The sequence below is a fragment of the Phyllobates terribilis genome, unplaced genomic scaffold, assembly GCF_046119375.1.
Source record: "Phyllobates terribilis strain yellow unplaced genomic scaffold, ASM4611937v1 Scaffold_7__3_contigs__length_470593459, whole genome shotgun sequence".
Lineage (NCBI taxonomy): Eukaryota > Metazoa > Chordata > Amphibia > Anura > Dendrobatidae > Phyllobates > Phyllobates terribilis.
Window position 1 is genome coordinate 160,371,886 of NW_027362767.1, and position 72,089 is coordinate 160,443,974.

The 72,089-nt window shown below is 49.9% G+C and overlaps 1 protein-coding gene across 2 annotated transcripts; it reads right to left on the reverse strand.

Annotated features, from left to right (window-relative positions):
* Positions 1-16,240: 16,240 nt before the first annotated feature.
* On the reverse strand, positions 16,241-42,491 carry LOC141153005 (CD48 antigen-like). Of its 2 annotated transcripts, none has more exons than XM_073637675.1 (5): positions 42,184-42,491; positions 21,087-21,395; positions 18,382-18,687; positions 17,199-17,301; positions 16,241-16,588 (listed from the first exon to the last, which is right to left on the reverse strand). In XM_073637675.1, exons 1-5 carry the CDS (start codon positions 42,257-42,259, stop codon positions 16,570-16,572), a joined length of 813 nt encoding a protein of 270 aa, XP_073493776.1. In that variant the 5' UTR covers positions 42,260-42,491; the 3' UTR covers positions 16,241-16,569. The 2 variants fall into 2 exon arrangements, with proteins under 2 accessions (XP_073493776.1, XP_073493777.1); XM_073637676.1 differs by lacking the exon at positions 42,184-42,491 and adding an exon at positions 39,894-40,039.
* Positions 42,492-72,089: the final 29,598 nt, after the last annotated feature.

Genomic DNA, 72,089 nt, shown 5'->3' on the forward strand with positions numbered 1-72,089 from the left:
TTCCCGGTGAATGCATTTGTCACGGTTGAAAGCAATACAAAAGTGCAAAAACGCATAAAAAATGCTACTTGTGAACATAGCCCAAGGTGTGGAGAAGTATTTTTGTTTTTGGTTATTTATTTTACCTTATACACAAGTCTTTACCCTGGAAAGGATGTTCCTTAACATATTTCACAGGAAAACAGTTTCAGTTTCGTTTTTGAACATTTTATTGTGAGCCTGTAAAAGTGGCTTAATACCTCTGACCACGTTGTTGACAGCAGTGACCTGGGGGTCAGAAATGCTTCCTGGGGCGATCCCCATGCTGTCCCCATGTCATTTGAGCACTGTCACTATCGTTTTGGGCACTTTTTAGGCTTTCTACAGACTGCCGGGGGTGCCGCCGCAAAAATGCTCGGGTCTCCCATAGACTAACATTGGGCTCGTTGCTCGGGTCGAGCACCCGAGTATCACGGTGAGCTCGGCCTGAGCTTCGAGCACCCCAGCACTTTAGTGCTCGCTCAACACTAGTGAAGACTCGTGGTTGGGTCTCCATCTGCTGTGTTGGCTGTAGTGGAAGAGGTGTCAGTCTTAATTATACTATTTCTACTCTACTGAAATTGATGCCACTTCGATGGTGTCAGTCCCTTATTTAGGGAAATGTGAACACTCCTGGTCTCCATCTGCTGTGTTGGCTGTAGTGGAAGAGGTGTCGGTCCCCATTATACTATTTCTACTCTACTCAAATTGATGCCACTTTGGTGGTTTCAGCCCCTAATTTTTGGAAATGAAGAGACTCCTGGTTTGGTCTCCATTTGCTGGGTTGGCTGTAGTGGAAGAGGTGTCGGTCCCCATTATACTATTTCTACTCTCCTGAAATTGATGTCACTTTGGTGGTATGAGCCCCTAATTTAGGGAAATGTGAACACTGCTGATTGGGTCTCCATCTGCTGTTTTGGCTGTAGTGGAAGGGGTGTCAGTCCTAATTATACTATTTCTACTCTACTGAAATTGATGCCACTTTGGTAGTGTCAGCCCCTAATTTAGGGAAATTTTGAACACTCCTGATTGGGTCTCCATTTACTGTGTTGGATGCAGTGGAAGAGGTGTCAGTCCTACTTATACTATTTCTACTCTACAGAAATTGATGCCACTTTGGTGGTGTCAGCCCCTAATTTAGGGAAATGTGAACAATCCTGGTTGAGTCTCCATTTGCTGTGTTGGCTGCAGTGGAAGAGGTGTCAGTCCTAATTATACTATTTCTACTCTACTGAAATTGATGCCACTTTGGTGGTGTCAGCCCCTAATTTAGGGAAATGTGAACACTCCTGGTTGAGTCTCCATCTGCTGTGTTGGCTATAGAGGAAGAGGTGTCGGTCATAATTATACTATTTCTACTCTGATGAAATTAATGGTGGTATCAGCCCCTAATTTAGGGAATTGTGAACACTCCTGATTGGGTCTCCATCTGCTGGGTTGGCTATAGTGGAAGAAGTGTCGGTCCTAATTATACTATGTCTACTCTGGTGAACATGATTCCACATGATTGAAGGTGTTAGCCCCTAATTTTTGGAAATGTGGAGACTCCTGGTTTGGTCTCCATCTGCTGTGTTGGCTGTAGTGGAAGAGGTGTCGGTCCCCATTAAACTATTTCTACTCTACTGAAATGGATACCACTTCGGTGGTGTCAGCCCCTAATCTAGGGAAATGTGAACACTCCTGGTTGGGTCTACATCTGCAGTGTTGGCTATAGTGGAAGAGGTGTCGGTCCTAATTATACTATTTCTACTCTGGTGAAAATGATGCCACTTCGGTGGTGCCAGCCCCTAATTTAGGAAAATGTGAACACTCCTAATTGGGTCTCCATCTGCTTGGTTGGCTGTAGTGGAAAAGGTGTCGGTCTCATTATACTAGTTCTGCTCTGGTGAAATTGATGCCTCTTTGTGTGTCAGCGCCTAATTTGTGTGCTGCCTGTAGCAGTAGGCCTCCGAGACCGGCAAGCCTCCACCTACTTTCAGTCAGCTACCCGTGTTACTATGCTTAAATTTTTGTACCAATACTACTGATTTTTTTGCCATCTGAGTGTGACTGACCATAAAACCAGCTTGAGCTGTTGCATGTGATATCAGGGCTCCCAGCACAGCAGACCTACACCGATCCCTCACCCACCTCGTCTTAATTTGAAGTTAAATTCAAAGCTGTAAATGCTGGCCCAGACCCTGATACCTCATGCGTGGCCCATGGCTGATTGCTGCTGTGCCATTAAAAAATTTGTACTGTGGGTCAATTGATGCCACTTTCCTGGTGTCTGCCCCTAATTTGATCTGTTTTGGCAGCTTTTGGGCCTGTTTGAAGGTGTCGTGTATGAGTTTGGTTTTGCCTCCCATTGAATCCAATGGGGTTTGGATATGTTCGGCGAATATTTGACTAATATTGTGACTCGCCCCCTGGGCCGTGGGGTACCCGGAACCGGGTCTCTGTGTGTCGCTGGGGAGTAGTAGTGGCAACCCGGTCCCGTGGCTCAGGGTGGTCAAACCACGTGCAGTCTATGTTTATGGTGGTTATTAATGTCCGACTACGCCACCCGTGGATTGCGGTCAGGGATAACTGCCGCTGTGAGGCAGACCGCTGAGGCTGGTGTTGGTGTGCAGCACAGGGGTAGGATAACTCCCCACGGGAGGAGTGTAGCCTCAGGGCAGTGTAGGTGGATGCTGGGGGTGATGGTGTAGGCGCAGCAGAAATCACACAGAGTCCAATGATGCAGTCCAGATCTTTTACTCACAGTTGTTATCCAAGTCACTTCTGTCAGCAAGGACTGCCCGAGCCGTGCTGCGTCCACCAGGTGAGGAGCTCGGTCAACCGCCAGGCAATTGAGGAGTATGTCACAGGACCTCCTTCTGTCCTTTCTCTGGCCTCTCGTGCCCCACCAGTGTCCTGACTTCTGTCCGGCTACCGCGGACCGTGTCGGGTAAGCGTTGGCCTTCACTTCCCACTATCCTATATGGTGCCTTCCTAGCAGGTTTAGCGGGGGGTCGCACCAATAAATGGTCACAACCTCCAGCTCTTGGCTGAGGGTAGATTCGCCTCCACCAACTTAGGGATCCGGTACCCTTCCACGGCCTGACCCTTCCACCCGGTAGAATGCGGGTATGCATCGGTTGCTGGCCGTTCTGCACTCTTAGGGTCCCTTCTGCCTTCTTGTTTCTGGAGCCTTTCCACTCCTCTGTCTCTCCTCCTTCCTTCCTTCTCCTTCTCCTCTTCTCCTCTCCGGCCCTGGCCTTTTCTCTAGGCCTGCCTCCTGGAGCTGAGCTCAGCCTGAGCTGCTGCTCCCTGTCAGCTCTCTCTCCATACTGCTCTGACTGACCTGCCTCCTAAGAAGGCCCCCACCTTTTATCTGCTTCTCTGTGTCTGAGCTCAGGTGACCTGCACCCAATGAGCTCCTTCCTGTGCTTCCAGAAACCGCCCCCTTTCTGCTCCTACACGACTGGGTTCTCTTCCCCCTCCCCACTCCAGCCAGGGACATGATCAGTTGTGCTCACAGCTGGGAGCACCGTCGAGCTGTCCCCTGGAAATGGGGTGTGTGTGTGCAGCTAACTGAGCCCTGGTCCACACTCCATCCTTACCTGGCAGTGGAATATCACACCTCTGGATGAGGTGCAATACCCCTGTAGCAACCGAACCCTCGGGGTGCTACATTCCCCCCTGGTAAAGCACAGCACGTCCTCGGGCTGGAAAAGAGTTAAAACATTTGATTTCAAGACATACAAAAATTACAGTTTTTTTTTTTTAAATGTTACTTTCATAAACTTTTCTCTTTATTGACATATTAAGCATTTCTTTCTCTTAGGCAAATATAAAACTCTCTTATCAAAAATATCAAAATGGGTAGATTCTCAAAAATATCAACAAGTGCTAATTTTTCAAAAATACCAAGAAAAGAACAATAAACATCATTAGCAGCAATTCAACGGCGCAGTCTTTTTAACTGGTCACAGTTCAGGCCATGACCGGGTGTCCATCTCACCCTATAAGGTGCAAACTTTCAAATTCAATACTTGGGGGATTGGCTGCTCTCAGTCCTCAGCCAGATAACAGGGGGAATGGCTGCTCTCAGTCCTCAGCCAGGTTAACAAGACAGTTCCCAAGAAATTCGACAGGTAACATTAGGGCAAGTCCAAACAGGTAACAGTCCCAACCGGGGTAAACTTAGGAAATTTCTCAGGCCCAACGGGGCAAAAACTTTGTAACCTTTCATACTCTTATGGGTAACTATGTACAGTCCTTTCATTCGCTGGTTGGGCTTAATGGGGGTGCCCTCCAGGCGGCTCCTGCTCAGGGTAGCAGTCCTCTTCAGACCTGTACAGGTCTTCAGCGCAGCAGGGTAGAGTGCGACTCTCTGCTCCCACCCGGTGGATGCTTAGGGCATACCAGCCCCTTACGTAGCGGTGCAGTAGGCCTTGGGCGGGGCCTGGAGAGGGCCGCTGTTGATGATGCCCTAAGATGCCCCCCACCTTTTATCTGCTTCTCTGTGTCTGAGCTCAGGTGACCTGCACCCAATGAGCTCCTTCCTGTGCTCCCAGAAACCGCCCCCTTTCTGCTCGTACACCACTGGGTTCTCTTCCCCCTCCCCACTCCAGCAAGGGACATGGTCAGTTGTTCCCGCAGCTAGGAGCACCGTCGAGCTGTCCCCCGGAAATGGGGTGTGTGTGTGTGCAGCTAACTGAGCCCTGGTCCACACTCCATCCTTACCTGGCAGTGGAATATCACACCTCTGGATGAGGTGCAATACCCCTGTAGCAACCGAACCCTCGGGGTGCTACAATTGCAAATTCGGCGATTGGGAATCGAACTGAACATTGAAATGTTCGCTCATCTCTACTGACTAGGCACTGTTGTGGCACCCCTGAGGGTTCGGTCACCACAGAGGTATTGCACCTCATCCAGAGATGTAGTATCTCACTCTCAGGTAAGTAAGGAGTATGGCTCAGGACCCTAACACTACATTCACTACACCACATTTCCGGGGGACAGGGCGACAATGCTCCTGTGGGGAAGCACAACTGTCCCTGATCCCTGGCTGGAGTGGGGAGGAACCACCTAGAGAGGGGGAACCAGGTAGTGGATGGGTGGAGGAAGTAGTTGAAGGGAGCACTGAGTAAAAGGTATAAAAGCAAGGAACCATTTTGGTTCAGGTAGAGAAGGGAGACAGACAGTAGTGGAAGTGACAGGAGCCGGGACTCTGTACGAGCTCTGCTCCACAGGCAGGCCTAGTCAAGAGGCCTGAGCCTGAAGGAGGAAGGAGAGGAAAGAGGGAGCAGGAAGGCTCCAGAAAAGGAACCGAAGGGACCCCAGGGGTACGGGCCGTGCAGCTGCCACCCGTACACCCGCCGCTGCCAGGACGTAGGGGGGTCAGGCCAGAAGAAAGGGAACCGGATCTACAAGGCTCAACTGGGAACCGGAGGCTGCAGTGACTAGCCCAGAGGAAGATGGGGATAAATCGGTACCCGGGCCTTTAGCCTGGCCTTTAGGGATGTCGAGGTGGTCGGCTCCCTGGCCCGTACCCTGGGCCTCTCTTTAAAAAAAGGGGTTGATATTTGTTAAGTTTAGAAAAGAAAGAGTTCGTGATGCCACCTGTGGTTTCTGGTGAGGGTCACCAGCGCTGCGCAGTCCACTGAGGCTGATGATAGGGCAGCTTGATGGTATTGCTCTCCACAGGTAGAGCTGAGCCTCAGGGCAGTATAAGAACGGGGATTCAGGACAAAGAGACTACGCTGGGCCAGAACAAGAACAGGGACGGACACAACAGTCACTTCAGTACCTTTTACTGGTGGAATTTCAGGCACTCCCCGGAGCACTATAGGGTGAAGGGTGTATGTCCGGATCCTCCCCAATGAGCAGGTTTTGGGCCTCCTGGTTCTTGCTGCTGTGTAGTAAGTTTCTGACCTGCCTGGAGCTAGGCCTAACTTTGTCTCTGTCCTGCGCTGGCTGACCTTGTGGTAGGGCCTTCTCTTGGAGTGCACGCTCCCGACTTAAGGGGCCTATGTGTCTCCTGGCTCTGGTACGTATCAGCACTTTAGCGATCCTGGGACCTGTAGTTCTTCAGGGATTCCAGTTTGTCTTACTGGGTCGTGGAGATCCCGGCAAGCTTCGGACCCGGTGTCCGGTAACTGATTCTCCTTCGGGGTGAGCCAGTTAAGCTCCTCTGCCCCCTATGTACTAACTCTCTACTACTTCGCCTTCGGCCTACTCGAGCCCTCAATAGGCCACTCACACAAACGACAGCGTGCCGCGATTCACCGAACTTATGGCGCCGGCACACCTAAAGCTCACCTCACTGAGCTGCAACTGAGTCTAGAACTGGATAAGCTCCACTGCAGGATAGCCATTGCAGGAGCTGGCACAGGCTTTTGTCCTCTGAGGTAACACGTCTCAGACTGCACTGGACTCACTGCTAATCCAGCCTCACACAGACTTAGACTACTGACTGAACTCCCTCTCTGCCTGCCTCCATCCTCCTTTATATATTCCCTAAAGGGATCCCTCTGGTGGTTCTGAGGTAGGGTGGAGGTGTGTGTATGCTCTGAGGGCCTCTTGTGGAGAAAACCTGAAATGCACCCCCCTTTGGTCTGTGACTCCATGCACAGCAGGGCGTCACATTCCCCCCTAGTTAAAGTCAGCACTCCCGGGCTGAAGCACATTTTGTAAACAATAGAAATAACAAGCTTCCCTTTATGGGAGGTTAGAACACTTGAACGTTGCATAACAAAACATGAATAAAAATATATATATACATTGCAAAAGCAGTAGGCAGTGAGCAACCAGAAAGTCCAAGTCTCTTCCGGAGAGGTTGCTCAAAGGGGCACTCCAGGGAGCGCAAATATTTACAAAGAAAATCTTTGGGCTGCACAAAGTCCTCAGCCTCAGAGTTCATATATAAGGAATAAACAGGTTAGGGTTAAAGTGTCCATATCACTTGAATTGTCCAATCAAAGGGAAGAAATATAAGTTACACACATTAATACAATACGCAGTATAATACATAATACCTCAGGGGTAACTATCTACATTCTCAGAAATTGTACTATTTTATTCAATGTACCTAGCAGGGGGTTTACCTCTCGTGCTGCGTACTGATCTGCATAATGCAGTGGTCTGTGGGGTATCAATGTCTGTATCATCAGTTACCCTGTCTGCCCTTCGTGTGAGTAAGTTGTAAAATTGCCTTAACCTCTCTATGGGACTGGCAAGTGTACCATTGGCTGAGCCTTCTTGCTCTGCTCCAGCCGGAGATCCTTCTTGAGCTGGCTCTTCAGCAGCACTTACAGGTCCAACTTGCTGTAGAGAGTTTTCTGGTTGCTGGAAGAAGTGGAATACTGGGACGATCACCGCTCCTCCTATTTGAGGCCAATCTTCCGGGAAGTCACCTAAGTCAGTATGGATTACTGCTTCTTCAGGTTCCTCCTGGATGATGAGGGGCACTTCTTCTTGGGGTTTCAGCAGATCCGGACACAACTTTAGATGGTCCCGAGATACTGTTGCAGTGGTTCTCCCTCCATCTTTGCTGATCAAACACGTCTTCCTGTTGTCAAACCTTGAATTCAACACAGTGTAGGGTTCTCTCTCCCACTGGTCATCAAGCTTGTGGTTCCTCCGCTTCCTTTTCAATACCACTTCTCCTGGTGTGAAGGGTTCTGCTGGTGCACTTCTGTTGTATTGCTCCTCTTGTTTATCCCTCACCCGAGTGAGACTGTCTTCGACACAGGCTTGTACTCTTCTGTACTGCTCCTGTCTGGCTGTGTCCCAGTCCTCAGTGGTCGCATCAGCTTCAGGTTCTACCACACCAAGCTCCAGGTCCATGGGCAACTTCCCAGGTCTTGCCCGCATTAGATATGCCGGAGTGCAATTGGTGGAGCTTACTGGTATGTGAATATACAGATCCACTAAGTCAGGTAGTAGGTCTGGCCACTGGTTTCTCTCTTCTAGTGGTATGGTTTTCAGTAGATCGATGATGATGTTGTTCATCTTTTCACAGAGACCGTTAGTTTGGGGGTGGTACGGTGTAGTCCTGATCTTTTTACACCCGTACAGATGGCAGAACTCTTTGAACAATTCAGCCTCAAAGGCCGGGCCTTGGTCAGTCAGTATCTGCTCAGGGTATCCATGGGGTCTGCAGAAGTACGCTTGAAACGTCTTGGCTGCTGTCTCTGCTGTCAGGTCTTTGACAGGGGCGACCACCAGGAACCTGGAGTAGTGATCCACCATGGTCAGGGCAAAGGAGTATCCTGACCGACTAGGTGACAACTTGACATGGTCCAGGGCCACGATCTCCAAAGGGCGAGTCATCTTGATGGGTTGCAGAGGTGCCTTCTGGCTGCTGTAGTCTCTTCTTCTGAGGCCACAGGGTCCACAGTCTCTGCACCACCTCTCAATGGAGCTGCGCATCCCCACCCAGTAGAATCGGCACTTCAACAGGGTCTCTAGCTTTTTCCAGCCAAAGTGCCCCGCTTGATCGTGGTAGGCCTCCAACACCATCTGGATGTCCGTCTTGGGGACTACTATCTGCCACACCATCTCGTGGGTTTTGGGATGGACGTACCTCTGGCACAACTTCTCACGGTAGATAAACAGCCGGCTTCTCTCATTCCACAGCTGCTTTGCTTGGAGAGAAGCATCCTTCTCCAGGGAGGAACCTTCTTGGGTTATCAGTTACTTGATACGGCTGACAACCGGGTCGCTGTCCTGGGTCTCTTTCCAGCTGTGGTGAGGCAAGGGGCTTAACGTCTTACTGCGTTGCCTCCTGGAGGCTCGTAGCTCGTGGGTCATCCCATTCCAGTGGAAGGCAGGTAGTTCAACCTCTTCCAGGTCATCCACTTCTTCTTCTGTGTCTGACTGGTGAGGCATCCTGGACAGGGCATCGGCGTTGGCGTTCTTGTGGCCCGCCCGGTACTTTATGGTGAATTGGTAGTTTGACAGCCGAGCCATCCATCGTTGTTCCATGGCTCCCAGCTTGGCTGTTTCAAGATGAGTTAAGGGGTTATTGTCAGTGTAGGCAGTGAACTTGCTGGAGGCTAGGTAGTGCTTGAACCTTTCTGTAATGGCCCAGACCAAGGCCAGAAACTCCAACTTGAAGCTGCTATAGTTCTCTGGGTTCCTCTCGGTCGGGCGGATCTTCCTGCTTGCATACGCAATGACTTTCTCCTGGCCATTCTGCTTGTGACTTAGGACAGCTCCCAATCCTTCATTGCTGGCATCAGTATACAGCAGGAACGTTGGCTGTAGTGAGGGTAGGCTAGGATCTCATCACCTGTCAGGATCTCCTTCATTTCTTGAAATGATTCAGCCTGTTCTTTACCCCAGTGGAACGGGGGATTTCTGCCCTTGGGGGACTGTCCTACCAGGAGGTCTTGCAGAGGTGCTGCTCTCTTGGTGTAATCTTTTACAAACCTCCGGTAGTATCCTATCAGTCCCAGGAGCTGACGCACCTCCTTGAGGTTCTTCGGCTCCGGCCATTTCTGGATGGCAGTGACCTTCTCCGGGTCTGGTGCTACCCCTTCTGGACTGACAATGTGTCCCAGGTACTGTACCTTCTTCTTGAGCAGGTGGCACTTGGAGGGCTTCAACTTCATCCCATACTGGGACAGTGACTCAAATACCTCCGCCAGGTGCTTCAAGTGGTCCTCATACGTCTTGGAGTACACAATCACGTCATCCAGGTATAATAACACAGTCTCGAAGTTGCGGTGTCCCAGGCAGCACTCCATCAGTCTCTGGAACGTTCCGGGGGCATTGCAGAGTTCAAACGGCATACTGTTGAACTCGCAGAGTCCCATCGGGGTGGTGAAGGCCGTCTTCTCCCGATCCTCCTCAGCCACAGCTACTTGCCAGTACCCACTAGTGAGGTCAAGGGTTGAAATGTAATTTGCAGACTTCAAGGCAGCCAGGGATTCCTCAATATGTGGTAAAGGGTATGCATCTTTATGTGTAATGCGATTTACTTGACGGTAATCTACGCACATTCTCATGCTTCCATCCTTCTTCCTGACTAGAACTAGGGGAGCTGCCCAGGGACTACAACTATCCCTTACTACCCCTGCCTTCTTCATGTCATGCAACATCTCCTTGGCTTTCTGGTAGTGTGCTGGAGGTATAGGCCTGTACCGTTCCTTGATGGGGGGATGGTTGCCTGTGGGGATGTGATGTTGTACCCCCTTAATCCTCCCAAAGTCAAGCGGGTGTTTGCTGAATACCTGCTCGTATTCCTGAACCACCCGGTGTACTCCCTGTTTCTGGTGGGCAGGAGTGGTGTCTGTCCCAACGTGGAGCTGTTGACACCAATCCCCCTCCTGTGTTGTAGGGTCATTATCCTCCACTTGGTCTGGGGAGGTTAAGGACTCCGCCGTGTGAATAGAGTTATTATTTACAGTGTAGAGTTTGGCAATAGTGGCATAACGTGGTAATTTAACCTAGTCTTCCCCATAGTTAAGAAGACGGACGGGCACCCTCCCATTGCGTACACCAATAACCCCCTTGGCGGTTAAGAGTGTAGGTCTGTGCTCTGAGCTAAGAGGTTCTACTACCGCCTGGTAGCTCTGTCCTTTAAGACCTATTGCTGCTCTACACCAGATAAGCATTTCACTCATTGGGGGAATTACAATGGATATCGGGTCAGTTACCCGCACGTTACCAATCTCACCGCCGGTCAGCTTCGCTTGCTGCTGGTACGTCAGGGCTCGGATCTCCTTCTGGATCGCTCTCCTCTGCCCTGGTCTGGCAACGTCAGCGAGCTGTTGGAGTAAAAACACAACCTCCTCCAAACAGTTACCAACAATGTTAGTGCCTAGTACCATATTCAGTCTATTTTCCTCATTGACAGTCTTCACTACAATGAGTCCCTGGTCCTTTAACTCCACTCTCCCCACTTTTACTGCTACATTCTTAACCCCGAGTAGGTCAAGAGGGAGGCCGTTAGAGGCATATACTGAAAAGTCAGGGTTTGGGTGTTGGAGACTGTCCATGGACCAGTATTTGCTATAGAGGATATCAGGTATGATTGTTACCTGGGATCCGGTGTCCAGCAGGGCAAGTATCGCAATGCCGTCAAGTATGATGGATAGGAAAGGTCTTCCTCCCACGAACCTGCGGTGCCAGTCTGAGGGGCCTGCTGAGTCTATTCCTGGGTGCTGGCCCTCGGACCCAGAGTTTGCTCGTTTAAAGGACACTGGTGCACTGTGTGACCTGCCTTCTGGCAGTGGTGGCAGACAAACTCTTGGTGAGGATGGCGCTGGTTGTCGGTCCTTCCTGGGGGTGGCGTTGTCCTCCTCCAGGGTGGCGATGTCCTCCTCCGAGGTGGCGACGTCCTCCTTCTCCTCTGGTTCATCCAGGGGACATCCTCAGGGCAGTCGGCTAGCAGGATCTTTCCTTCCGTCTCTGGCTCATTCCGTAGTTGCAGGGCACTTATCACAGTGGCCAGGTTTTTGGTCAGCTGGCGCACTTCTGAGCGCAGACAGTCCAGCTCAGTAGGGGGCGCTGCCTGCACTTTGGCTTCAGCAGCCAGCGGGGAAAAGGTGGGTGCTGCTGGCGTTGGAGTGGTCCCACCCTGGTAACGCTGGATAGACGTATCTGCTGTCTCCAGGGGTTGCAGTCCCTTGATAGCCATGTCCTTAAGGGTGTCGAAGGTAGCATCTGGATGGTCCAAGGACCACCAATGCACAGTCCTGGTCTCCGCTTGGGACCTCAGCCCCCGGACAAATTGTTCTTTTAGCATTTTACTCTCATTAGTTATGCTAATTGGACTAACCTGTTTTAGAGCTCGCAGGGCCACCTGTAAACGGCAGGCATAGTCCCGAACGCTGTCCTCCGGCTTCTGAGAGCATTGGTAGAACCTCATCCGGAGGTCGGCCTCAGTGCGGTCCTCAAAGGCAGTCTGTAACTTTTTGAAAATTGTGGACACTGATTCCTGGTCTGCGGCCGACCAAGTCTCTACTTCTCTCTCCGCAGCACCAGTCAATTGTCCCACAACTACTGCAGCTCTTTGTTTGCCGGTCATAGAATACATGTCCAGGATGCTGCATATTTTGCGCTTGAATCCGGACAGGGTGTCCGGCTTGCCGTTGTACTGGGGGAGCCACTTTGCTCCAGGCATGTACGGTAAAGTCAATGGTACAATAGGGGCTACAGGCCCTGGTAATTGGGCGGCTGCTCCGTCTTGCGCGGCGGCGGCTGCGGGCGCATCATCGGGGCTGTCAGCCTGGTCAGCGACGTCGGGCTGTTGCAGCAACATCTTGGCGCCCCCCTAGTGAACCGTGGCCTACCTTCCTTCTGTAGGCCGCAGCTCCGCAGGTGGAGGTCTTCTGATAGGACCTTGCGTCGCTTACGTTCCACGTCTGAGCGTTCGCTTGGGCTTCCTGCCAGGACCTGACGCTGCGTCAGTGCGTGGGGCGTGTCCTCGACTTCGCGCGCTTTCAGCTGTTACGCCCTCTAGTTTTCCCGCGGTTACGCCCTTCTTCTCGCATGGCGACCGGAAAGATGGCGGCCAATGGCGGGAAACTCCAGAAAATGGCGGGAAAAGCTTCACCACTGTGAGTTTTTTACAGTTTCTTAAGGCGCACAGTACCCGGTGGCAATGGGCACAACTCCTTCTGTTGCCGCGGGCAAGCAATCCTGTTCAAGACGCCAGGAAAGAGATGACTAGCCCAGAGGAAGATGGGGATAAATCGGTACCCGGGCCTTTAGCCTGGCCTTTAGGGATGTCGAGGTGGTCGGCTCCCGGGCCCGTACCCTGGGTCTCTCTTTAAAAAAAGGGGTTGATATTTGTTAAGTTTAGAAAAGAAAGAGTTCGTGATGCAACCTGTGGTTTCTGGTGAGGGTCACCAGCGCTGCGCAGTCCACTGAGGCTGATGATAGGGCAGCTTTATGGTATTGCTCTCCAAAGGTAGAGCTGGGTCTCAGGGCAGTATAAGAATGGGGATTCAGGACAAAGAGACTACGCTGGGCCAGAACAAGAACAGGGACGGACACAACAGTCACTTCAGTACCTTTTACTGGTGGAATTTCAGGCACTCCCCGGAGCACTATAGGGCCTCCCCAATGAGCAGGTTTTGGGCCTCCTGGTTCTTGCTTCTGCGTAGTAAGTTTCTGACCTGCCTGGAGCTAGGCCTAACTTTGTCTCTGTCCTGCGCTGGCTGACCTTGTGGTAGGGCCTTCTCTTGGAGTGCACGCTCCCGACTTACGGGGCCTATGTGTCTCCTGGCTCTGGTACGTATCAGCACTTTAACGATCCTGGGACCTGTAGTTCTCCAGGGATTCCGGTTTATCTTACTGGGTCGTGGAGATCCCGGCAAGCTTCGGACCCGGTGTCCGGTAACTGATTCTCCTGTTAAGCTCCTCTGCCCCCTATGCACTAACTCTCTACTACTTCGCCTTCGGCCTACTCGAGCCCTCAATAGGCCACTCACACAAACGGCAGCGTGCCGCGATTCACCGATCTTATGGCGCCGGCACACCTAAAGCTCACCTCACTGAGCTGCAACTGAGTCTAGAACTGGATAAGCTCCACTGCAGGATAGCAATTGCAGGAGCTGGCACAGGCTTTTGTCCTCTGAGGTAACACGTCTCAGACTGCACTGGACTCACTGCTAATCCAGCCTCACACAGACTTAGACTACTGACTGAACTCCCTCTCTTCCTGCCTCCACCCTCCTTTATATATTCCCTAAAGGGCTCCCTCTGGTGGTTCTGAGGTAGGGTGGAGGTGTGTGTATGCTCTGAGGGCCTCTTGTGGAGAAAACCTGAAATGCACCCCCCTTTGGTCTGTGACTCCATGCACAGCAGGGCGTCACAGCAGCACTTTAAGTCAGCAGGCCGCCCACACCAGCCATCAGGAAGGTAGCCACATAGGGTCAGGGGACGGAACACATGTCACCCGCCAAGACCCGAGGACACTGGACAGAGGTGCCGCTAGGTGTGAGGTACAAGGAGAGAGGCCAGAGAAAGGTACACAGAACGGGATCCTGAAAAGTACTCCGGAGTTACCTGAGGGTGGACTGAGCCCCTCACTGAGTACGCACAGCACGACGTGGGAAGTTATGATCTGCAGTGTAACTTGGAAACTGATAACCGTGAGTAAAGACCCTGGGACTGCATCACCTTGTCTCCGTGTTTCTTACCGCGCCAGCACTCACTGCACTGGGACGCCCCGCACAACCACCATCATTCACTTGCACTGCCCTGAAGCTACACTCTTCCTGTGGGGAGTTATACTACACTTGCTGCACATACCACTAGCTTCAGTGGACTGCTCCGCAGCGGCGGTTCTCCATAACCGCACTCCACAGGTGGCGTAGTCGGACTATATAAACCCATACACATAGACCGCCACTGGTTTGACCGCCCTGGGTCACGGACCGGGTCGCCGCCACGGTGACTACAACCCCCAGCGTTTACAAGGCCCGGCTCCGGGTATCCCCCACGGCCCAGGGGGCGTGTCACTATGACATCATAACATTGTAGGGACTATGCAGCGGCGAAATTTCCAAAGATACCACTGAAGACTGGACTTAAGAAGACAATCAGCCCGGAATGAAGTTGAACGCCAAGACAGATGACGGCTGAGTGAGTATTATTTTTTTTTTACAATTTTAACCACTTCTCTGTCTTCTATAATTCAGTAAAATGGCGGCCAACCTACATTTTGATACATGCTTCAAAAGCAAATTGCAAAAAGATTCAGAATCTTGGAAACTTGATTTTTTTTTTAAAACTCAAGGAGAATAAGATTTATTTGGAAACAATTCTCTCTTCTCTGAGACTGGATTTCTGAGTTTACCACCTTATACTGTTACACAAAACACAGACATGTTCTACATTTATACAAATCCATATTTCATGACCTGACACAACCATTATAATGTGGCACCCCTGAGGGTTCAGTCGCCACAGGGGTACTGCACCTCAGATAGGGGTGTGGTATCTCCTCTTCCAGGTAAGGATGGAGCATCACACAGGACCCCACTTCACACTAAACACTACACCACTCCTGTCCTGTAGGGGGCCTAAATGCACCAGGGTGCTGCCCCGGCCCGGGATAGAGGAGATGGGGGGGGGGGGGACCAAAGATAGGGGGAACCTAGTAGTGGGTGAGGGTGGAGGAAACACTTACAGGAAGCACTTATAGCAACATATATAACCAACGGCCATCTTAAGTTCAAGGTCTTTTGATTGTGGTCTCCTGTCAGGGTCCAGCAAGAGTCTGTAGCTGGCTGAAGATTCGCGGTCCTCGTTCTCAGGCCTTGAGACGAGGAGCGGGTTAGAGTTAACCAGTGTCTCCGCCTGGTCAAGGTCCCGTTCTAAGAAGGCCTTGGAGGGGAGCAGAGGAGATAGGCTCCACAGGCAAAAGAATCCCAGGGGGATACAGACGGAGCAGAGTCGCCACCTGTATTCTTCACTCTGGCCAAGCCAGAGGGATTCCTGCTGCAAGAGGGGTGACCGGCCCCCGACATCTGACTCTGTCACTTCACGTCACTGTTGGAAAAGCCCGGCGGCCTAGTGGATCCCAGGGAGGGACACAAGAGGGAGGAGAAGGAGAAATAGAGGGAGAAGGAGAGGAACACACCGACGGGGTCTTGACAGGTGCTCCTGATCTACCTGGGAAGTGCTGAACCCCCTTCCTGGTGGCCGCAGCGCGCCACGAGAAGCAGAGAGAAGCTTTGCAGCGGCTACTTCACTAAAGTGAGTAAAACCTGGATGACTTCATTTACCGTCTCTGCTTGGTTATTCCAGCGCGGCACTGCACCCACCATCCCTCCACTCAGTCCATCTAACACTGCCCTGAGGCCTGCTCCGCCTGTGGGGAGTAGTACCAATCAAGCTGCCAGAACATCAGCCTCAGAGGACTGTTGCAGCGCTGGTGGCCTTCACCAGAAACCACAAGTGGCGTAGTCGAACAACCACTCATCAAAAAGCCCATTTTTCATGTGACAGCCCTGGGCACGGACCGGGTCACGGCCACAATGACATCCCACACTGCCACCCTACATTGGCCTGCCTCCGGGTACCCCACCGCTCAGGGAGGGCGAGTCAATAACCACACCCAGACCTTCTAAATTGGTGGAGGTTCCAGTGATTATAGGACCATGATGCCTTGTGACGAGGCTCCACATAGAAACTGTCACTATGGTCAGTGGTCTACCAGAACTTCATGACCAGGAATGGAGGAGAAGCTCTGAACACGGTGATCAGACTGAGGATACAACAAGGCTCAGGATTGTTGGGAAGGCCCCGGCTTTATTTTACAGTGAGATAATTCTTTTGGCACACATATCAATGACACAGAAATCCGTCATCCTTGTCATCACACACGTACACTGACCAGAGAGGTGAACAATGTCATGACTCTCAGTCAGATGACTTCCAGTTCTGGACCAGGTTCTCCTTCTTGCTCAGCTGTGAGATCTGAAGCCAAGATTTGTGACTCCCTGGAATAACCAAAGACTATTCGGCCTCATTTCTATGGCTGTAATGGGGGGGCCACATTTCATTGTCGATTAACAAGAGACAAATCCTGGGTGGTCACAAGTCCAAGGAACCAGGGTCTTATACAAAGACTTGTGATCTGTAGACAGAGTGGAAAGAGATGGTTAATATTGTTTGGGAGGGTGGTAAAAAAGCACTCATAGGGATGATGACCCATGAAGACCCTTATGCTCCTGAAGTCACTCTTCCATGTGTCCTTACTTTACCCCTTCCAATGCCACACTTTTACCAATGAATACAATAACTAACCAATTTGGTTATGTGGGTAATGGTTTGGTAATGGGTGACTGATGTTGTGGATCTCTAGATCATAAACACAAACCATTTTTTAATTGAAGTCAACCTGGTGATCGACTGATCAGCATCAGATATTTCTAGAAATTAGCTGCCAGACATTTTCCCTGCAGCACTCCTACAGGATAACCGTGGTATTACTGTCTGCCATTTAGATGAATGTATGTCCATGTAATACATCGATGGGCTGGGTCTGATGGAGGTAAAGCAATGCCCGGGCCACAGCCTGACTCTCTTCACATACGTCTTCATAAATACAATGTGTCATGTCTATATTATTTGGTGAGACCTTCGGTGGGCACACATACCCTTGTGCCAAACGAGCATTGACCCGTCAGTTTCTACATATTCCGGAATCAATTTTTTTTTTTACAATATATTTCACATAAAATTACCTTTTCTTCTTTTCTTTTTTTGCTTTAAAAGAAAAAAATCCAAGAATCATCAACAAGATGGCTAACCCGAGTATGAATATTAAGTAATAGTGACGTCCTTTACCTGTAAGAAGTAAGAAGAGGTGTTACAGCGCTATATACAGTACAACTGATGGCAGAGATACACGACTGTATACACAGAGCGCAGTGATAGAGCAGTATGCGGTAAGCTCTGGTACTCCCACTAGTGGTGGCTGCAGGAAGTCACAATTTCATCATTTCTCTCTATGTCTATGGAGGGGATTTAGAGCTTTGTATCAGAAGAGCAAGGGTTTGACTGCTATGTAAATGTATTAAAGGGATTGTCTAGAATTAAAAGAAAAAATTCTTGCCTTCTCCCCAAAACAGCGCTACCACTGAATACAGGTTATGTTTGGTATTGCAACTCAGCTCCATTGAAGTGAATAGAGCAGGGCTTCAATACCAGAGACAGCTTGTAGATATGGGTGGTGCTGTTTTTGGAAAAATGCCTGCAATGTTTTCTAATACTGGACAACCCCTTTTAAGATATTGATTAGCACAATATGTAAATAGATGATGGCCCTGAAATGATGTCCTAAAGCAATGCCGCATACAGACATTGTGATGGCAGGCCTTCATAAGGTCATGGCTACCATAGTAATCTACCACCACCCTGAGCTAAAAAACAGGAGCCCTCTTCCTTTGTCTATAGGCCTAGGTCCCATTGTTGCCATAGATATTAAGCCGCTGTGATCAGAGTTATATCCGATCCCAGCCATTACTGTGTGATGCCGGCTGTCTTCTACAGCTAACGCTCACATATGAAGGTGGAGGGAGGTGCGGCCCCAGATGCCTTGTGGGGTGGAGGTGAACTATCTAGGAGACCCTATAGTGGAGTAAGAGCGGTAACACATGGCTTGCGGCTCACTGTCCGCGCTGGACTGGACCTGTGACACCTACAGCCATTGCTTTCCCACCAGTCTTGTAGATGTCAATGCTGGATGTGATTGGTGATGGGTGACATAGCTCCAGTTGTGGGACCGGTCGATCGAGCACCATTAGAAAAATGTCACCTTAGAGAAATGTTGAATTGCTTTGAGTGCTCTCCGTACTACTGCAAAAGATCTCTTACATTCCCAGACCCCTCACTATACAGCGGCCATATAAATAATCACCTTCTTACCACTATTTCTTTGTCTCATAGTATCAAGATTGGGGCACATATGCCGTACATCAATGGAGACGTTCTTCTGGTCGGCCGGGTTCTGGACTATACACAGGAGCTCCATGTCCTGGTGGTCCGGGGGTAATGATATCTGGATGGTGCCCCCATTACTGTACAGCTGATATGTAGGGTCCCGGTGTCTGGATTTCCAGGTGTAGGAGAGATGTGATGTCTGTGATGGGACAGAGCAATGGAGGGTGACGTTACATCGCTCTCCGGTATCTTCTTCCCATTCAATCTGTATAGATGGAGGGGGGACGGGATCTGTAATTGGGAAATATAAGATTCCAGTTAATATAATAAACCATTAATGATCAGTGATAATCACATTTTCTTTGCTTTAACCCCTTCACCCTGCAGGGTGTTTTCACCTTCCTGACCGGGCCAATTTTTACAATTCTGACCACTGTCACTTTATGGGGTAATAATTCTGGAACGCTTCAACGGATCCCCCTGACTCTGAGACTGGTTTTTGGTGACATATTGTACTTCATGATAGTGGTAAAATTTATTCTATATGACTTGTGTTTATTTGTCAAAATATCGGAAAGCCCCTGATGTGCCTAAACAGTGAAAACCCCCTACAAGTGACACCATTTTGGAACCTAGACCCCTCAAGGAACTTATCTAGATGTGTGGTGAGCACTTTGAACCCCCAAGTGTTTCAAAAAAGTTGAGCCGTGAAAATAAAAAAAATCTAATTTTTTCATAAAAATCATCTATTAACCCCAATTTTTTAATTTTCACAAGGGTAACAGGAGAAAAAGGATGTCACCTACACTGCGATGTCTGCTACTGTACCTATATCTAAAGAATAAAAAGTCCCTTGGCGCAGACTCTGATCAGCAGCAATACTGGATAACCTATGAAAGGTCCTATAGGTATATAGGAGTGTATAATACTACAAGGCCAACAAGAATACTCCCATGCTTAAATAAATCCTTTATTGAAAATACATGTAATCAAGATATACACATAAAATCATTTAAAAAGGAGTTGAACTGCAGAGGAGACATTTTAATCACTAGGAACATATTTGTTACCAATTCTAGACCCATATGGAGAAAAAAGTACAATATGAATGACATATATACAGGTATTCCTCAGGGAGAATGGTATAATGTCTCCACCTGGTGGCCAAACACATATATGCATATCAGTACTAAGAAGAAAGATTGTCACCCTATCTAAAGAAGCAGTCCGCGAAACACGCGTAAAGGGGTTCACAAGTGGTAAATACGAAATGTCTATTTGTCCTCTAAGATGTATTCTTGGTATTCCCTATTTTTTGTGACCTAATGCTCATGTTTGGATGTTATTTTACTATAGATTAAGCATTTGCACTTTACTATTATTCCTGTATTCATTATTATTATACTTACCTGTGGATCTGTCTCTTTAATTGATCTTTACTATAAAACATTTATCCTTATATTTGATGTGATTTTTCATTGGATAAAGATGAATTGTCTTTCTTCTCAGTACTAATATGCATATATGTGTTTGGCCACCAGGTGGAGACATTATACCATTCTCCCATTCTCACCTTTTTAAGTGTTTTTATGTGTATATCTTGATTACATGTATCATGAATAAAGAATTTGTTTAAGCACGGGACTATTCTTGCTGGCTTTCCGGCAGCGATACTGATCAGAGCGCTGCAGCCACGGGAAGAGCACGAATGCTCAGCACAGAACGCCATGAACACGGGAAAGGAGCCAGAAATACAATTGGGAGTGGGGGGCATTGGGGGTGGGGTGATTGGGGGGGGCTGGGACAGGGATTGGGGAACTGCTGCTGCTGTGATCACAGATCGGTCACACAGGCAGTACAGGAGATCGCAGGAGGATCGCAGGAGGATTGCAGGAGGATCGCAGGAGGATCGCAGGAGGATCGCACGGGCCACCAATGATTTTCTCTCTCTCCGGTAACACAGAGGGGGGCTGCAACCGTTCTGTATGCCACCTCTGAGGTAAAGATGGCGTGCAGTGCGGTGATCACTATTTTAGATTAACCTTTTTTAGCGCTGATTGGTCAGTAACTATCGGTGAGCCAATCATCGTCAAAAGGGTTAAGCAGCCGCAGTGATGTCACGATCACCCTGTCCATTGTGATTGGTGCTTTCTCAGACAGCACCAATCACAATGTGTCACATTGATTTTTTTTTTTTTCAACTTTATTGTGACATCGCTGTGATTGGCTGGTCAGAATTGATCAGCCAATCACAGAGATCGCCAACGTGGGGGAGGGGGCAGTACAGGCCCCTGGGGCGACTTGCAGCGAATGCACTGCCCACAGCGCCGTACATATACGGCACATGTCGTAAAGGGGTTAATAAGTTTAGTTTTATAGGAAATTGACAATTTTGAGTCTATTAAAATGAGATATACGGTAAGTCTTCTGAGCTCAGTTCCCTTAGTACACATGGGTGATCGTCATCTGTGCAGGGATTTTAACACAAAAAAATATTTGAAAAAAATCAGTTTGGAATCAGTTACATGTAACCCCTGTGATACTCAGAAGTATGTGATAGATGTAACATATCTGTTTCCTTATGACTAGAGGCTCCAAGAAAGATTTTATGACCTCAGAGCTTGTGTTTCACCCTCTTGCTGATATTTGCACTGTGTTCTTCTATAAGGATTGCCCCATGATAAACCTACCGTATACAGTCAGGAAATAGGAGGCAGAATCTTGTTTCCTGTCTGTATATTGTACAGTTACATAGTAAATGCCTCCGTCCTCCTTCCTCAGGTTTTTAATCCTTAGTATGGAGCCATAGTCCAGTATTTCCAGTCTATTATCATAGTCCTTGTTTTTTATATCCAGGAGATTATACAGGAAATGAGCCAGAATGCGGGATTGTAAAGTCCAGTAGATTTCTTGTATATGACCCGTCCCATTTACTTGCAGTATCAGATCCACAGACCGGTCTGTTATTCCATGGACCTGGAGATGGACATCAGGTTTTCCTGGAAAAAATAAGAGACAATGAAGTCCACACAAGGACTATATACCCGTATAGAGGAAAAATAACATTTCACAGATGCTAACAAAGGAAACTAACATAATATGTCGGCTCTTCGCTTCCTCACCTTTTACCTGGTATAAATGCCGCTGATCTCCAGAATATGATCCGGAAGGCGAGAAACAAAAGAGAAGCATCACTGGATTCAGGAGAACAGTGGCATCTACACCAGGTAAAACAATTACATGTTTATGGTAAATCACAGATATTTATAAAGAGGTCAATTCATAGTCTACAGAAGCTGTGGAGGATCTATGAGTCAGCTCCTTCATAGTCTACAGAAGCTGTGGAGGATCTATGAGTCAGCTCCTTTATAGTCTACAGAAGCTGAGGAGGATCTATGAGTCAGCTCCTTCATAGTCTACAGAAGCTGTGGAGGATCTATGAGTCAGCTCCTTCATAGTCTACAGAAGTTTGGGAGGATCTATGAGTCAGCTCCTTCATAGTCTACAGAAGCTGTGGAGGATCTATGAGTCAGCTCCTTTATAGTCTACAGAAGCTGAGGAGGATCTATGAGTCAGCTCCTTCATAGTCTACAGAAGCTGTGGAGGATCTATTAGTCAGCTCCTTCATAGTCTACAGAAGCTGTGGAGGATCTATGAGTCAGCTCCTTTATAGTCTACAGAAGCTGAGGAGGATCTATGAGTCAGCTCCTTCATAGTCTACAGAAGCTGTGGAGGATCTATGAGTCAGCTCCTTCATAGTCTACAGAAGTTTTGGAGGATCTATGAGTCAGCTCCTTCATAGTCTACAGAAGCTGTGGAGGATCTATGAGTCAGCTCCTTTATAGTCTACAGAAGCTGAGGAGGATCTATGAGTCAGCTCCTTCATAGTCTACAGAAGCTGTGGAGGATCTATTAGTCAGCTCCTTCATAGTCTACAGAAGCTGTGGAGGATCTATGAGTCAGCTCCTTCCTAATCTACAAAAGCTGTGGAGGATCTATGTATGAGTCAGCTCCTTCATAGTCTACAGAAGCTGTGGAGGATCTATGAGTCAACTCCTTCATAGTCTACAGAAGCTGTGGAGGATCTATGAGTCAGCTCCTTTATAGTTTACAGAAGCTGTGGAGGATCTATGAGTGAGCTACTTCATAGTCTACAGAAGCTGTGTAGAATCTATGAGTCAGCTCCTTCATAGTCTACAGAAGCTGTGGAGGATCTATGAGTCAGCTCCTTCATAATCTACAGAAGCTGTGGAGGATCTATGAGTTAGCTCCTTCATAGTCTACAGAAGCTGTGGAGGATCTATGAGTCAGCTCCTTTATAGTCTACAGAAGCTGTGGAGGATCTATGAGTCAGCTCCTTCATAGTCTACAGAAGCTGTGGAGGATCTATGAGTCAGCTTCTTCATAGTCTACAGAAGCTGTGGAGGATCTATGAGTCAGCTCCTTCATAGTCTACAGAAGCTGTGGAGGATCTATGAGTCAGCTCCTTCATAGTCTACAGAAGCTGTGGAGGTTCTATGGGTCAGCTCCTTCATAGTCTGCAAAGGCTGTGGAGGATCAATGAGTCAGCTCCTTCATAATCTACAGAGGCTGTGGAGGATCTATGAGTCAGCTCCTTCATAGTCTACAGAAGCTGTGGAGGATCTATGAGTCAGCTCCTTCATAGTCTACAGAAGCTGTGGAGGATCTATGAGTCAGCTCCTTCATAGTCTACAGAAGCTGTGGAGGATCTACGAGTCAGCTTCTTCATAGTCTACAGAAGCTGTGGAGGATCTATGAGTCAGCTTCTTCATAGTCTACAGAAGCTATGGAGGATCTATGAGTCAGCTCCTTCATAGTTTACAGAAGCTGTGGAGGATCTATGAGTCAGCTTCTTCATAGTCTACAGAAGCTGTGGAGGATCTATGAGTCAGCTTCTTCATAGTCTACAGAAGCTGTGGAGGATCTATGAGTCAGCTCCTCCATAGTCTACAGAAGCTGTGGAGGATCTATGAGTTAGCTCCTTCATAGTCTACAGCAGCTGTGGAGGATCTATGGGTCAGCTCCTTCATAGTCTACAGAAGCTGTGGAGGATCTATGAGTCAGCTCCTTCCTAATCTACAGAGGCTGTGGAGGATCTATGAGTCAGCTCCTTCATAGTCTACAGAAGCTGTGGAGGATCTATGAGTCAGCTCCTTCATAGTCTACAGAAGCTGTGGAGGATCTATGAGTCAGCTCCTTCATAGTCTACAGAAGCTGTGGAGGATCTATGAGTCAGCTCCTTCATAGTCTACAGAAGCTGTGGAGGATCTATAAGTCAGCTTCTTCATAGTCTACAGAAGCTGTGGAGGATCTATGAGTCAGCTCCTTCATAGTCTACAGAAGCTGTGGAGGATCTATGAGTCAGCTCCTTCATAGTTTACAGAAGCTGTGGAGGATCTGTGAGTCAGGTCCTTCATAGTCTACAGAAGCTGTGGAGGATCTATGAGTCAGCTCCTTCATAGTCTACAGAAGCTGTGGAGGATCTATGAGTCAGCTCCTTCATAGTCTACAGAAGCTGTGGAGGATCTATGAGTCAGCTCCTTCATAGTCTACAGAAGCTGTGGAGGATCTATGAGTCAGCTCCTTCATAATCTACAGAAGCTGTGGAGGATCTATAAGTCAGCTTCTTCATAGTCTACAGAAGCTGTGGAGGATCTATGAGTCAGCTCCTTCATAGTCTACAGAAGCTGTGGAGGATCTATGAGTCAGCTCCTTCATAGTTTACAGAAGCTGTGGAGGATCTGTGAGTCAGGTCCTTCATAGTCTACAGAAGCTGTGGAGGATCTATGAGTCAGCTCCTTCACAGTCTACAGAAGTTTTGGAGGATCTATGAGTCAGCTCCTTCATAGTCTACAGAAGCTGTGGAGAATCTATGAGTCAGCTCCTTCATAATCTACAGAAGCTGTGGAGGATCTATGAGTTAGCTCCTTCATAGTCTACAAAAGTTTTGGAGGATCTATGAGTTAGCTCCTTCACAGTCTACAGAGGCTGTGGAGGATCTATGAGTCAGCTCCTTCATAGTCTTCAGAAGTTTTGGAGGATCTATGAGTTAGCTCCTTCATAGTCTACAGAAGTTTTGGAGGATCTATGAGTCAGCTCCTTCATAGTCTACAGAAGCTGTGAAGGATCTATGAGTCAGCTCCTTCATAGTCTAAAGAAGCTGTGGAGGATCTATGAGTCAGCACCTTCATAGTCTACAGAAGCTGTGGAGGATCTATGAGTCAGCTCCTTCATAGTCTACAGAAGCTGTGGAGGATCTATGAGTCAGCTCCTTTATAGTCTACAGAAGGTGAGGAGCATCTATGAGTCAGCTCCTTCATAGTCTACAGAAGCTGTGGAGGATCTATGAGTCAGCTCCTTCATAGTCTACAGAAGCTGTGGAGGATCTATGAGTCAGCTCCTTCATAATCTACAGAAGCTGTGGAGGATCTATGAGTCAGCTCCTTCATAGTCTACGGAAGCTGTGGAGGATCTATGAGTCAACTCCTTCATAGTCTACAGAAGCTGTGGAGGATCTATGAGTCAGCTCCTTTATAGTTTACAGAAGCTGTGGAGGATCTATGAGTCAGCTACTTCATAGTCTACAGAAGCTGTGGAGGATCTATGAGTCAGCTCCTTCATAGTCTACAGAAGCTGTGGAGGATCTATGAGTCAGCTCCTTCATAATCTGCAGAAGCTGTGGAGGATCTATGAATTAGCTCCTTCATAGTCTACAGAAGCTGTGGAGGATCTATGAGTCAGCTCCTTCATAGTCTACAGAAGCTGTGGAGGATCTATGAGTCAGCTCCTTCATAGTCTACAGAAGCTGTGGAGGATCTATGAGTCAGCTTCTTCATAGTCTACAGAAGCTGTGGAGGATCTATGAGTCAGCTCCTTCATAGTCTACAGAAGCTGTGGAGGATCTATGAGTCAGCTCCTTCATAGTCTACAGAAGCTGTGGAGGTTCAATGGGTCAGCTCCTTCATAGTCTGCAAAGGCTGTGGAGGATCAATGAGTCAGCTCCTTCATAATCTACAGAGGCTGTGGAGGATCTATGAGTCAGCTCCTTCATAGTCTACAGAAGCTGTGGAGTCTCTATGAGTCAGCTCCTTCTTAGTCTACAGAAGCTGTGGAGGATCTATGAGTCAGCTCCTTCATATTCTACAGAAGCTGTGGAGGATCTATGAGTCAGCTCCTTCATAGTCTACAGAAGCTGTGGAGGATCTATGAGTCAGCTTCTTCATAGTCTACAGAAGCTGTGGAGGATCTATGGGTCAGCTTCTTCATATTCTACAGAAGCTGTGGAGGATCTATGAGTCAGCTCCTTCATAGTCTACAGAAGCTGTGGACGATCTATGAGTCAGCTCCTTCATAGTCTACAGAAGCTGTGGAGGATCTATGGGTCAGCTCCTTCATAGTCTACAGAAGCTGTGGATGATCTATGAGTCAGCTCCTTCATAATCTACAGAGGCTGTGGAGGATCTATGAGTCAGCTTCTTCATAGTCTACAGAAGCTGTGGAGGATCTATGAGCCAGCTCCTTCATAGTCTACAGAAGCTGTGGAGGATCTATGAGTCAGCTCCTTCATAGTCTACAGAAGCTGTGGAGGATCTATGAGTCAGCTCCTTCATAGTCTACAGAAGCTGTGGAGGATCTATAAGTCAGCTTCTTCATAGTCTACAGAAGCTGTGGAGGATCTATGAGTCAGCCCCTTCATAGTCTACAGAAGCTGTGGAGGATCTATGAGTCAGCTCCTTCATAGTTTACAGAAGCTGTGGAGGATCTGTGAGTCAGGTCCTTCATAGTCTACAGAAGCTGTGGAGTATCTATGAGTCAGCTCCTTCACAGTCTACAGAAGTTTTGGAGGATCTATGAGTCAGCTCCTTCTTAGTCTACAGAAGCTGTGGAGGATCTATGAGTCAGCTACTTCATAATCTACAGAAGCTGTGGAGGATCTATGAGTCAGCTCCTTCATAGTCTACAGCAGCTGTGGAGGATCTATGGGTCAGCTCCTTCATAGTCTACAGAAGCTGTGGAGGATCTATGAGTCAGCTCCTTCCTAATCTACAGAGGCTGTGGAGGATCTATGAGTCAGCTCCTTCATAGTCTACAGAAGCTGTGGAGGATCTATGAGTCAGCTCCTTCATAGTCTACAGAAGCTGTGGAGGATCTATGAGTCAGCTCCTTCATAGTCTACAGAAGCTGTGGAGGATCTATGAGTCAGCTCCTTCATAGTCTACAGAAGCTGTGGAGGATCTATAAGTCAGCTTCTTCATAGTCTACAGAAGCTGTGGAGGATCTATGAGTCAGCTCCTTCATAGTCTACAGAAGCTGTGGAGGATCTATGAGTCAGCTCCTTCATAGTTTACAGAAGCTGTGGAGGATCTGTGAGTCAGGTCCTTCATAGTCTACAGAAGCTGTGGAGGATCTATGAGTCAGCTCCTTCATAGTCTACAGAAGCTGTGGAGGATCTATGAGTCAGCTCCTTCATAGTCTACAGAAGCTGTGGAGGATCTATGAGTCAGCTCCTTCATAGTCTACAGAAGCTGTGGAGGATCTATGAGTCAGCTCCTTCATAATCTACAGAAGCTGTGGAGGATCTATAAGTCAGCTTCTTTATAGTCTACAGAAGCTGTGGAGGATCTATGAGTCAGCTCCTTCATAGTCTACAGAAGCTGTGGAGGATCTATGAGTCAGCTCCTTCATAGTTTACAGAAGCTGTGGAGGATCTGTGAGTCAGGTCCTTCATAGTCTACAGAAGCTGTGGAGGATCTATGAGTCAGCTCCTTCACAGTCTACAGAAGTTTTGGAGGATCTATGAGTCAGCTCCTTCATAGTCTACAGAAGCTGTGGAGAATCTATGAGTCAGCTCCTTCATAATCTACAGAAGCTGTGGAGGATCTATGAGTTAGCTCCTTCATAGTCTACAAAAGTTTTGGAGGATCTATGAGTTAGCTCCTTCACAGTCTACAGAGGCTGTGGAGGATCTATGAGTCAGCTCCTTCATAGTCTTCAGAAGTTTTGGAGGATCTATGAGTTAGCTCCTTCATAGTCTACAGAAGTTTTGGAGGATCTATGAGTCAGCTCCTTCATAGTCTACAGAAGCTGTGAAGGATCTATGAGTCAGCTCCTTCATAGTCTAAAGAAGCTGTGGAGGATCTATGAGTCAGCACCTTCATAGTCTACAGAAGCTGTGGAGGATCTATGAGTCAGCTCCTTCATAGTCTACAGAAGCTGTGGAGGATCTATGAGTCAGCTCCTTTATAGTCTACAGAAGGTGAGGAGCATCTATGAGTCAGCTCCTTCATAGTCTACAGAAGCTGTGGAGGATCTATGAGTCAGCTCCTTCATAGTCTACAGAAGCTGTGGAGGATCTATGAGTCAGCTCCTTCATAATCTACAGAAGCTGTGGAGGATCTATGAGTCAGCTCCTTCATAGTCTACGGAAGCTGTGGAGGATCTATGAGTCAACTCCTTCATAGTCTACAGAAGCTGTGGAGGATCTATGAGTCAGCTCCTTTATAGTTTACAGAAGCTGTGGAGGATCTATGAGTCAGCTACTTCATAGTCTACAGAAGCTGTGGAGGATCTATGAGTCAGCTCCTTCATAGTCTACAGAAGCTGTGGAGGATCTATGAGTCAGCTCCTTCATAATCTGCAGAAGCTGTGGAGGATCTATGAATTAGCTCCTTCATAGTCTACAGAAGCTGTGGAGGATCTATGAGTCAGCTCCTTCATAGTCTACAGAAGCTGTGGAGGATCTATGAGTCAGCTCCTTCATAGTCTACAGAAGCTGTGGAGGATCTATGAGTCAGCTTCTTCATAGTCTACAGAAGCTGTGGAGGATCTATGAGTCAGCTCCTTCATAGTCTACAGAAGCTGTGGAGGATCTATGAGTCAGCTCCTTCATAGTCTACAGAAGCTGTGGAGGTTCAATGGGTCAGCTCCTTCATAGTCTGCAAAGGCTGTGGAGGATCAATGAGTCAGCTCCTTCATAATCTACAGAGGCTGTGGAGGATCTATGAGTCAGCTCCTTCATAGTCTACAGAAGCTGTGGAGTCTCTATGAGTCAGCTCCTTCTTAGTCTACAGAAGCTGTGGAGGATCTATGAGTCAGCTCCTTCATATTCTACAGAAGCTGTGGAGGATCTATGAGTCAGCTCCTTCATAGTCTACAGAAGCTGTGGAGGATCTATGAGTCAGCTTCTTCATAGTCTACAGAAGCTGTGGAGGATCTATGAGTCAGCTTCTTCATATTCTACAGAAGCTGTGGAGGATCTATGAGTCAGCTCCTTCATAGTCTACAGAAGCTGTGGACGATCTATGAGTCAGCTCCTTCATAGTCTACAGAAGCTGTGGAGGATCTATGGGTCAGCTCCTTCATAGTCTACAGAAGCTGTGGATGATCTATGAGTCAGCTCCTTCTTAATCTACAGAGGCTGTGGAGGATCTATGAGTCAGCTTCTTCATAGTCTACAGAAGCTGTGGAGGATCTATGAGCCAGCTCCTTCATAGTCTACAGAAGCTGTGGAGGATCTATGAGTCAGCTCCTTCATAGTCTACAGAAGCTGTGGAGGATCTATGAGTCAGCTCCTTCATAGTCTACAGAAGCTGTGGAGGATCTATAAGTCAGCTTCTTCATAGTCTACAGAAGCTGTGGAGGATCTATGAGTCAGCCCCTTCATAGTCTACAGAAGCTGTGGAGGATCTATGAGTCAGCTCCTTCATAGTTTACAGAAGCTGTGGAGGATCTGTGAGTCAGGTCCTTCATAGTCTACAGAAGCTGTGGAGTATCTATGAGTCAGCTCCTTCACAGTCTACAGAAGTTTTGGAGGATCTATGAGTCAGCTCCTTCTTAGTCTACAGAAGCTGTGGAGGATCTATGAGTCAGCTACTTCATAATCTACAGAAGCTGTGGAGGATCTATGAGTCAGCTCCTTCATAGTCTACAGAAGCTGTGGAGGATCTATGAGTCAGCTCCTTCATAATCTACAGAAGCTGTGGAGGATCTATGAGTCAGCTCCTTCATAATCTACAGAAGCTGTGGAGAATCTATGAGTCAGCTCCTTCATAGTCTACAGAAGCTGTGGAGGATCTATGAGTCAGCTCCTTCATAATCTACAGAAGCTGTGGAGGATCTATGAGTTAGCTCCTTCATAGTCTACAAAAGTTTTGGAGGATCTATGAGTCAGCTCCTTCATAGTCTACAGAAGTTTTGGAGGATCTATGAGTTAGCTCCTTCATAGTCTACAGAAGTTTTGGAGGATCTATGAGTCAGCTCCTTCATAGTTTACAGAAGCTGTGGAGGATCTATGAGTCAGCTCCTTCATAGTCTAAAGAAGCTGTGGAGGATCTATGAGTCAGCTCCTTCATAGTCTACAGAAGCTGTGGAGGATCTATGAGTCAGCTCCTTCATAGTCTACAGAAGCTGTGCAGGATTTATGAGTCAGCTCAGGGCCGGCGTCAGCACCCGGCGCACCCGGGCAAATGCCGGGGCCCTGAGCAGGCAGAGGGGCCCACTGGCTTTCGCGCACCCCGCTGTGCTATGGGCGGAGGAGAGCGGTGTCAGCGCCCGCCCTTCTCCGCCGCTTGCTCAGGGCCCCGGCAGCTGGATACTTACCTCTCCCCGTGCCTCCGCAGATCAGCTGTCTTCCTGCTCTGCGCTCCCTGTGACGTCTCAGGTCAGAGGGCGCGGTGACGTCTTTACACCGCGCCCTCCCCTGAGCCGTCACAGGGAGCGCTGAGCGGGAAGACGCAGACAACGCTGGAGTTCGGAGCCGAGCAGCGAGCGGCAGGCAGCAGGCAGCGGGCAGCGGGCAGCAGGTAGCAGGTGAGGAGAAGGGAGGTGAGTATTTGATTTTTTTTTTTTTTTAATGCATGGAGGCATGGGGCATTATAAAGAGGGGAGGGGGGGCATCCTGCATGGGGCATTATAAAGAGGAGGGGTGACAGCCTGCATGGGGCATTATAAAGAGGGGGGGATTCCTGCTTGGGGCATTATAATGAGGAGGGGTGACAGCCTGCATGGGGCATTATAAGGTGGGGAACAGCCTGCACGGGGCATTATAAAGAGAGGGGGGGCATCCTGCATGGGGCATTATAAAGAGGAGGGGTGACAGCCTGCATGGGGCATTATAAGGTGGGGAACAGCCTGCATGGGGCATTATAAAGAGGTGGGGATTCCTGCTTGGGGCATTATAATGAGGAGGGGTGACAGCCTGCATGGGGCATTATAAGGTGGGGACAAGCCTGCATGGGGCATTATAAGGTGGGGAACAGCCTGCACGGGGCATTATAAAGAGAGGGGGGGACATCCTGCATGGGGCATTATAAAGAGGAGGGGTGACAGCCTGCATGGGGCAGTATAAAGAGGAGGGGTGACAGCCTGCATGGGGCAGTATAAAGAGGAGGGGTGACAGCCTGCATGGGGCAGTATAAAGAGGAGGGGTGACAGCCTGCATGGGGCAGTATAAAGAGGAGGGGTGACAGCCTGCATGGGGCAGTATAAAGAGGAGGGGTGACAGCCTGCATGGGGCAGTATAAAGAGGAGGGGTGACAGCCTGCATGGGGCATTATAAGGTGGGTGACAGCCTGCATGGGGCATTATAAGGTGGGGAACAGCCTGCATGGGGCATTATAAAGAGGGGGGGATTCCTGCTTGGGGCATTATAATGAGGAGGGGTGACAGCCTGCATGGGGCATTATAAGGTGGGGACCAGCCTGCATGGGGCATTATAAGGTGGGGAACAGCCTGCACGGGGCATTATAAAGAGAGGGGGGGACATCCTGCATGGGGCATTATAAAGAGGAGGGGTGACAGCCTGCATGGGGCAGTATAAAGAGGAGGGGTGACAGCCTGCATGGGGCATTATAAAGAGGAGGGGTGACAGCCTGCATGGGGCAGTATAAAGAGGAGGGGTGACAGCCTGCATGGGGCATTATAAGGTGGGGAACAGCCTGCATGGGGCATTATAAAGAGGGGGGGATTCCTGCTTGGGGCATTATAATGAGGAGGGGTGACAGCCTGCATGGGGCATTATAAGGTGGGGACCAGCCTGCATGGGGCATTATAAGGTGGGGAACAGCCTGCACGGGGCATTATAAAGAGAGGGGGGGACATCCTGCATGGGGCATTATAAAGAGGAGGGGTGACAGCCTGCATGGGGCAGTATAAAGAGGAGGGGTGACAGCCTGCATGGAGCATTATAAAGAGGAGGGGTGACAGCCTGCATGGGGCATTATAAAGAGGGGGGGCAGCCTGTATGGTGCATTATGTGGGGGGTAACAGCCTGCATGGAGCATTAAAAGGGAGGGGCCTGTATGGGGCATTATGTGGGGGGTAACAGCCTGCATGGAGCATTATAAGGGGGGGACAGCCTGTATGGGGCATTATGTGGGGGGTAACAGCCTGCATGCAGCATTATATGGGGACCAGTATCATATATGGAGCGTTATATGGGGGCCAGTATCCTGTATGGAGCGTTATATGGGGGCCAGTATTCTGTATGGAGCCTTATATGGGGGCCAGTATTCCGTATGGAGCCTTATATGGAAGCCAGTATTCCATATGGAGCCTTATATGGGGGCCAGTATTCCATATGGGGGCCAGTATTCCGTATGGAGCCTTATATGGGGGCCAGTATTCCTTATGGACCCTTATATGGGGGCCAGTATTCCATATGGAGCCTTATATAGGGGCCAGTATTCCATATGGGGCCTTATATGGGGGCCAGTATTCCGTATGGAGCCTTATATGGGGGCCAGTATTCCGTATGGAGCCTTATATGGGGGCCAGTATTCCGTATGGAGCCTTATATGGGGGCCAGTATTCCGCATGGAGCCTTATATGGGGGCCAGTATTCCGCATGGAGCCTTATATGGGGGTCAGTATTCCGCATGGAGCCTTATATGGGGGTCAGTATTCCGCATGGAGCCTTATATGGGGGTCAGTATTCCGTATGGGGCCTTATATGGGGGCCAGTATTCCGTATGGGGTCTTATATGGGGGCCAGTATTCCGTATGGGGTCTTATATGGGGGCCAGTATTCCGTATGGGGTCTTATATGGGGGCCAGTATTCCGTATGGGGGCCAGTATTCCGTATGGGGCCTTATATGGGGGCCAGTATTCCGTAAGGGGCCTTATATGGGGGCCAGTATTCCGTATGGGGTCTTATATGGGGGCCAGTATTCCGTATGGGGCCTTATATGGGGGCCAGTATTCCGTATGGGGCCTTATATGGGGGCAAGTATTCCGTATGGGGCCTTATATGGGGGCCAGTATTCCGTATGGGCGTTATATGGGGACCAGTATTCCGTATGGAGCCTTATATGGGGGCCACTATTCTGTGTGGAGCGATTCACCGGTTTCTGAGCTATTGTGGAATTTACAATAGATACTCATGTAATGTAAGAAGTGAAATATTTGCATTGTACTATATATATATGACGCGCCCCCTGGGCCATATTCTTTAGGGGAATATCCGGAGCCGGATCAGATGGGAGTTGTAGTCTTCCGAGTGGCTGTGACCCGGTCCGTGCCCAGGGTGTCAAGCTCAGAGTATGTGGCAGTCCTACAGATGTTATAAAGTTCTTAATGTCGACTACGCCACCCGTTGTATTGCAGTCACTATGGCCGCCGCTGCAGCAGGGTCCGCTGAGGCTGATGGTGTTGGTGCAGCTTTTGGTAGTATAACCCCCAACGGGTGGGGTATAGCCTCAGGGGGTCAGGTGCAGAGGATGGGGGTTGTGGTGGTGCAGCATAGATGTTAAGTGAAGACAGAGTCGGGTTGTGCAGTTTAGGGTATTTACTCACTGCTGATGTTCCGGTCACTCCAGCTTCAAGTGACCACCCGAGCCGTGCTGCGTCCACCAGGTCCTGGATTCAGCAAACCCCCAAACAAGTCCGGAGCGTGACCCTGAGCTCTCCTTCTGTCCTTTCCTCTGGCCGTCCCCACTAGTGATCCACCTAGGTCCAGCTCCCTCGGGCCTTCTGTTGGGAGACCCTTGGCCTTGGGTTCCCTGACCCTCCACGTGGTTTGCCTTCGGGGTGGATGTGGTGGGTGGCCGTGGCAGACGCTGCCCACGGCCTCCGGTCTCTGGCTAGGGTGTGCTTTAGCCCCCACCAGTTTGGGATCCGGTACCCTATTGCCGACTCTTCACCCGGGGATTGAATTTGGGTTCTCAGAGTCCTTTCTTTTTCCCTCTCTGGGTCTTTCCTTCTCTGCTCCACTCTCTCTCTGCAGGCTCATCTGGACCTCTGCTTCTTACTGACTCTGACAGACTGACCCTGATCTTTGATGGTGCCCACCTTATATACTCCCTCTATGTGTGAGCTCAGGTGACCAGCACCCAATGAGCTCCTATCTTTACCCAGGCTGCTCCCCCTATCTGCCCCTACACTACTTGGGATGTACCACCCCCCTCCCACTCCAGCCAGGAACAGACTCGGTCGTACCTGCACATTTCTAAGTGGGAGTACCGTCGGCCTGCCCCTCGGAAATGGGATGTGTGTAGTGCATGCAGCCTACCGAGCTCAGGTCCACACTCCATCCTTACCCGGGAGTGGAATATCACACCTCTGGGTTGAGGTGCAATACCCCTGTAGCAGCCGAATCCTCAGGGTGCTACATTCCCCCCTGGTAAATCACAGCACGTCCTCGGGCTGTAAGAACAAAACACCACAAAACATACAAATTTTTTTTCATATAAACAACATAGTAAAAACATATAAAATATCATATATATATCAGAAAACTTTTCATACAAATAACATTCTCGTCGCCTCTGCTCCTCCTCCGGTCACTGTGCAACGTGTGACCGGGTAAAGTGCGACAGTCTTTTCTTGAAAAACTCGTGGCTTTCCTGTAAAACCAGTAGGGAGCGCTTTAGGACGCGCAACTATATACAAGGGATATGGCCGCTCTCAGTCCTCGGCCAGGTATTAAGGAGGAATGACCGCTCTCAGTCCTCGGTCAGTGGGATTTAAGGGATAAACGGGTAAACAGTTCACACTTGCTGGTCCCAACGGGGACTATATTAGCAACAGTTCACTGTGCCCCGACGGGCAACTATATACAGCTTGTACTCTGCTGTACTTAACGACGGCGTCCTCCTGCTCTTTCTTTGTGGTTACCTTTAGCTTCAGACCCGTCCGGGTCCTCTTGTTCTTCCTCCTCACACCGCAGCTCTTCCTCCGTCAGGCGATGCACATGGAGGGCGTAGGGTCCTTTGGCACACTTGTGCCGGGTGAAGGTGACCTCGTCCCAGATGTAAAGGTCACGACCTCTGTGTCCCTCCGGTAGGTGGGATTCAACGTCTCTCCTGGTTACGAAGACGTCGCCTGGGGTGCGGTGGTCTCGGATGAAGCCCCACCCATGCTGCATGTTAAACTTGATCACAGTCCCGGTGGTGCGGGGACTATGCGCTGCACGGGGGTCTCTCCTGGCCCGGCTCTTCTGCTCCGCGCTCCTTATTTGAGCTTGCTGTTCCCGGACCCGCCTCTCTCTCCGCTCCCTCTCAAAGACCTTGAATTGTTGGCGGCAGCACTCAGCACGCTCCGCTGCAGCTGCCCGAGTCTCCTGAGTGAACCCCATGAGATCTTCTCCGGTGGGGTCCCACTCAAATTGGGCCTCTTCTAGCGGGGGCGAGATCCTCTTTACGGGCTTTGGAGCCGGGATCAGGGGTGCACACATGGCCCCAGCCTTCCTCTGCCGTTCCAGTTCATGATATTCCTGGGGCCAGATGAAAGGCTGCCCATCCGGGCACGTGTGTTGGGTAAACAGGTCCTCTCCCAGATGCGGCACTCTTGGTCTTATGGGCGCAGTGGTGTTAGCGCCCGGGTTGCCCGGGCCTTGCGGCCAGGCCTGGGGTATCTGGAAGGTGAAGGGCACCGTAAGGACGGCGGCACCCTGGGCTACTTGGCCCTGCGACCAGGCCGGGGGCTCCGCGGAGGTAGGGGGCGCTGTTGGTATTGCGGCGCCCGGGGGTACTAGGCCTTGCGACCAGGCTGGTGGTACTTCCTGCTTGGTCACGCTCGGGGTCGAGGCGTGTGACGTCACAGGGGTCGCGGCTCCCGTTTGAGGCCTAGTCTGCGGCGGTGACGTTGCAGCGACGGGCACGGCAGGGGATACTTCGGGCTCTGCGACGGGGAGCTGGGGCAGGTGCGCGGTTTCCCGGTTTGGGGTAGAGACGTCCCCTTTACCTGCCTCCTTTCGTTCGGCTCCCTTCTCGGCGCCGTCTCCGGCCTTCAGTCCTCCTGCGCCATCCTCAGAGGCGGTCTGTCTCCTCATCTCGGGTGGCGTGCTCCGCTGACAGGTCTCGGTCTGCTGGGCCATCTCACGGCTCCACTCCGCCAACGTCTCTCGCTGCACCCGGGCCATCCTCCTTGCGAGGCCCTCCAGAGCGGTCTGCGCACACTCCCGGTCTCGGGGGAGCTGTGCTAGGACCTCCACTAGGCCTAGTGGGGTCGTTGCTTCCAGCAGGCTCCTGACCAACGGGTCGGTGCTGCTCTGCTCTCCTTCTGTTGTCTCCAGCAGGCTCCTGGCCAGCGGGCCGGTGCTGCTCTGCTCTCCCTCCTCTGTTTCTAGCAGGCTCCTGGCCAACGGGCCGGTGCTGCTCTGCTTTCTCGCCATCTCCGGGTAAGCTCCTCCGATACTCTTCTCCAGGCTTCTTGCCTCCGGGTGCGCTCGCTCCAGACTGCTCCAAGCGACACCCATCTTTGTTCTCTCCTTTCGTCTCCTCCCACTTCGAGGGCGGTCTTGGGGCCACTTGGTGATTGTCAGCTCCAGGGGCAGTTCTTTCACGCTGACAGACACCTCTAGCATCACAGTCTCTGTTGGTGGGGGCGGTTTCCACTTTTGGCGCCATTTTCGGTCCTGGCCCACGATGGGAGGTGGCCTCTTGCCACCCTCTGGCACGCCCATAATGGCGTCCGCTCTTCCAAGGCGGGAAACCTTCGGAAATGGCGGGAATCGTCTCCCAGTGGCGGGAAACTCTGCAGATGGCGGGAAAACGCTGTTAATGGCGGACAACCGGCTGGAATCGACCTGTGATGGGGTCCGATGGCGGGGACCCTCCGGAACCGGCAGGAGACTTCTTTTTGAGGTAAACTCGTTCTTTTCTTCAGGCACGCAGTACCCGGTGGTTGCGGGCACGTAATCCTGCCGACTACGCCAAAGTTGACGCGCCCCCTGGGCCATATTCTTTAGGGGAATATCCGGAGCCGGATCAGATGGGAGTTGTAGTCTTCCGAGTGGCTGTGACCCGGTCCGTGCCCAGGGTGTCAAGCTCAGAGTATGTGGCAGTCCTACAGATGTTATAAAGTTCTTAATGTCGACTACGCCACCCGTTGTATTGCGGTCACTATGGCCGCCGCTGCAGCAGGGTCCGCTGAGGCTGATGGTGTTGGTGCAGCTTTTGGTAGTATAACCCCCAACGGGTGGGGTATAGCCTCAGGGGGTCAGGTGCAGAGGATGGGGGTTGTGGTGGTGCAGCATAGATGTTAAGTGAAGACAGAGTCGGGTTGTGCAGTTTAGGGTATTTACTCACTGCTGATGTTCCGGTCACTCCAGCTTCAAGTGACCACCCGAGCCGTGCTGCGTCCACCAGGTCCTGGATTCAGCAAACCCCCAAACAAGTCCGGAGCGTGACCCTGAGCTCTCCTTCTGTCCTTTCCTCTGGCCGTCCCCACTAGTGATCCACCTAGGTCCAGCTCCCTCGGGCCTTCTGTTGGGAGACCCTTGGCCTTGGGTTCCCTGACCCTCCACATGGTTTGCCTTCGGGGTGGATGTGGTGGGTGGCCGTGGCAGACGCTGCCCACGGCCTCCGGTCTCTGGCTAGGGTGTGCTTTAGCCCCCACCAGTTTGGGATCCGGTACCCTATTGCCGACTCTTCACCCGGGGATTGAATTTGGGTTCTCAGAGTCCTTTCTTTTTCCCTCTCTGGGTCTTTCCTTCTCTGCTCCACTCTCTCTCTGCAGGCTCATCTGGACCTCTGCTTCTTACTGACTCTGACAGACTGACCCTGATCTTTGATGGTGCCCACCTTATATACTCCCTCTATGTGTGAGCTCAGGTGACCAGCACCCAATGAGCTCCTATCTTTACCCAGGCTGCTCCCCCTATCTGCCCCTACACTACTTGGGATGTACCACCCCCCTCCCACTCCAGCCAGGAACAGACTCGGTCGTACCTGCACATTTCTAAGTGGGAGTACCGTCGGCCTGCCCCTCGGAAATGGGATGTGTGTAGTGCATGCAGCCTACCGAGCTCAGGTCCACACTCCATCCTTACCCGGGAGTGGAATATCACACCTCTGGGTTGAGGTGCAATACCCCTGTAGCAGCCGAATCCTCAGGGTGCTACATATATATATATTTCTCCGCCGTATCTCTGCATCATGAATCGTGGTATGTGTTAAAGGGGCCCACTGAGACTCTTTCGCCCGGGGCCCAGAAAAACCTGGAGCCGGCCCTGAGTCAGCTCCTTCATAGTCACAAGGCTGTGGAGATCTGCAAGCTGGAGACAGTAAGCAAGGAGGGAAGAAGGTGATGATGACCCTGAGATCAGCTCCAGCTTGCAGCAATGAGATAATACCAGGGCTGGTGGAGGAGAATCAGAGGTCAGGCCTGGATCTATGCTGTGTGGCCGAGCCAACATAACATCTTCCCCCGGTGTCCATCTATTTTCCCCGATAGTGTGAATACTGCGCACATTTATCTGCACCCATCTCCCTTCACCCACGGGAGCATTTGGCGGTACATGTATGTGTAAATGCACGGTACGTTTAGACAATTGGATACACATGTGCAACTAAGGGAGATCTATCTCTATTTAATATAAAAAAGGCCCAACCCCGAAAAACCATAAAAAATATTGTTTGGGGTCCAACAGTGTTATGGTAGATAAATATAACATTATATACAAACATAAAGAAAATCCCTAACAGCTAGAAATCTCCTCAGAAACACAATAAAAAATAGCACAAAATTTATGGTGTTTTTAAAAAGCCAAAAACGTAAAAAAAATGCGAGTGAAGGAAAACTAATGGTGCAGTTAGCGGGGTCAGTTTCACTTTTTTAAGCAAATGGTGGTGAACTATATAGAAATCGTTTGGTGCTCGGTTACTGGACAGTTTACATGGGCTGATGACCAACGATGGAGGCAGAGGGATCACCGATACAATGGTTCTATTCCCATACAGCTCCGTACAGCCTCATACAGCCCCATACAGCCCCATACAGTCGCCATACAGTCGCCATACAGCCTCATACAGCAGCCATACAGCCTAATACAGCCGATATAGCACACATACAGCCCTATAAAGCTCATACAGCCTCATACAGCCCCATACCGCCCCATACAGCCTCATACAGCCCCATATAGCAGCCATACCGCCTCATACAGCCGATATAGCACACATACAGCAGCCATACAGCCCCATACAGCAGCCATACAGCCTCATACAGCAGCCATACAGCCTAATACAGCCGATATAGCACACATACAGCCCTATAAAGCTCATACAGCCTCATACAGCCCCATACCGCCCCATACCGCCCCATACAGCCTCATACAGCCCCATATAGCAGCCATACTGCCTCATACAGCCGATATAGCACACATACAGCAGCCATACAGCCCCATACAGCCCCATACAGCAGCCATACAGCCCCATACAGCCCCATACAGCAGCCATACAGCAGCCATACAGCCCCATACAGCCCCATACAGCAGCCATACAGCCGCCATACAGCAGCCATACAGCCTAATACAGCCGATATAGCACACATACAGCCCTATAAAGCTCATACAGCCTCATACAGCCCCATACCGCCCCATACCGCCCCATACAGCCTCATACAGCCCCATATAGCAGCCATACTGCCTCATACAGCCGATATAGCACACATACAGCAGCCATACAGCCCCATACAGCCCCATACAGCAGCCATACAGCCCCATACAGCCCCATACAGCAGCCATACAGCAGCCATACAGCCCCATACAGCAGCCATACAGCAGCCATACAGCCTCATACAGCCGATATAGCACACATACAGCAGCCATACAGCCCCATATAGCACACATACAGCCCCATACAGCCTCATACAGCAGCCATACTGCCCCATATAGCACACATACAGCCCCATACAGCAGCCATACAGCTTCATACAGCCCCATACAGCCCCATACAGCACACATAGATCCCTAACTCTGACCCAGACCCTGATTCTGGCACTGAGCAGAGTCGCTATGCTGGGATGTCTTATAGGAACTCTGTGTATTCTTCCCACAGCTGTCCTGGTTCATCTAACTGCACCTTACTATTACTCAGATGATTGTAGGATGACTGATAACACAGAGATGAGCTGCAACGATCCCATGGAAATAAGACAGGTTTGGGGTTTAGTGTCCCCTTATCAGTAGTTTCATTGGGAGCTGAGAAAACCTAATACTAATATCAGCCCCATCAGGGTAATAAGACATGACAGTACGCACCTTCTGAGATGGCGAGGACGGCTGTCAGCAGAATGCACAGAGTTCCTATAAGACGTCCCAGCATAGCGACTCTGCTCAGTGCCAGAATCAGGGTTCGGGTCAGAGTTACTCTGCGACTATCAGAGATGAGATGTGAAACCCTCTCGGACTGTAGAGTGTGGGGAGGAGACACCATCTCATCGCACGTGGTCAATAGATTTCCAACAAACCACAAGCTGTAAAACTATCTCTGTCTCCACAAAGCAGAGGATTCAGAATGCTCCACCATCCTCTGTTCCTGAAGTCTAGCATCATAAAGCTACAAACAATATATAACCGAAAGTATGTGAACCCTTGCAAGAAATAGTTTTCAGACTAACCTACTAGGTGAAAAGTCGACAAGAGGAAAACTCAAAAAATCATGTACCAATGAAAAATCATTAATGAAAAAATACAGAAGAATATTAAAAACACATAAAAAGGAGAAGTGCAGAGAATAAATAGGTGGTATCTTAGATGTATTTACCACAATGCATAAAGAAATAACTCCTAATGGGTACTGAAATAGGATGCTGGTGCCAGAGCTAATAGATAACACATCTATTAAGGATGCACATATGTGACTGCATAAGAGCGAAGGTTAAGCTGCATATTACATGATCAATGTGGCTAACAAGGATGGAAACAAGATAATATATCAAACTAAGACAGTACACTTACCACCAGTCCCCACGACGCGCGTTTTGCCTTTTGGCTTCCTCAGACAGGGTATGCAATCACAGCAGAAAACATCTATTAAGGATAAACATATGTGACTGCATAAGAGCAAGGGTTAAGCTGCATATTACATGATCAATGTGGCTAACAAGGATGGAAACAAGATAATATATCAAACTAAGACAGTACACTTACCACCAGTCCCCACGACGCGCGTTTTGCCTTTTGGCTTCCTCAGACAGGGTATGCAATCACAGCAGAAAACATCTATTAAGGATAAACATATGTGACTGCATAAGAGCAAGGGTTAAGCTGCATATTACATGATCAATGTGGCTAACAAGGATGGAAACAAGATAACATATCAAACTAAGACAGTACACTTACCACCAGTCCCCACGACGCGCGATTCGCCTTTTGGCTTCCTCAGACAGAGTATGCAGTCACATATGTGCATCCTTAATAGATGTTTTGTGCTATGTGTTATTAAATATTTCTGGCACCGACATTCTATGGCACTACCCATTGGGAGTTATTTTTTATGCATGTTTGGTACATTTATATGTTTTTAGATTTAAAGTTACAAGCACTTTATATTTTTGCCCACTAGGTGGCAATGTTGCACTATAGATAGATTTTATCCATTCCTTCGTTTCATATTGGGATACTTGGATTTCCTAGATATTTCACATGAACATATTGGCCCATCCAAGCAGAGGAGAGGTCTGTTATAAAAAGATTACCCCTGTTTTGTCTGACACTGTTACGTATCCAGCTGTTTATCTCATGCTTTATGTCAGGGGTATTTTGCGTCCTTGTTCTTCAGGAATTCCCTGAGATAAATAGTTGGATATATAACAGTGTCGGGCAAAAAAGCAGTAATCTGAATCTGGCAGACCTATATGGTTCCCCTTATAAAAGCCTGTTACTGCTGAAGATCACCCTCCATCATTGTGCCCACGGTATGTACAGAAATACAGATTGCAGTAATAAAGAAGCATATGTTACCTAATGTTGTAGTGGTCATCATGATACAGGGAACGTCAGGTGTTGTGTTCCCTCACCCCTTTTTTGTGTCCCTTTTCCTGAGACATTCCCTAATTTACATCTCACCCCTTTTTTGTGTCCCTTTTCCTGAGACATTCCCTAATTTACATCTCACCCCTTTTTTGTGTCCCTTTTCCTGAGACATTCCCTAATTTACATCTCACCCCTTTTTTGTGTCCCTTTTCCTGAGACATTCCCTAATTTACATCTCACCCCTTTTTTGTGTCCCTTTTCCTGAGACGTTCCCTTTTTGTAAAATATTTTTCTATAAACGCTATTGTATTTTATTTGTTATGGATCTCTTCTCTTTTTTGAGTAAGAATACAATACCGGGAATTTCAATGGGATAGATTTGCTTTATAGGGAAACCACAAGTACTTGGCCCATGTAAGACTACTACTACTTTGGCTTATTTCAGACCATAAGGCAGCCATGCTCTTACTACATACTGCTCACCACCAGTGCCTCCCAGGCTGTCAGGTCAAATACAAACTACTTGACCCAGTTGTAGTCTCCCAAATGGTTGAACATAATAACGCCAACCTACCTTGGGTTCCCCATTTGCTGACATCTCCAGCAGACTCCACATAAATTCTCCAGGTCCGTTCATCCTTTGTTTTCATTGATGTCCTCAAGTCCTTGCCTGGCAGAAATTGTAATGGATCTTCTCATCTTATGGGTCTCCTAAGAGGGGTAATCCTCCATGCTGTACCACCATGGGCATCCGCTCGCACTGAGAAACCTGTTATTCTCACTGCCAACTACCATGACGGTATGATGGGATCTGCCAGTCTCCGCAATCAGGACTTAAAGCTGCACAATCAGTACGCAGGCAGGTAAGCACACAATAATAAACTGTTTACTATCGGAGGTTTGACCACCTCCTTTCAGACTCTGCACTCCTCCTATTAACCTGCAGGTGATTTTAATTAGTTCTACTCGCCCAGAAATTGTAGGCTCATAGCCCAGTAGAGACATGTTTGTCCATTTAACTGAAGGCTCATAGTCCAAGAGAGGCATATTTAGTTGGATAGGACTCATCAGAGGGAGGTCACCTTGCCGTGGTTGATGGGCATACATGAATTGGCCAATTTATGTGCTAAGAACCTTCATTTTTGTGAGTACATTTCTTTGAGTGACAATACAGTCTAGATTTAATGTTTCCAGTGTTTTCATATATTTTGACCCTTATTTAGTGCTACTGGTGACCACAGTAATGTTTCTACAGTAACTTTCCAAGTATAAGATGTAGAAATATCTTGTCTCTAATAATACACCTTGTCCACATTGGTAAGGCAGCTGTGCGGTCTAGCTCTCCTAGACATAGGAGACCACTGATCACATCTGAAGCGTATGGTGGAAACCACACGCAGATATTTTTCTTCTTATGTCTTGAGTTTCCCTTCTGTCGTCTTGTGGTTAACATCAGCTTGGAGGACTCAATTACAGTAGTTTGAAGGACGCCCTGGGGTCTCACATGATATATATTCTTATTAAAGTGGTGGCCTATCTTAGAGAACTCCATTCTATACGTGAAGGCAGATACCGTAGGGTCTACATCTTAGGAATATATACAGTGGCTTGCGAAAATATTCACCCTTTTGCTTTTTACCTGTTTTTGTTACATTACGACCTGTGTTTAAATATTTTTGTGATCCGATTTGCGTGTGATGCATCAGCCCTAAATAGTCTAAGTGGGTGACGTGAAGTGAGAAAAATATAGGAATAAATTACATTTATGGGATCAAATAACTAAAAATTGTCATGTGCATATGTATTCACCCATTTTGCTATGAAGCCCCGCAAAAATTTCTGGTGTAATTACATGCAATTACATGCTTAGTGACAGGACATCCCCCTGTGTGCAATCTAATGTCACATGTCTGTGAGTATATGCACTTTACCTCTTCTGAAAGGCCACAGAGGCTGCTACACCATTAAAGGGAATCTGTCACCAGGGTTGCCACGTATGAGATACGACAACCACCTTTCAGGCCTGATACACAGCATGCTATAATGCTGTATATATGCCCCCAACCTGGCCTGCAAGACAAGAAAAAGAGCTTTTATTTTACTCACCTGGGGGCGGTCTGGTCCGAGGGGTGTCGCTGCCTCGCTTCTTCTTAGCCTGGCCCCCTGGAACTCTGTAAGGAATTTATTGATATGCTTAATAATAATCCTTGGAGCATCATTTTGACTTCAAACCTCTCTTACTCTGTTGTAGAGTTTCTGGATTTGAAGATATCTTTGGAAGGATCATCCCTTAGAACTTCCTTTTTCAGGAAGCCAACGGCTACAAATAGCCTACTCCATTTCACAAGCTTCCATCCAGCCCATATTAGAAGAGGGATCCCTAAGGGACAATTTCTGAGATTGAAAAGAAATTGTAGTTCCCAAGAAGACTTTAAAACTCAATCAAGGGACCTTACTCAGAGGTTTGTGGCCAGGGGATAACCTCGCAAACTAGTTTCACATGCGTATCAACAATGTATGAGTTTGGATCGCGGGGAGACCTTTTTGCCTAGAGATCGAAAAAAACTTGAGGGAGTTAACTTGATAACGACCTACCATAACCAATGGCAGGACGTCTACAAGATATTGTCAAAGAACTGGGGGATCCTATTAAGTGATCCCAAAGTACATCGCTTCATTTCTGACAAACCAAGGGTCATAGCCAGGAGGGCCCGTAACTTGAAGGACCATTTGGTTAATAGCCACTTTGTATGGCCCAAACAATCGTTAAACGGGGGATCAGACTCAAGGGCACCTTTCCGTGTGGTGAGTGCACTACTTGCCCCTTCATGTTGGCAAATGATTGTGTTTCTAACACTATATTTCCCACACAAATTCGTCTCAATAACTACGTGAACTGCAAAACACGAAATGTAATTTATGCGGTTGTGTGTAGTTGCCCAAAAATTTATGTGGGACAAACCACACAGGAATTAAGAAGAAGGTTCCAACAGCACCTATCTACCATCAACACTGCAAGGACGGATCGAGACAAAGGAAAGACTCTTACATCAGTCGCTGCGCATTTTTTGAATTCACACAATTGCAAGACCAGTGGGACTTATCTGATTGGCTTGCAGACAATTGAGAAGAATATCCGTAATAGGGACATAGTTCCAGAGCTATTGCGACAAGAATCGAGATGGATCTACAAATTAAATAGCCTGGCCCCTTCTGGACTAAATGAAGAGCTTCTCTTTACCGGTTTTTACAAATCACGTTGAATATTGGGACTTACTCTTGTTCGGACTCCTGGGGTGCATATATATTTTTCCTCATTAAGTGGTAGCCTTTATGTTTTGAGGACTAGTTTGGGGCTTTGGTGCCTGGATGACTAACATTACTTTTGACTTATTTGGTTACAATTATAGATTTTCCTATTTCGGTACCTTTTCCTCTCCCCTTCCCTCCCCTTTTCCCTTTATTTACATGTGTATGAATGCTGCGGCCGCACATTGTCTTTTTGTCATTGTCCGTCCCAGTGTTTGCCATGTTTATTTATCTCTTGGCCATAATATGGGAAATATAATATAGAATGATCACAAAAATAGGCCCATATGTCATACACACTAACTTTTCTTTAATAATGTATTCCTACACTTTTTTGACTTCCTTGCCATCTTTATGTTTCATCTTTCACGTTTATTTATTTTTTGTTAACTTTTCCGTTTCTCCCCGTTTTTTCCCTATCTTCCTATTGTTGCCATCCTCCATTTTTCCCATCCTCCTCCCATTTGACATGGACACATCTGGGTCACGAACTAACACACCTATGCATCTGGAGAAGGATCCAGCCTAGTCGCATACACCCACTCCACCGCATCGTTTGGAAAGTGGGATTGGACTGGTCCGACTCCTCTCTCTGATGCATGCCTCTGACGCAGCTGAGCGCGTCCCCTGATGCTGGGCGTGGAAGTATTCACGACTCTGCCTTAACAAACACTTCCTGCGGATCAGCGCACACGCGCTGGCACAGCAGGAGAATGGCACATGATGTGGATCTCCACAGCTGACCCCAACCCAGGTAATCACCATAGTGTTTGTATAAATACAGGACTGGCCCAACTACTCACACACCACACTTCTCCCCTGATGAAGCCACAACACTAGTGGCGATACGCGTGGGGTAATGGTCTCTCATTTACCTTCCTATCCTCTGCATACTGAGACAGCTCTATCCCTAACCCACTGGTTGTATCTTGGGATTTGCTTATTTCTTGATTTAGGGACTTATGTCCCCTTTGTTCATATATTTATCTCTTAAAGCATCCCTTTCCTATGGGTTCAACTCAATCACTTAGGAATTTAGGATAAGCTGCTATTTGTTGTTATATCCTAAGGATTATAGGGATCTGTATGGGCTTACATATGTAGCCAGGTGCATTTTATGTCCTCAGACACCTATTGGTGGTGTCTCTTGGTGATAGGAGGTCTTATTTTTGGCCATGGTTGGTACATATTGATATGTGATATTGTTGTGGTACTCATTGAAGCACAATGCTCTTTTAAATGTTTTTAATTTTCTATGTTGTGTTCAGTCCTTTTTCTCACTAATAAAATTATGACATTTTATACTTAAATGCTCCCTGTCTATTCATACATACCACTTTTCTTTGCTGCATGTCCTCTGTTCTTACTTTGGGTATGTGACGGGTTGAGCAAGTAGCATTTTCTAAACCATTGGTGCCCTCCTCTTGTGTGTTGTTTCGCTTCTTCTTAGCCTACAACCTGCAACAGTGACCCTATTCCCTCACATCTCCTGCAGTCTCTCTCACCGGTGGTCACTACTCACTTGACTAACATATTTAACCTCTCTCTTTCTTCAAGTATCTTTCCCTCCTCATTTAAACATGCCATCATAACCCCTGTACTTAAAAAGCCATCCCTGGACCAGAACTGCACTGCTAACTACAGACCTGTCTCTAATCTTCCTTTCATCTCTAAACTCCTGGAACGCTTGGTCCACTCCCATCTAATCCGCTATCTCTCAGATAACGTTCTCCTTGACCCTCTACAATCTGCTCTTTACACTCTACTGAAACTGCCCTCACTAAAGTCTCTAATGATCTACTAACAGCCAAATCTAATGGTCACTACTCCCTGCTGATTCTCCTGGATCTCTCTGCAGCATTCGACACTGTGGATCACCAGCTCCTCCTCACTATGCTCCGTTCTATAGGCCTCAAGGAAACCGTTCTCTCCTGGTTCTCCTCCTACCTCTCTGACCGCTCCTTCACTGTATCTTTTGCCGGCTCCTCTTCCTCTCCTCGTCCGCATACTATCGGGGTCCCGCATGGCTCAGTCATAGGCCCCCTCCTCTTCTCTTTGTATACTGCCCCTGTTGGACAAACAATCAGCAGATTTGGGTTCCAGGATCATCTCTTTGCTGACAACACCCAATTATACACTTCTTCCCCTGACATCACCCCTACCCTAATACAAAATACCAGTGATTGTCTTTCTGCCGTCTCTAACATCATGTCCTCCCTCTATCTGAAATTGAATTTCTCCAAAACTGAACTTCTTGTGTTTCCTCCCTCTGCTAACCTACCTATAGCTGACATTGATAATGTATGTAAAGCGCTGCGGAATATGTTGGCGCTATATAAAAATAAATATTATTATTATTTTTGAAAGTACCTTGGAGGGTTCAACCATAACTCCCAAGAAGCACGCCCGCTGTCTTGGGGTCATATTTGACACACAACTTTCCTTTATTACCTGTATCCGATCACTCACTCGCTTTTGTCACCTGATCTCCAGAATCCGAGCTCTTTTTCACCTTTGAAACTGCTAAAACTCTTACTGTCGCTCTTATTCACTCTTGTCTGGACTACTGCAACTCTCTTCTGATTGGTCTTCCTCTTACCAAACTGTCTCCTATCCAATCCGTCCTGAATGTGGCAGCCAGGGTTGTATTTCGGTCCAGCCGCTTCACCGATGCCTCCATCTTGTGCCAGTCATTACGCTGGTTACCCATTCGCTACAAGGTCCAATATAAACTCATCGCTCTCACCCACAAAGCTCTCCATAGTTCTGCACCGCCTTATATCTCATCTCTGTCTATCACCCCTCCCTTCCACAAATGACCTAAGACTAACATCCCCCATAATCCAAACCTCACATCTTTTTTTTGCCTCTGATTTTTGGGAGGCAAAATTAACAAAAAACAGTAAATCAGGAATTGTTTTTTTGTTTTTATGCCTTTCCTTGTGTTGCAAAATTGATAAGGCAGCTTTATTCTTTGGGTCAGTACGATTACAGTGATACCATATTTATATTGCTTCATGTTTTTGCGCTTTTACACAATAATAACTATTTTATAGTAAAAATTATTATTTTTGCATGGCTTTATTCTGAGAGCAGTAACTTTTTTTATTTTTTTGCTGATGGAGTTGTATGGCTTGTTTTTTTGCACACAAGATGACGTTTTCAACGGTACCATATTTATTTACATTCGTCTTTTTGATTGAGTTTTATTCCACTTTTTGTTCGGGGGTATGATGATAAAGCATCGTTTTTTTGCCTCATTTTTTATTTTTTTTTTTACGGTGTTCACTGACGGGGATAACTAGTGGGACAGTTTTATAGGTCGGGTTGTTCCGGATGAGGAGTATTTTTCATAAAAATACTTATATATGGGTACAATATATTTTTATTTTTTGGTGATTTTTTTTACGCTTTTTTACATTTTTTGCTCCTCCATGGGACTTTCACTTTCACAGCTCTGATCGCAGTTATATACCAGGAGCACTGCCATGCTTTATACAGTACATAAATATTTCTATCTTGGGACTCTTCAAGATCCCTGAGATGGGAAGGGGGATGGATGAGGAGCTGCAGCACGTGCGCCGTCGGACATACAGAGGAGCGAATACGGATTCCTTGGTACTGTTGAGCAGAAAAAAACTTTTGAGTAAAGCCCCTGTGTGCACACGCGGTCTTGCTTGCACGCGCTGACAAGGGCCACTCGCCCGCCATTTGTTCTTGGCAGAGCTTGCAAGGTTGACAGCGTGTGCACACAGGGCTTTATTCAAAAGTTTTAAAGGGCCGGCACTTTGAAGTTCAGAGCCGCAGGCCCACCAGGTATATGCCCGCCTTGGCAGATTGCCTGTCCTTGCCTGAAAGAGTCCCACCCGTGGCTCCCATCCGAAAGCTAATTACAACAGATAGTCAACTCTGCAGAAATACAGGTTGGCTGACACGCTGGCATCACCCTGCATCATTCACGGTGAAAATATGGCACCACTCATGATCAGACACCGATGTGACGGCCACAAATGATCTGCCATTCTGAGTAAGACTCACAGAGATAATTGGGGGTCATAATGCAGTGATATGAAGGCAATAAACTTCTTATAGCACAGAGAATATTGTCATTTCCTCATCCTCACATATAACACATACTGTATACAGGAGCGAATGTGAGGACGATGTAGAGGTATACAGTATACATGCCACTAATAGAGGCTCTGTGCTTCCAGTGTACGAGGCCGCGGCTTTCATCACATTGTTTCATGTTTATCATCATGTTGTAAGGCTCACAAGTGTACGGGGATTTCTAGTCCACTATAAGACCTCCAGCAATAGGGAACGTCCAATAACTTCCAGACTCGGCACAATCCTCTTACTGCGTATCTGCCACCAGACTACATAATGTAATGCAGGATGTGTCCTTCTGTCTGAAGCCGGTATAGGCTGTGCCTGCACAATGTGGCCGAAGTCAGAAAGAAGATCCAGCGATAATAGGTAGGGGGACCAGGATGGGGGAGCGTATATCAGGCTGGGGGAGCATATACCAGGATGGGGGAGTGTATACCAGGATGGGGAGCATATACATGAATGGGGGGCATATCCCAGGATGGGGAGCATATATCAGGATGGGGGATCAGGCTGGGAGAGCAAATACCAGGATTGTGGAGCATATCCCAGGAGAGTAAGGAAAAAAACAGGATGGGAGCATATACCAGGATGGAGAAGAGTATACCAGGCTGGGAAGCGTATACCAGGTTGGGGGAGCATATACCAGGATGGGGAGCATATACCAGGATGGGGGGCATATACCAGGCTGCTGGAGAATATACCAGGATGGGGGGCATATTCCAGGATGGGGGAGCATATACTAGGCCGGGGGAGCATATACCAGGCTGGGGGACCAGAATAGAGGAGCATATACTAGGATGGGATGCATATTGCAGGATGGGGGAGCATATACCAGGATGGAGGAGTATATACCAGGATGGGGGGCATATTCCAGGGTGGGGAGCATATACCAGGATGGAGGAGAATATATCAGGATTGGGGAGCAAATACCAGGATGGGGGAGCATATACCAAGATGGTTGGCATATACCAGCACTGGGGAACATATACCAGGATGATGGAGTCTATATTCGGATGGGGGAGCATATACCAGGATGGGGAGAGCATATACCAGGATGAGGGATGTATATACCATAATGGGGAGCATATACCAGGCTGGGAGGCATACACAAGAATGGGGGAGCATATACCAGGATGTGAAAGCATATACCAGGATGAGGGAGCATATACCAGGATGGGCGGGCATATACTATGATTGAAGAGCATATACCAGGATGGGTAAGCATATACCAGGATGGGGGGCATATACCAGGATTGGGGAGCATATACCAGGATGGGGGAGTATATACCATGATGGGGGAGCATATACCAGGATGGGAGAGCATATACTAGGATTGAAGAGCATAAACCAGGATAGGGGCATATACCAGGCTGGAGAGCATATTCCAGGATGGGGCGGCATATACCAGGATGTGGGAGGATATACCAGGCTGGGGGAGGATATACAAGGCTGGGGGAGCATATACCAGGATGGAGGAGCATATACAAGGATGGGAGAGCATATACCAGGATGGGGGAGGATATACAAGGATGGGGGAGGATATACCAGGATGGGGGGCATATGACAGGATGGAAGGCAAATACCAGGATGGGGGAATATATCAGGATTGGCGAGCAAATACAATGATGGGGAGCACATACCAGGATGGGGAAGCATTTACCAGGATGGGGAAGCATTTACCAGGATGGGGAAGCATATACCAGAAAGGGGAAGTATATACCAGGCTGGGGGAGTATATACCAGGATGGGTTGCATAAACCAGGATAGGGGGCATATGCCTGGGTGGGGGGCGTATACCAACCTGGGGGAGCATATACCAGGATGGGGGAGCATATACCAGGATGGGGGAGCATATACCAGGGTGAGAGAGCATATACCAGGCTTGGAGAGCATATGCGAGGATGGGGAGATCATATACCAGGATGGGGAGAGCATATACCAGGATGGGGGGCATATACCATGATGAGGGAGCATATACCAGGCTGGGGGACATATACCAGGATGAGGGAGCATATACCAGGATGGGGAGATCATATACCAGGAAGGGGGGCATATACCAGGATAGGGGAGCATATACCAGGGTGGGAGAGCATATACCAGGATGGGGAGATTGTGGCGCCCCTGAGGGTTCGGTCGCCACAGGGGTACTGCATCTCTTTAATGAGGTGTGGTATCGCTCCTTCGAGGTAAGGATGGTGCAGCTGTCTGGACCCCACCTCTGCATTCAACACTACACCTCTCCCACCGGAGGGGGGCTCATATGCACCAGGGTGCTGCGCCAGCCGGGATAAGTGGAGATGGGGGGAACCAAAAGATAGGGGGAACCATGTGGTGGGTGAGGGTGGAGGACGCACTTTTAGGTTACACTTAATAATTCATATTTAATAAACAGCCATCTTGGGCTTATGGTCTTTTGATTGTGATCTTCATCACTGAACGTGGCTTTCTGTGTGAACCTGCAGTTGATGGGGACACGGTCCTCGTACTCTGGCCTTGAGTCGAGGAGCAGGCAAGAGTTAAAGGCTGTTTCTACCCAGTCAAGGTCCCTACCTAAGAAGGCCTAGAGGGGAGCAGAGGAGACAAGCTCCACAGGCAAAAGGATCCCAGGGGGATGCAGACGGAGCGGTATACGCCACCTGTCCTCACTATTCTGGCCTAGCCAGAGGGACTCCTGCTGCAAAAGGGGTACCGGCCCCCGATATCTGGCTCTGTCACTTTAAGTCTTAGTCGGAGAACCCGGAGGCTCAGTGGATCCCACCGGGTAACGGAAGGAGCGGAGTTGCCACCCGTACCCTTGTTCTTTGCATAGTCCAGAGGGAGACCCGACCTTAGTACACGTACCGCATACGGACAGGAGAGGACCTAGTCTGAAAAGTCTAGGAACACTCTGGTGTGGGGTCCTGACCAAAGCACCTGAACTACTCGGGGGTTGTCGGACCCCCGGTCCTGGTGGCCGCAGCGTGCCGTGAGGAGCAGGGAGAAGCCTTGCAGCTGTGCATTCTACCGTGAGTAAAGCTTGGAAGACTACCCCTATGGCCTCCGGTTTCTTATTGCAACGCGGCACCGCACGACACCGCACCACATCTCCCACTACAATTCCCAACCTCCTGTTTCTTCTGCCCTGAGGCCCTTCTCCGCCTGTGGGGAGTAGTACCATCTGCTGCTGCCACGACATCCCACCTCAGAGGAGTGGACGCAGCGCTGGTGGAGGATCACAAAAAACCACAGGTGGCGTAGTCTTTCATATACCACTCGAATCACTGTCACCGTCCCTCCTAGTCCTTAACTTTTTAATATGACAACCCTGGGCACGGACCGGGCCTAGGCTGCGACTACATCCACCTTGCCCAGTGGCCCGGCTTCCGAGTACCCCAACTCTCAGGGTGGCCTAGCGAGCGGGGAGGGGAAAGAGAGGCGTCCCCTAGTCCAACCGACTCGGACGCATCGTCATCGTCCATCTCTCTCTCTCCTCCACCCGGGCGTCACAACTTGGCGTAGTCGGCAGGATTGCGTGCCCGCAGCAACGGAAGAAGATTGCCCATTGTCACCGGGTACTGCACGCCTTTTACCTCAGACTGTCGTTTTCCACTTAAAATGGCGCCCGCCCAAGAAGAACGGATGCCAAAATGTGCAGAAAAGACAGCGTCCTAGCACCTCCTATCGTGGGCCAGGCTCCCCCCATGGCGCCAAAAGAGCCCCTTCCATTAGAGACTGTCCGTGGAGTAGTGCCCGTCAAAACGGATGGGATGTCTGGAGGAGTGCCTGTCAGTCTACCGCCCTGGAGCCACCCCGAAAAGAGGAGGGAACAAGGGAAACCACAAGGTGTGGCCATAACAGTCCGAGACTCCCCATACTCAGGAGCAGTCATGGACGCTGCTGGTGGAAGTCCACTGGAGCCTTCCGAACTCGGCCCAGGTTCTACTCCCATCGGAGAGGAGGAAGTCATGATCCTGAACCCGGGGGAAGCTGAATTCCTTCGTAGGGACACCCGGGACCTTGCCCGAAGGGTTGCTGAGGCCCAGCATGCGGCGTCCGCTGAGTGGCGGAAATAGATGCTGCAGAAGATCCGGGCCCGCCGCCAAGGAGCAGCAACCCAGGAGGAAGAAGCAACGGAGGTCACGTGCAGCCCAGGATCGGGTAAGAGTGATGCCCCCGTCCTGGCTGCTGAGCCCACCGTGCCCCTACTGGATCTGATGACGGAGTACCTGCTACCTGGCGCAGTAACTTGGGAGCAAGTCTTTACCCCGGAGCTGGAAGCCTCCGCCATCGCCGGAGGCCTACATTGCCTCCTGCCTACCTTCTCGGAGGAACCTGTGCCTGCTGGGGAATATACCGACCCCAACCCGGACTGGTTCGCACTCACCGAGGACCTGCAGCAGCCCCTCCTGTCACCGCAACCTGCACCTCCAGTTACCTGGCCGGCGGCGGAGGAGTTGGCCTGGGACAACCATGGGGGGGACCTGATGGGCTTCCCCCGGGAGACCCGGGCTGAAGAGCGGAGGAGGAGTGAACTGTGTAGGCAGCAAATCCTCCAGCTTGACAGGGAGCAACGGCAGAGGGAGGTTCGCTGCGAGCACCTGGAGGTGCGCGCCAAGGCCGCAAAATCCAAGGCCCCCCAGGAGGAGGCAGCCTGTCCAAGCCCCCGGGAGGAAGGGCAAGTTGTCCGCTTCCACCAGGAGGCGGGATGGGGCTTCATTCGGAGTCCCCAGTTTGAGCACGACGTCTTTGTCAGCCGGCGGGACGCCGAGCCGCGACTAAAGAAGGTACACCCTGGCCGGAACCTCTTCCCGGGTGACTTAGTTTCGTACACCCGCCACCATGGGGTGCGGGGGTGGTACGCCCTGGATGTGCATAAAGTGTCCAGGAGTGACGCCCCCTCGCACTTGACAGTGGAGGACCGGTCAGCCTCCGTTGGGAGGAATGAACCTTTTCCCCGGTGGGGATATATGGAGTAAGCGGCCCCGGCGGCTGTAACCTTTTTCAGTTAACTCGTTCTTGTTTTATGTTAACCACCATGTTTTCTTCCCAGTTTAATGAGACATTTGTCCCTGCGGACTCTTCTATTGTACATAGTTATGCATCTATTTAGGTGCTCCCTATTCGTTTTATGCAAAACCGCTATTACTACTACCTCAGACCTCAGAAGAAAAAAATGTCTGGCGTGGCTCTCTTGGAGGTCCAACTCGGGATCTTCGTGCCCTGCAGCCACCCCAGGGCCTTCGTTGAGGGTTTGGGACAGGTCCCTCTTGCTTCTGAACTGACTCTTTTCTACTGCACTTTAATCAGTCTGTCTATATGCATAATATCTCTGTGATGTTTTTATATTTTTGTACAATTTAAAGTTTGCAACATTTAAGAAGAAGTGCCTCCCATAATGGGAAGATTGTTATATTGTTATGCAAAAACTTAAAAAGTCTGTACCATGTTTTGCTCTCTTTGCAGCCCGCGGACGTGCTGGTTTTCACCAGGGGGGAATGTGGCGCCCCTGAGGGTTCGGTCGCCACAGGGGTACTGCATCTCTTTAATGAGGTGTGGTATCTCTCCTTCGAGGTAAGGAAGGTGCAGCTGTCAGGACCCCACCTCTGCATTCAACACTATACCTCTCCCACCTGAGGGGGGCTCATATGCACCAGGGTGCTGCCCCAGCCGGGATAAGTGGAGATGGGGGGAACCAAAAGATAGGGGGTACCATGTAGTGGGTGAGGGTGGAGGATGCACTTTTAGGTTACACTTAATAATTCATATTTAATAAACAGCCATCTTGGGCTTATGGTCTTTTGATTGTGATCTTCATCACTGAACGTGGCTTTCTGTGTGAACCAGCAGTTGATGGGGACACGGTCCTCATACTCTGGCCTTGAGTCTAGGAGCGGGCAAGAGTTAACAGCTGTCTCTACCCGGTCAAGGTCCCTACCTAAGAAGGCCTGGAGGGGAGCAGAGGAGACAAGCTCCACAGGCAAAAGGATCCCAAGGGGATGCAGATGGAGCGGTATACGTCACCTGTCCTCACTATTCTGGCCTAGCCAGAGGGACTCCTGTTGCAAAAGGGGTACCGGCCCCCCAATACCTGACTCTGTCACTTTAAGTCTTAGTCGGAGAAGCCCGGAGGCTCAGTGGATCCCACCGGGTAACGGAAGGAGCGGAGTTGCCACCCCTACCCTTGTTCCGTGCATAGTCCAGAGGGAGACCCGGCCTTGGTACACGTACCGCATACGGACAGGAGAGGACCTAGTGGGAAAAGTCTAGGAACACTCTGGTGCGGGGTCCTGACCAAAGCACCTGAACTACTTGGGGGTTGTCGGACCCCCGGTCTTGGTGGCCGCAGCGTGCCGTGAGGAGCAGGGAGAAGCCTTGCAGCTGTGCATTCTACCGTGGGTAAAGCTTGGAAGACTACCCCTATGGACTCCGGTTTCTTATTGCAACGCGGCACCGCACGACACCGCACCACATCTCCCACTACAATTCCCAACCTCTGTTTCCTCTGCCCTGAGGCCCTGCTCCGCCTGTGGTGAGTAGAACCATCTGCTGCTGCCACGACATCCCGCCTCAGAGGACTGGACGCAGCACTGGTGGAGGATCACCAGAAACCACAGGTGGCGTAGTCTTTCATACCACTCGAATCACTGTCACCATTTCTCCTAGTCCTTAGCTTTTTAATGTGACAACCCTGGGCACGGACCGGGCCTAGGCCGTGACTACATCCACCTTGCCCAGTGGCCCGGCTTCCGAGTACCCCAACTCTCAGGGTGGCCTAGCGAGCGGGGAGGGGAAAGAGAGGCGTCCCCTAGTCCAACCGACTCGGACGCATTGTCATCGTCCATCTCTCTCTCTCTCCTCCACCCGGGCGTCACAAGATCATATACCAGGATGGGGAGATCATATATCAGGATGGGGTGCATATACTAGGATGAGGGGCATATACCAGGATGGGGGAGCATATACCTGGATGGGGGAGCATATGCCAGGATGGGGGGCATATACCTGGATGATGGAGCATATACCAGGATGGGGGAGTATATACCAGGATGGGGGCATATACCAAGATGGGAAGCATATACCAGGATGGGGGGAGCATATACCAGGTTGGGGGAGCATATACCAGGATGAGGGAGCATATACCAGGATGGGGAGATCATATTCCAGGATGGGGAGAGCATATAACAGGATGGGGGAGCATATACCAGGATGGGGGACATATACCAGGATGGGGGAGGATATCGCAGGCTGGGGGAGCATAAACCAGGATGGAGGAGCATATACAAGGATGGGGGAGCATATACCAGGATGGGGAGAATATACCAGGATCTGGGAGGATATACCAGGATGGGGGAGGATACACCAGGCTGGGGGCCATATACCAGGATGAAGGAGCATATACAAGGATGGGAGGCATATACCAGAATGGGGAAGCATATACCAGGATGGCGGGCATATACCAGGATCGAAGGCATATACCAGGATGGGGGAATATATCAGGATTGGTGAGCATATACAATTATGGGGAGCATATATCAGGATGGGGGAGCATTTACCAGGATGGGGAAGCATATACCAGGAAAAGGGATATATATCAGGCTGGGGGAGTATATACCAGGATGGGTTGCATATTCCAGGTTAGGGGACATATGCCAGGGTGGGGGGCACATACAAACCTGGGGGAGCATATACCAGGATGGGGGATGATATATCAGGAAAGGGGGCATATACCAGGATGGGGTAGCATATACCAGGGTGGGAGAGCATATATGAGGCTTGGAGAGCATATGCCAGGATGGGAAGATCATATACCAGGATGGGGGAGCATATACCAGTATGGGGGGCATATACCTGGATGAGGGAGCATATACCAGGATGAGGGATTATATACCAGGATGGGGGGCATATACCAAGATGGGGAGAATATACCAGGATGGGGGACCATATACCAGGTTGGGGGAGCATATACCAGGATGAGGGAGCATATACCAGGATGGGGATATCATATTCCAGGATCGGGAGAGCATATAACAGGATGGGGGAGCATATACCAGGATAGGGGGCATATACCAGGATGGGGGAGGATATACCAGGCTGGGGGAGGATATACCAGTCTGGGGGAGCATATACCAGGATGGAGGAGCATATACAAGGATAGGGGAGCATATACCAGGATGGAAGAGGATATACCAGGATGGGGGAGAATACACCAGGCTGAGGGACCATATACCAGGATAGAGGAGCATATACAAGGATGGGGGGCATATACCATGAAGGAGGAGCATATACCAGGATGGGGGGCAAATACCAGGATGGAAGGCATATACCAGGATGGGGGAATATATCAGAATTGGCGAGCATATACAATGATGGGGAGCATATACCAGGATGATGGAGCATTTACCAGGATGGGGAAGCATATACCAGGAAGGGGGAGTATATACCAGGCTGGGGGATTATATACCAGGATGGGTTGCATATTCCAGGTTAGGGGACATATTCCAGGGTGGAAGGCATATACCAACCTGGGGGAGCATATACCAGGATGGGGAAGCATATACCAGGAAGGGGGGCATATACCAGGGTGGAAGAGTATATACCAGGCTTGGAGAGCATATGCCAGGATGGGGAGATCATATACCAGGATGGGGAGAGCATAAACTAGGATGGGGGGCATATACCAGGATTGGGGGCATATACCAGGATGGGGGAGCATATACCAGGATGGGGGAGCATATACCAGAATGGGGGGGCATATACCAGGATGAGGGAGCATATGCCAGGATATGGAGATCATATACCAAGAAGGGGGGCATATACCAGGATAAGGGAGCATAAACCAGGGTGGGAGAGCATATTCCAGGATGGGGAGATCATATACCAGGATGGGGAGCATATACTAGTATGGGAGGCTTATACCTGGATGAGGGAGCATATACCAGGATGGGGAGATCATATACCAGGATGGAGGAGTATATACCAGTATGGGTGGCATATACCTGGATGAGGGATCATATACCGGGAAGGGGGAGTATATATCAGGATGGGGGGCATATACCAAGTTGGGGAGCACATACCAGGATGGGGGAGCATATACCAGGTTGGGGGAGCATATACCAGGATGAGGGAGCATATACCAGGATGGGGAGATCATATACCAGGATGAGGGAGCATATACTAGTATGGCGGGGCATATACCTGGATGAGGGAGCATATACCAGGATGGGGGAGCATTTACCAGGATCGAAAAGCATATACCAGGAAGGGGAAGTATATACCAGGCTTTGGGAGTATATACCAGGATGGGTTGCATATTCCAGGTTAGGGGACATATGCCAGGGTGGGGGGCATATACCACCCTGGGGGAGCATAAACAAGGATGGGGGAGCATATACCAGGAAGGGGGGCATATACCAGGATGGGGGAGAATATAGCAGGGTGGGAGAGCATATGCCAGAATGGGTAGATCATATACCAGGATGGGGGAGCATAAACCAGGGTGGGATAGCATATATCAGGGTGGGAGAGCATATACCAGGCTTGGAGAGCATATGCCATGATTAGTAGATCATATACCAGGATGGGGAGAGCATATACCAGGATGGGGGGCATATACCAGGATGGGGGGCACATACCAGGATGAAGGGCATACACCAGGATGAGGGAGCATATACCAGGATAGAGAGATCATATACCAGGAAGGGGGCATATACCAGGATAGGGGAGCATATACCAGGGTGGAAGGGAATATACCAGGATGGGGTGCATATCCTAGGATGAGGGGCATATACCAGGATGGGGGAGCATATACCTGGATGGGGGAGCATATACCAGGATGGTGGGCATATACCTGGATGATGGAGCATATACCAGGATGGGGAGTTTATATACCAGGATGCGGGAGAATATACCAGTATGGGGGGCATATACCTGGATGAGGTAGCATATACCAGTATGGGGGAGTATATACCAGGATGGGGGGCATGTACCAAGATGGGAAGTTAATACCAGGATGGTGGAGCATATACCAGGTTGGGGGAGCATATACCAGGATGAGGGAGCATATTCCAGTATGGGGAGATCATATACCAGGAAGGGGAAAGCATATAACAGGATGGGGGAGCATATACCAGGATTGGGGAGCATATACCCGGCTGGGGGAGTATATACCAGGACTAGCTATTGAACCCGTTCTATGCCCAGGTGGCGAACTTTTTTTTTTGGTACATTTTTTTGCTGGGTTAAAGGGAACCTGTCACCAGAAATAACGCTGGTAATCTGCAGATATGGAGTTAGCATGCAGGTTAACAGCATTATTATGCTGCCCGTAGACTGACAGCTGAGCCCCAATGCAGAGGAAATGTCAGTCAGGGCCAGGGGTGCGGTTATGGCCGCCGCTCTGTACACTCAGAGAAATGACTGAGCCCGCGGCGCCCCCATGACTGAAACTGAAAATGCTGGCGGGTATAGTAAAGTTCATTTTCTCCCCGCTGCATTCGTCTGCGCACAGGCGCCGGGCAGTCTAATATTGCTATTAACCTTAAGATTAACTGCATATCTGTAGGTTAAGAGTGTTATTTCTGGTGACAGGTTCCCTCTGATTTTGTAGTACCTTACTTGAATAAAATGCCGCTGGAGTCAGCACGTGCACATACAGCTCTATCCAGCACCTTTTTTTTTTAACACACTGTCTGCGAATTTGAATATACAGTGTCTTCAATAAAATGGCGTGTGATGCGCAGTCGCTGACTCCAGAGACATTGTATTCAAATAATGTACTACAATGTCATCGTAGCAGTGCGGATGCGCCGCGTATCTCCATTACCCCTATGCCCGTCGCGTGAGCACTGCTATGTTGACGTTGTAGTACATTACCGTGATCTCCGGCGCCATTTTATTGAAGACACTGTACATGCGAATTCACAGACACTGCCTGCAAATAAAAATGGTGCCGTAAATATATCAATAGAAATGCTCACTGCCCGGGAGTAGAACGGGTTCAATAGCTGGTATAATATAAACTGATTACAATATTAATGAAAATATCAGCTTTTTATATACCAGGATGGGTTGCATATTCCAGGTTAGGGGACATATGCCAGGGTGGGGGGCATATAACAACCTGGGGGAGCATATACCAGGATGGGGGAGCATATATCAGGAAGTGGGGCATATACCAGGATGGGGGAGCATATACCAGGGTGGGAGAGCATATACCAGTCTTGGAGAGCATATGCCAGGATGGGGAGATCATATACCAGGATGGGTGAGCATATACCAGTATGGGGGGCATATACCTGGATGAGGGAGCATATACCCGGATGGGGGAGAGTATACCAGGATGGGGGGCATATACCAAGATGGGGAGCATATACCAGGATGGGTAAGCATATACCAGGTTGGGGGAGCATATACCAGGATGAGGGAGCATATACCAGGATGGGGAGATCATATTGCATGATGGGGAGAGCATATAACAGGATGGGGAAGCATATACCAGGATAGGGGGCATATACCAGGATGGGGGAATATACACCAGGCTGGGGGAGGATATACCAGTCTGGGGTAGTATATACCAGGATGAAGGAGCATATACAAGGATAGGGGAGCTTATACCAGGATGGGGGAGGATATACCAGGATGGGGGAGGATACACCAGGCTGGGGGACCATATACCAGGATGGAGGAGCATATACAAGGATGGGGGGCATATACCAGGATGGGGGAGCATATATTAGGATGGGGGGCATATACCAGGATGGAAGGCATATACCAGGATGGGGGAATATATCTGAATTGGTAAGCATATACAATGATGGGGAGCATATACCAGGATGAGGGAGCATTTACCAGGATGGGGGATTATATAACAGGCTGGTGGAGTATATACCAGGATGGGTTGCATATTCTAGGTTAGGGGACATATGCCAGGGTGGGGGGCATATACCAACCTGGGGAGCATATACCAGGATGGGGAAGCACATAGCAGGAAGGGGGGCATATAACTGGATTGGGGAGCATATACCAGGGTGGGAGAGGATATACCAGGCTGGGGTAAGCACATACGAGGATGGAGGAGCATATACAAGGATGGGGGACCATATACCAGAATGGGGAGGATATACCAGGATGGGGAAGGATATACCAGGATGGGGGAGGATACACCAGGCTGGGGGCCATATACCAGGATGGAGTATCATATACTAGGATGGGGGAGCATATACCAGGATGGGGGGCATATACCAGGATGGAAGGCCTATACCAGGATGGGGGAGCATATACAGGATGGGGGGCATATACCAGGATGGAAGGCATATACCGGGATGGGGGAATATATCAGGATTGGCGAGCATATACAATGATGGGGAGCATATACCAGGATGGGGGAGCATTTACCAGGATCGGAAAGCATATACCAGGAAGGGGAAGTATATACCAGGCTTTGGGAGTATATACCAGGATGGGTTGCATATACCAGGTTAGGGGACATATGCCAGGGTGGGGGGCATATACCACCCTGGGGGAGCATATACAAGGATGGGGGAGCATATGTAGCGTCGGCGTCCCTGCCTCCTGCTAGGCAGGGACGCTGTTCCCCTCACCTCTCCGCTCCGTGCCCGGCGTCTTCCTCCCGCTCTGCTAGCAGCGCGCGCCCCTTCCCGGCCACGGTGCTTAGGGCGCGCGCGCGCTCCCCCTCTCTTAAAGGGGCCGCGCGCGCCGTCCTAAGGAGTCCCCGGCCAATGGCCGGAGGACTTCACCATATATAAGGCACCTCCTCCAAAATGGAGGTGCCCGAGCAATGTTGTTGCACTGTTCACTACTCTGCTTCAGCCCTCAGGTCCCGTTTCCAGTTACCTGCCAGTTACCTGCCAGTTTCCTGCCAGTTTGCTGTTTGATTTCTGCCTGTTATCCGCTTACCTGCTTGCTAGCCTGAGGTCCAACGGTCTGCCTTCCGACACCAGTCAGTCTGTCTATGGACCAGCTTGCCCGCTCACCTGGGAGCGCTCATCTGCTACCTGCCTGTTAGCCTACCTGGAGGCTCCGCCGTCACGTGCTGTGACCACCTGCCAGTCCAGAGACTCTTGCCCGCTCACCTGGGAGCGCTCACCTGCTACCTGTCTGCTAGCCTACCTGGAGGCTCCGCCGTCACGAGCTCTGACCACCTGCCAGTCCAGAGACTCTTGCCCGCTCACCTGGGAGCGCTCATCTGCTACCTACCTGTTAGCCTACCTGGAGGCTCCGCCGTCACGTGCTGTGACCACCTGCTAGTCCAGAGACTCTCGCCTGCTCATCTGGAAGCACACATCTGCCATCTGCTTGCTAGCCTACCTGGAGGCTCAGCCGTCACAGGTCGTACCTACCCTTTACCCAGAGACTGTCCCAGTCACTTGCCGTGACCTCCTGCCCGTTCACCCAGAGACTGTCCCGGTCACTTGCCGTGACCTCCTGCCCGTTTAACCCAGAGACTGTCCCGGTCACTTGCCGTGACCCCCTGCCCGTCCACCCAGAGACTGCCCCGGTCACTTGCTGTGACCTCCTGCCCGCTTACCCAGAGACTGTCCCGGTCACCTCCTGTGACTACCTGCCTGTTTTCCCTGGTCGCCACCCGCTTCCTTACAAGGACCGCCCCCTTGTATAAGTTGCTCAGAGGTTCCGCCTCCCAGACCCGTTACAGTTTGCTCGGGCCATGGAACCCGGTGGCACCCAAGCTCCCTCGCTCTCGGACCTATGTCATGAACTGTCCCGTCAGAGGTCCCAACAGGAGTCTATCCTGGGTCACCTGCGGAATGTCAACTCTCGCCTGGACACTCTGACTGCTCCACCAGCAACCACCGCTAGCGGCATGACTCGCAACCCGGCAGCGCTGCTGCCCACCAATACCATGGTATCCTGCCCCGAACCCCGGCTTTTTGCACCTCCTCGCTTCGGAGGCGACCCCGATCAAGCTCGGGGCTTCATAAACCAGTGCACCCTGCACTTTGAACTCCTGTCCCACCAGTTTATCTCCGACCGGGCCAAAATTGCCTTCATCATGTCTCATCTCACGGGGGAGGCACTGGCTTGGCTAAATCCTCTATGGGAGAGAGGAGACCTCCTGGTGTCCGACCTGCCAGCCTTTCTCACGGCTTTCCGGAAAGTCTTCGACGAACCCGTACGGAAGACCTCATCCGCATCGTCTCTGCTACGCCTCCGCCAAGGAGATCTCACCGTGGGCCAATATGCCATACGGTTCCGTACCCTTGCTTCGGAGCTGGCCTGGGATAATGACGCTCTGGTGTCTGTCTTCTGGGAGGGTCTGTCCGGCCGTATTAAAGATGAACTTGCCGGTCGGGACATTCCTACCACTCTCGACGACTTGATAACACTTGCCACCCGGATTGACATCCGGTTCCAGGAGTGCGCCAAAGAGGCCACCCGTGAGAGGAGGTTTCCACGTCTAGCCCCTACTTTCCAGAAACCCGTCACTCCCTCCGTTACTCCCCAGGCACACTCTCCTGAGCCTAAGCAGGTCGACCAGACCAAGATGGTCAAAACCCGTCAAGACTCACGCCGTGCCGAAGGGAGCTGCTTCTACTGTGGCAGTAAGGAGCACCGGATCCGTTCCTGTCCTGAGAGATCGGGAAACGCCTGTGTCTAGGGTCGCTCAGAGAGGTCGCCCTAGACAAAAGTAAACCCTCTCCATCCCTGATGCTGTCAGTCTCTATCACCTGCGGAGAGAACCGCTATTTCGAACTGGCTCAACTTGATTCAGGAGCTGCTGGTAATCTCATCTCTCAATCCCTGGTAGAGAGGTACCGCATTCCTACCAAACCTCTGGCCGTGCCTTTATCTGTCGCCGCCGTGGATGGGGGCCTCTTACCACATCCCATCCAACTCATCACAGAATCCATAACTCTGCAGGTGGGAATGCTGCATTCTGAGAGCATCTCCTTACATGTTCTACCTGGACTCTCTCACGCACTCTTGCTGGGTCTACCTTGGCTCCAGAAACATGCACCCGTGCTTGACTGGCAGACCGGAGAAGTCCTTCACTGGGGACAGGACTGCCATAAGACTTGTCTAGTTCCCTTTCATCCTGCTCGTCCATCTCCTACCCCAGTCAATCTACCCGGTCTACCGGTTCCCTTTTGGTCTTATGCGGATGTCTTCAATAAAAAAGAAGCAGAGACATTACCCCCTCATAGACCATATGACTGTCCAATCGACCTGATACTCGGCTCTACTCCTCCCCATGGGCGTATCTACCCTTTGTCCGCAGGAGAGACCCGGTCCATGTCTGAATATATTGAGGAGAATCTGGCCCGGGGATTTATCCGGAAATCTACCTCCCCGGCGGGAGCAGGCTTCTTCTTCGTCAAAAAGAAGGACGGCTCACTCCGTCCATGTATAGATTATAGAGGCCTTAACCAGATTACAGTGAAGAATAAATACCCCCTCCCGCTCATTCCTGAATTATTTGACCGCCTGAGGGGGGCTAGAATCTTCACCAAACTGGACCTCCGTGGGGCGTATAACCTGGTTCGTATCCGTCAGGGGGATGAATGGAAGACGGCATTCAACACCCGGGACGGCCACTATGAATATCTGGTAATGCCCTTTGGTCTCTGTAACGCTCCCGCCGTCTTTCAAGAGTTGGTCAATGACATCTTCCGGGACCTTCTCTACTCCTGCGTAGTGGTGTACCTGGACGACATCTTGGTCTTCTGTCCGGACCTCCAGACTCACCGGAGGGATGTTCGTCAGGTCCTGCTCAGGCTCAGGCAGAACCACCTCCACGCTAAATATGAGAAGTGCCTCTTTGAGCAGACCTCGCTTCCGTTTTTGGGCTACATAATTTCTCAGACCGGCCTACGAATGGATCCTGAGAAACTGTCCGCCATCGAGAAGTGGCCTCGATCAGAGGGGTTGAAGGCTATTCAGCGGTTCCTGGGCTTCGCCAACTATTACCGCCTCTTTATACCGCACTTCTCTTCCCGGACTGCCCCAATTTCCGTGCTCACCCGTAAGGGCGCTAATCCCAGAGAATGGCCGCCCGCAGCAGAGGAAGCCTTTCTTTCCTTAAAACAGGCTTCCTCTTCCGCCCCGGTGCTGCATCGCCCGGACGGCAATAAGCAGTTCTTCCTGGAAGTTGACGCCTCCTCCTCTGGAGCCGGAGCGGTACTTACCCAAAAATCGTCTTCCGGGAGAATGGTAACTTGCGGCTTCTTCTCCAAACTCTTCTCCTCTTCTGAGCGCAACTATTCTATTGGAGACCGAGAGTTATTGGCCATTAAGCTGGCTTTGGAGGAGTGGCGTTACCTGCTCGAGGGGGCTCTTCACCCGGTAATAATTTACACTGACCACAAGAACTTGGCTTACCTCCAGAGTGCCCAGAGACTTAACCCGCGCCAAGCCCGGTGGTCCTTGTTTTTTGCTCGCTTTGATTTTGTTCTTCATTTTCGCCCGGCTGACAAAAACATCAAAGCGGACGCCTTGTCCCGATCCTTTCTGGTGTCTGATCTCGAGGAGGAACCTAAACATATCATCGATCCCGCCAGAGTAATGCAGGTGGCTCCCGTGAGTCTAAATCGTCTCCCTCCCGGTAAGACGTTCGTCTCTGTACCTGATCGGGAGAAGATCCTACACTGGGGTCACTCGTCTAAACTAGCTGGCCACGCCGGTCAGAAAAAGACCCTCCAGCTTATTACCCGGCACTACTGGTGGCCTACCCTGCACAAGGACGTAATAGACTTTGTTTCTGCCTGTGTGTCCTGTGCCCGCAACAAGGTTCCGAGACACCTGCCAGCCGGTCGCCTCCTTCCGCTTCCTGTACCTGCTGCCCCCTGGCAGCATATAGCTATGGACTTCATAACTGATCTCCCTGTCTCTGCCGGTTGTACAGTCATTTGGGTGGTCGCTGACCGCTTTTCCAAAATGGCCCATTTCATTCCCCTGCCAGGCCTCCCGTCTGCACCCGAGCTGGCTAAAGACTTTATCCGCCACATCTTCCGTCTTCATGGCCTGCCTCTCCACATCGTGTCGGATCGTGGGGTTCAGTTCACCTCACGCTTCTGGAGAGCCACATGTAAACTGCTAGACGTCACCCTGGACTTCTCCTCCGCTTACCATCCACAGTCCAATGGTCAAGTGGAGCGGATCAATCAGAACCTGACCAGTTACCTCCGGCACTTCGTTAATGCCCACCATTCAGACTGGGTGGATCTCCTGCCATGGGCCGAATTCTCTTACAACAATCACGAGAGCGAATCTTCCTCCAAATCGCCGTTTTTTGTAGTCTTCGGTCAGCATCCTCGGATCCCATTTCCCGTCTCCACCTCGGTGGATAATCCGGCTGCGGAATCTCTCGTTAGCGAATTTTCCTCCATTTGGGAGAGTACCCGATCCACACTCCTTCAGTCGTCCGAGCGAATGAAAAGACACGCTGACAAAAAACGCCTGGATCCTCCACAATTCCGTCCTGGAGATAAAGTCTGGCTCTCGTCCAAGTATGTCCGGCTCAAGATTCCCTCCTACAAGTTAGGGCCTCGATTCATCGGCCCACTGGAGGTTATCAAACAGATCAACCCGGTGGCCTATAAATTGAAACTCCCGGCCAACCTGCGGATCCCTAACTCCTTCCATGTATCTCTCCTCAAACCCGTGATACTTAACTCTTTTTCCAAGTCTATAGGTACGCCTCCTGCTCCGGTTTCTGCTGTAGACGAGCTTGAGGTAGAGAACATTCTGGCCACCAAAAGGGTAAGAGGAAAGACTTTTTTTCTGGTAGATTGGAAGGGGTTTGGTCCTGAGGAGAGAATGTGGGAGCCCCGGGAGAACATCCATGCCCCTCTCATCCTTGCTAAATTTCTGTCTGGCCTAAAAAAGGGAGGGCCTAAAGGGGGGGGGTACTGTAGCGTCGGCGTCCCTGCCTCCTGCTAGGCAGGGACGTTGTTCCCCTCACCTCTCCGCTCCGTGCCCGGCGTCTTCCTCCCGCTCTGCTAGCAGCGCGCGCCCCTTCCCGGCCACGGTGCTTAGGGCGCGCGCGCTCCCCCTCTCTTAAAGGGGCCGCGCGCGCCGTCCTAAGGAGTCCCCGGCCAATGGTCGGAGGACTTCACCATATATAAGGCACCTCCTCCAAAATGGAGGTGCCCGAGCAATGTTGTTGCACTGTTCACTACTCTACTTCAGCCCTCAGGTCCCGTTTCCAGTTACCTGCCAGTTACCTGCCAGTTTTCTGCCAGTTTGCTGTTTGATTTCTGCCTGTTATCTGCTTACCTGCTTGCTAGCCTGAGGTCCGACGGTCTGCCTTCCGACACCAGTCAGTCTGTCTATGGACCAGCTTGCCCGCTCACCTGGGAGCGCTCATCTGCTACCTGCCTGTTAGCCTACCTGGATGCTCCGCCGTCACGTGCTGTGACAACCTGCCAGTCCAGAGACTCTTGCCCGCTCACCTGGGAGCGCTCACCTGCTACCTGTCTGCTAGCCTACCTGGAGGCTCTGCCGTCACTAGCTGTGACCACCTGCCAGTCCAGAGACTCTCGCCTGCTCACCTGGGAGCGGTCATCTGCTACCTACCTTTTAGCCCACCTGGAGGCTCCGCCGTCACGTGCTGTGACCACCTGCTAGTCCAGAGACTCTCGCCTGCTCATCTGGAAGCACACATCTGCCATCTGCTTGCTAGCCTACCTGGAGGCACAGCCGTCACAGGTCGTACCTACCCTTTACCCAGAGACTGTCCCGGTCACTTGCCGTGACCTCCTGCCCGTTCACCCAGAGACTGTCCCGGTCACTTGCCGTGACCTCCTGCCCGTTTAACCCAGAGACTGTCCCGGTCACTTGCCGTGACCCCCTGCCCGTCCACCCAGAGACTGCCCCGGTCACTTGCTGTGACCTCCTGCCCGCTTACCCAGAGACTGTCCCGGTCAGCTCCTGTGACTACCTGCCTGTTTTCCCTGGTCGCCATCTGCTTCCTTACAAGGACCGCCCCCTTGTATAAGTTGCTCAGAGGTTCCGCCTCCCAGACCCGTTACAGCATATACCAGGAAGGGGGGCATATACCAGGATGGGGGAGAATATACCAGGGTGGGAGAGCATATGCCAGAATGGGGAGATCATATACCAGGATGGGGGAGCATAAACCAGGGTGGGAGAGCATATATCAGGGTGGGAGAGCATATACCAGGCATGGAGAGCATATGCCATGATTAGTAGATCATATACCAGGATGGGGAGAGCATATACCAGGATGGGGGACATATACCAGGATGGGGGGCACATACCAGGATGAAAGGCATACACCAGGATGAGGGGGCATATACCAGGATAGAGAGATCATATACCAGGAAGGGGGCATATACCAGGATAGGGGAGCATATACCAGGATATGGGAGCATATACCAGGATGTAGAGATCATATACCAGGAAGGGGGGCATATACCAGGATAGGGGAGCATATACCAGGGTGGAAGGGAATATACCAGGATGGGGTGCATATCCTAGGATGAGGGGCATATACCAGGATGGGGGAGCATATACCTGGATGGGGGAGTATATACCAGGATGGTGGGCATATACCTGGATGATGGAGCATATACCAGGATGGGGAGTTTATATACCAGGATGCGAGAGAATATACCAGTATGGGGGCATATACCTGGATGAGGTAGCATATACCAGTATGGGGGAGTATATACCAGGATGGGGGGCATGTACCAAGATGGGAAGTTAATACCAGGATGGTGGAGCATATACCAGGTTGGGGGAGCATATACCAGGATGAGGGAGCATATTCCAGTATGGGTAGATCATATTCCAGGATGGGGAGAGCATATAACAGGATGGGGGAGCATATACCAGGATTGGGGAGCATATAAGAGGCTGGGGGAGTATATACCATGACTAGCTATTGAACCCGTTCTATGCCCAGGTGGCGAACTTTTTTTTTTGGTACATTTTTGTGCTGGGTTAAAGGGAACCTGTCACCCGAAATAACGCTGGTAATCTGCAGATATGGAGTTAGCATGCAGGTTAACAGCATTATTATGCTGCCTGTAGACTGACAGCTGAGCCCCAATGCAGAGGAAATGTCAGTCAGGGTCAGGGGTGCGGTTATGGCCGCCGCTCTGTACACTCAGAGAAATGACTGAGCCCGCGTCGCCCCCATGACTGAAACTGAAAATGCTGGCGGGTATAGTAAAGTTCATTTTCTCCCCACTGCATTCGTCTGCGCACAGGCGCCGGGCAGTCTAATATTGCTATTAACCTTAAGATTAACTGCATATCTGTAGGTTAACAGTGTTATTTCTGGTGACAGGTTCCCTCTTATTTTGTAGTACCTTACTTGAATAAAATGCCGCTGGAGTCAGCACGTGCACATACAGCTCTATCCAGCACCTTTTTTTTTTAACACACTGTCTGCGAATTTGAATATACAGTGTCTTCAATAAAATGGCGTGTGATGCGCAGTCGCTGACTCCAGAGACATTGTATTCAAATAATGTACTACAATGTCATCGTAGCAGTGCGGATGCGCCGCGTATCTCCATTACCCCTATGCCCGTCGCGTGAGCACTGCTATGTTGACGTTGTAGTACATTACCGTGATCTCCGGCGCCATTTTATTGAAGACACTGTACATGCGAATTCACAGACACTGCCTGCAAATAAAAATGGTGCCGTAAATGTATCAATAGAAATGCTCACTGCCCGGGAGTAGAACGGGTTCAATAGCTGGTATAATATAAACTGATTACAATATTAATGAAAATATCAGCTTTTTATATACCAGGATGGGTTGCATATTCCAGGTTAGGGGACATATGCCAGGGTGGGGGGCATATAACAACCTGGGGGAGCATATACCAGGATGGGGGAGCATATGCCAGGATGGGGAGATCATATACCAGGATGGGTGAGCATATACCAGTATGGGGGGCATATACCTGGATGAGGGAGCATATACCCGGATGGGGGAGAGTATACCAGGATGGGGGGCATATACCAAGATGGGGAGAATATACCAGGATGGGTGAGCATATACCAGGTTGGGGGAGCATATACCAGGATGGGGAGATCATATTGCATGATGGGGAGAGCATATAACAGGATGGGGGAGCATATACCAGGATAGGGGGCATATACCAGGATGGGGGAATATATACCAGGCTGGGGGAAGATATACCAGTCTGGGGGAGCATATACCAGGATGAAGGAGCATATACAAGGATAGGGGAGCTTATACCAGGATGGGGGAGGATATACCAGGATGGGGAGATCATATAACAAGATGGGGAGAGCATATACCAGGATGGGGGAGCATATACCAGGAAGGGGGGCATGTACCAGGATGGGGGAGCATATACCAGGATGAGGGAACATTTACCAGGATGGGGGAACATATACCAGGATGAGTGGCATATACCAGGATGAGGGAGCATATACCAGGATGGGGAGATCATAAACCAGGAAGGGGTGCATATACCAGGATAGGGGAACATAAACCAGGGTGGGAGAGCATATACCAGGATGGGGAGATCATATACCAGGATGGGGGAGCATATACCAGTATGGGGGGCATATACCTGGATGAGGGAGCATATATCCGGATGGGGGAGTGTATACCAGGATGGGGCCATATACCAAGATGGGGAGCATATACCAGGATGGGTGAGCATATACCAGGTTGGGGGAGCATATACCAGGATGAGGGAGCATATACCAGGATGGGGAGATCATATTCCAGGATGGGGAGAGCATATAACAGGATGGGGGAGCATATACCAGGATAGGGGGCATATACCAGGATAGGGGAGGATATACCAGGCTGGGGGAGGATATACCAGGATGGAGGAGCATATACAAGGATGGAGGAGCATATACAAGGATGGGGGAGGATATACCAGGATGGGGGAGGATACACCAGGCTGGGGGAGGATACACCAGGCTGGGGGACCATATACCAGGATGGAGGAGCTTATACAAGGATGGGGGGCATATACCAGGATGGGGGAGCATATACCAGGATCGGGGGCATATACCAGGATGGAAGGCATATACCAGGATGGGGGAATATATCTGAATTGGCAAGCATATACAATGATGGGGAGCATATACCAGGATGAGGGAGCATTTAGCAGGATGGGGAAGCATATACCAGGAAGGGGGAGTATATAACAGGCTGGGGGAGTTTATACCAGGATGGGTTGCATATTCTAGTTTAGGGGACATATGCCAGGGTAGGGGGCATATACCAACCTGGGGGAGCATATACCTGGATGGGGAAGCACATACCAGGAAGGGGGGCATATACCAGGATGGAGGAGCATAGACCAGGGTGGGAGAGTATATACCTGGCTTGGAGAGCATATGTCAGGATGGGGAGATCATATACCAAGATGGGCAGAGCATATACCAGGATGGGGGGCATATACCAGGATGGGGGGCATATACCATGATTAGGGAGCATATACCAGAATGGGGGAGCATATAACAGGATGGGGGGCATATACCAGGATGAGGGAGCATATACCAGGATGGGTAGATCATATACCAGGAAGGGGGGCATATACCAGGATAGGGGATCATAAACCAGGGTGGAAGAGCATATACCAGGTTGGGGAGATCATATACCAAGATGGGGGAGCATATACTAGTATGGGGGGCATATACCTGGATGAGGGAGCATATACCAGGATGGGGAGATCATATACCAGGATGGGGGAGCATATACCAGTATGGGGGGCATATACCTGGATGACGGATCATATACCGGGATGGGGGAGTATATACCAGGATGGGGGAGCATATACCAGGCTGCGGGAGCACATACGAGGATGTAGGAGCATATACACAAATGGGGGACCATATACCAGGATGGGGAGGATATACCAGGATGGGGAAGGATATACCAGGATGGCGGAGGATACACCAGGCTGGGGGCCATATACCAGGATGGAGGATCATATACAAGGATGGGGTTCATATACCAGGATGGGGGAACATATACCACTATGGGGGGCATATACCAGGATGGAAGGCCTATACCAGGATGGGGGAGCATTTATCAGGATGGGGAAGCATATACCAGGAAGGGGAAGTATATAC

Coding starts and splice junctions, on each gene's coding strand:
- LOC141153005 (XM_073637675.1), bottom strand. CDS start 42,259: ATGAAAACAAAGGATGAACGGACCTGGAGAATTTATGTGGAGTCTGCT. Junction 21,396..42,183: donor CAGCAAATGGGGAACCCAAG/GTAGGTTGGCGT, acceptor TATTTTTTCCAG/GAAAACCTGATGTCCATCTC. Junction 17,302..18,381: donor TATGAGACAAAGAAATAGTG/GTAAGAAGGTGA, acceptor TACTTCTTACAG/GTAAAGGACGTCACTATTAC.